The sequence below is a fragment of the Falco rusticolus genome, chromosome 6 (genome assembly GCF_015220075.1).
Source record: "Falco rusticolus isolate bFalRus1 chromosome 6, bFalRus1.pri, whole genome shotgun sequence".
NCBI lineage: Eukaryota > Metazoa > Chordata > Aves > Falconiformes > Falconidae > Falco > Falco rusticolus.
The window spans coordinates 15395199-15467287 of record NC_051192.1 but is presented as its reverse complement, the minus strand read 5'-3'; the positions used below and the strand labels follow the sequence as shown (position 1 = coordinate 15467287).

General features: G+C 43.6%; 1 protein-coding gene across 5 annotated transcripts; it reads right to left on the bottom strand.

Annotated features, from left to right (window-relative positions):
* Positions 1–33250: 33250 nt before the first annotated feature.
* TFAP2B (transcription factor AP-2 beta) lies at positions 33251–65576 on the bottom strand. Of its 5 annotated transcripts, XM_037392918.1 has the most exons (9): positions 65357–65576; positions 60003–60461; positions 54696–54756; positions 46891–46965; positions 46407–46626; positions 43610–43728; positions 40922–41063; positions 38594–38853; positions 33251–37223 (listed from the first exon to the last, which is right to left on the bottom strand). In XM_037392918.1, the coding sequence occupies exons 1-9, from the start codon at positions 65435–65437 to the stop codon at positions 37183–37185; spliced, it is 1458 nt and encodes a 485-aa protein (XP_037248815.1). In that variant the 5' UTR covers positions 65438–65576; the 3' UTR covers positions 33251–37182. The 5 variants fall into 5 exon arrangements, with proteins under 5 accessions (XP_037248815.1, XP_037248814.1, XP_037248818.1 ...); XM_037392917.1 differs by having other exon boundaries at positions 33251–38853; positions 65357–65575; XM_037392921.1 differs by lacking the exon at positions 46891–46965 and adding an exon at positions 61693–61719 and having other exon boundaries at positions 33251–38853; positions 65357–65574.
* Positions 65577–72089: the final 6513 nt, after the last annotated feature.

The following is a 72089-nucleotide window of genomic DNA, read 5'->3' as shown; positions in this document are numbered from 1 at the left end:
TGATAGTGATAACTTAGAAATACTCTGACACCTGCATGAATGGATGGGCAGAGCGGGAGTGAAGTGTTGCACTTGGCCAGGAAATGAGAAGCGAAAAAAAACCAATAAAAACTAGAAAAATGCTTAGCTATTATGACTTGCAACATCATACTCTGAATAAGCTGCTGAATATTTTCATTATCTTATTAGGGTTGTCTGAGATCCTCACAAAAGAAGTATAATTTATCTGTCCAGGACCTATGACAAGGAAATGAAGATCAACAAGCAGGCAAACAGGTAGATACTAAGAACATCTTTGTGGTCTCCTTTATAACACCTAAATATACCATAATAAGATTTATAGCACAGTGGCAGTGTGCAAAGCCCTGCATGTAATTTACACAGCAGAAAAAAGAAAGTAAAATAGCCAGGGTGTAAATGCAAAAGAACATGAAACTATTCCTCATCTATGCAAAAGTATATGAATGTGTTTCCGGTGATAATATTTTAATTAGGAAGCTTTATTTGTTACAGACACAGGTCATTCTGAGGGTGCACAAAAGGATCCAGCAGAACAAAAAGTAATGAAAATAAAGATTAGGATGAACCTTCCAAAAACAAAGAGGCTGGCAAAGAAAAAGAAAGCGTTGTCTCTGTGAGCACTAACAATAACAATAGACAGACCCTTTAGAAAAAGTGTAGCACTGATATTTTGTATCTAAACACTTTCAACCAACAGCATTGAGACCCTCCATGAAAATTAAACCAAATCCTCCCAAAAATGAAGTGATTGCATAGATACATATACGTGTAGGCAGACAGAACTGGTAAAAGAAGAGATACTGTGATAGAAGAAAAACAAAAAAGAACGGAAATGGCTGATTCTTTCTTTGTGACATATTTTCTCTCTCATCCTTGCATATTTGCATTAAAGTGATTGTGAATAATGTACATTTGACCAGTGCTGTCTGCGGAACTAATGCCTATTAAACTGATGGGAAGTAGCATATGTTGTGCCTTGGGCAGAGAAAGTCCAATCACCCCCACTGTGTGTAAGTCTCCAACTAAAATGCAGGACAGCCTGGGTTTTATCCTAAATGAACCCAGCAGGGAGAAACAGGACATAGTCCCTCATTCCACATTTAAGCTTCTAAACTAAGGTTTAAAGAGTTAGATTCAGAAAAAGGGAACTGTAACATCCATCATTTAATTTACACTTGGTGCTAATGTTATTTTATCTTTTACTGGTGCTATCAATACAAAGAAAAGCAGTAGGGCAGGGGAGGCGGCCATGTATTCAGTCATTTCAAGAACTGAGATCCATTTGCTTTATCGGTACCAAAGGAAAGAAAAAAGGAAGGAAGGGAGGAAAAAAAGGAAAAAGAAAAAGAAAAAGAAAAAGAAAAAGAAAAAGAAAAAGAAAAAGAAAAAGAAAAAGAAAAAGAAAAAGAAAAAGAAAAAAGAAAAAAGAAAAAAGAAAAAGAGAAAAAGAAAAAGAGAAAAAGAAAAAAAGAAAAAGAAAAAGAAATAAAAAAATCCTCCACTGCTCCACTCCTTTATTCTTTCACATTTTCTGCCAGTGCACAATTTTGTCAGTAATTGCAAAACGATTTGGGTTTGTTTGGTTTCACTTTTATGTTCCTGTGCTGTACTAGAAATGTTCTGCTATTTGAACAGTTTGTAAAGCTTTTTGAGTCACGTTACATAATCTTTCCAACGACCTCCAGCATCAAGTTCAGATCTAAAGCAGTCTTTCTTCTACCGGTGTGAACTTGATAGCTGGGGAAAAAAAAATGCAATTACAGAACTGTATGAGAATAATAAATTCAGCTGAACTAAGGAAATAAAATTTGCCGAACTGTCATGTTTAGATCTTTAGCAACAAATTTTGCCTCATTACCTTCAGCATTACAAAAAGGAGAGGGGGCAGGGGGTAGAAAGGAAAGGAGGCAATGTCTTTTTTTTTTTTTTTTAAATATAGTGTTCATAGAAGGAATTTATTTCCATTTCCAGTGAAATAAATCTGTCTTAAACAGAACTGTATCTCTTAGTGATGTGGAAAAACATTTGCTGCCAATGTAAATCAGGAGCAACTGCAGTGAAATGACTGGATTGGCATGGGATCCCAATTACAGTGGTGCAAGCTCTGAATATCCCACAGACTTGAGACTATTGCACAGAAGAGAGATTGACATTTCTTCTTTTTTCAGCATAAAGGTAGACTGAATAGTTAATTTAATTTGTAATCTTGATAGCAGATTATTAGCATACCTTGAACACTAATTATTGCTGGGTGAGAGTTTCAGAGCTGGTATTTTCGATTATCTCTTCATGAAGTCTAAACTAAAAGTTCCGACACCAGCCAGAGTCGAACCCTGTATTAGAGCTACCGCTGAAGTTCAGATGCAGATTTGTAGTCTGAAATTCAATTACAGACAAGCTCCAAAATCCAAAGAAGTGAGCTGCTTATTTGTACTTCTACTCGGTTAGTGACTGTAGATAGGAAATATCCCCATTTTTTTCTGTTTATTGCTGATGCTATTTAACTTTAAAAGGTAATGGTTAAATAGAAGGAAAAAAAAAAAAAGGAGACTGTATTGCTGAGATAATTACAAGAAGAGGCTATTCCCATTAGCAGAGCTTAAATTATATGATTAGACTTCCATTATTTTCCTCACTGTTGCCTAGGAAATCTAGACTGGCTTTGGAGGAATTATTTTAGCTTTTATTTCCTCTTTTTCTTATCTTCCTAGAGTAATTCCTTAATACCAGAAATAATAAAAGCACTATTAAATATCCAGAGACCCCAGCTGGATTCCACAACAGTAAGCATCCTACATCAGCACGCTATAGCTCACCATTGCTTTAAGGTACTTTAAGCACATACAGCCCCCAAAACTGGCAGCCTCACCCAAGGCCACGCTGCTCTGCCCCTTCCCCTGCTGTTATCACTTGGGACTATGGAACCTCACTGTGAGCTGGATCCCCCAGCTGATCTTGATAAAGAGGAAGAGGAGAAAGAGAAGATTAAAGTTCAGGCAGTTAATTTAGATGACTGCTCAATACAATTAAAAAATAAAATAAATTAAAAAAACACCAAAATGAAAAAACAACAAAAAAACCCAGCATGGAAGAGAAGAGGAAGATGCGGGGCTGCAGGTGGAGGGTCATCATACTACAATCCAGTAGACCAGTTTGCTCAGTTAAGAGCAACTGTTAGATCATAGTTCTAACAAATGAACATCTTATTCAAACATCTGCCAGATGAAACAGATCAAGACAAAGCACTGGTTTCCCTTTGAATGGAACTGAAGCACACGCAGGCCTGACCTTGGCCCTGCCTGGCTGTGTCTAATCCTGTTGACCTTCACCATGCCTGATCCTGACCCTGACCGCAACTCATGGGCTCATGTCCCCATCTCCACGGAGGTGTCTGACATCCTGGGCTGGAGGCTGCCCCCAGCTGACCCCATCCTCCTCCAAAGGTGGGAGGGATTCAGTTGAAGATAAGACATTCAACTTTGATGTCTACATACAGGTGTCTAAATAAGCGGGAGGTGTTTCTGATCCCATGGTCAGTACAGATATAACCAATACAGCCAGTAGAATAACAGAATCATAGAACTGGACAACCATTTAAGTTGAAAAAGACCTTTGAGATCATCAGGTCCAACTGTTAACCCAGCACTGCCAAGCACACCACTAAACCATGTCCCTAGGAGCTACATCTACACATTTTTTAAACACTTCCAGGTATGGTGAGTCCACCACCTCCCTGGGCTTCCTGTTCCAATGTTTGATAACCCTTTCAGTGAAGAAATTTTTCCTAATATCCAATCTAAACTTCCTCTGACACAACTTGAGGCCATTTCCTCTTGTCCTATCACTTGTTACTTTGGGAAAAGAGACTGACACCACCTCACTACAACCTCCTTTCGGGTAGCTGCAGAGAACAATAAGGTCCCCCTGAGCCTTCTCCTCTCCAGACTAAATAACTCCAGTTCCCTCAGCTGCTCCTAAGACTTGTGCTCCAGACACCTCACCGATTTTGTTGCCGGTCTCTGGACACGCTCCAGCCCCTCCATGTCCCCCTGCAGTGAGGGGCCCAAAGCTGAACACAGGGTTCCAGGGGTGGCCTCACCAGTGCCCAGCACAGGGGGACGGTCACTGCCCTGGTCCTGCTGGCCACACTGTTTCAGACACAAACCAGGATGAAGGATCATTTTTCCAACTGGCACAACTTGGCCACCTGCATGATTTAAACTCTCCTAGCATCCAAAATTAGATGGGCAGATACAAACTCCCTATTGGGAAAATTCTTTGGTCTGTGCTAATTTGCCTGATCCTAGAAGATTTGGCGAGAGTATCATCTTGACCTCAGCCAAAACCATCCTACAGCCATGGGCCCTGCCATCGCTTTATTTCCTAGAACAGATGTTGCTTACATGTCTGCCTTAAGAGAAGATTAATTGCTCTCCAAGTTCCATTGACTGTATTAACTAAGAATTTGATTCAAGTGCTCAGCCATAGGTGTCTAGTGCCACTTGTGATAACGTAGGTTATTCCACCAGAAAGTTTAAGTCCCTTATATACCCCATGTCATATCTAATAACCTGACATGGATGTCTTGGATACTCAGTAGTATCCAGTACCCTAATAGCACTAGGGACCCAGGTGGCTCAGTCAAGCCTATTTGGGGATTTTAGCCATCTAGACATAAACACCTAAATTTAAGTGTATTAATGGGAGAGGGAATCCCATGCTAGAATTCCTGAGCTCACCACTGCCTCCACCTCCTCAAGATGAGGGTGAAGAGCTGACCCACACAGGTCCCTCAGGCACTGTTAATATTGTAGTAACTGAGTTTAAGACAGAGCTGAATCATTTCTGATGATGTACTAGCTGCAATTGTCAGACACCGGCTCAGGATGCAGCTGGTGAGAGTAAACTTGAAACAAAGGCTTTGTTGGAGTGAGCAATTCAAACACTAAAAATTCCTCTCTTTTTACTACGTTTTGAGTAGGGACTGACCTTTCAGAGTTGCTAACAGCCTGAATCAACCCATCATTACCTTAAATTTAAAGGTTGTTGTAGTCAGGTTAGAGAGGCACAAGAGGCCATTTGAATATGTCCATCTCGCTTTCTCTCCCCTTGCTTATTCCCACAGAAAACAGTATCTAAACGTGTTCCCATTCACCTCGTACAGACTGTGGTCTCTAAAATTAGTAGAGATCAAGGAGTAAAATCCAGAACCAAAGGTGCATGAAAACTAAATAATACTAGGAATCAACTTTGTTCCCTCTTGGAGAACAGCCAGTCCTCCCCCGCAGCAGTGGCTGCTCAAGCTGGACACGGACTGTGGCTACTTCCAACCCACAAGATACTGTTGTTTTCAACACGTTTTAAATATAAACTTTAATTGGGTCATTCAAGACTTAGCATTGAAGACAACTCTTCTCACTTCAAAAGCCAAAAGAGAACAGATTTCAGGGGTCACAAGCGGTACTAACCAAAGGCCAACTGTCCCTAACAAAGTTGCACCGATTCCTACTGGCTTGTGCCATGCCTGTCTTTGGGTTTAGCTTTTGTGCTTTAAGTGGTCTCATTCCCTAGTTTGTGTTGACTGTCTCTTTACAGTTTCTGGTTTTATATACTTATCAATTATTAGTTCACTTCTCATAATTACCACCTCACTTTGAACGGTATGTTTTAACTACTCCCCTGACACATGAGTTCAAGCATGAAATAGTCTCTGTGCACCCTTTTTGGTGTACATTCCTTATTTTTTTTTCCTTATATAAAAGGAATAAAAACATTCCTTGAATGTTTTTCCCAAGTTCTGGGAGGTGCTCACTGCTATTTTCATTATGTTTCCATCATGTATATGCCTTTCCCTCATTCTGCAGTCTTTATGGTTCTCAGTTAAGAAACTGGAATAGGAAGAAAAAGGAGAGGAAAGGGGTGAATTACAATCTTAAATAAATATTTAAGACAATAAGAAATCCTTACAGTTATCCAGTCTGAATTTATATATGCACCTGAAAATTATGGGACTAACATGAGCATTTATGATAGCCTTCCCCAGACCTATCAAGCAATGTAAAGATGATGACAAAATTATTAAACCAGGATGAAGAGTTATGAACCAAAGGCAGCTCAAAATTTCAAACTCAAACTCAACCCTAAGGAAAATAAGTTTTTGAAACACCAGATTTACAGACTTTAGGTGCTGCAGTCCTGTTCACTATGGCAAAACCTGTTTGGCAAAGGATTACCAAAATTGCAGAGAACCTCAGAGCTCTGTTAAGTGATTAAACTCTTGTCCTTTTTGAAGTCGAGATTTTCTCCATGAACTTCAACTGTGCCACAATTTCTCTCCTGGTACTTTTTGTGCATGCACTGAGGAGGAAGAGGAAGAGGAAGAGGAAGAGGAAGAGGAAGAGGAAGAGGAAGAGGAAGAGGAAGAGGAAGAGGAAGAGGAAGAGGGTTTTGAGGAAAGGAATCTATTTGGTGACAAACTATGAGTTGACAGAGCTCATGGCTTGGCTTTACACTAGAAGGAAATTCTGTGCAGTGGTAGCTCCTTTACGCCATGGGAATATTGTACCTTACTGCTGAAAAGCTTTATAATAAAATGTAGGAAATAGTATAAATAGACTCCATGATAACTAACTCTTTCAAAGATGGCTGGACAGTACCTGTATATCTTGCTCACTTTTTTGGTCTTTTTTTTTTTTTAATTGCTAATTTCAAAATGCATCTATTTGTCCTGTGAGTGGATATGTTTGGCAAAGAAATTACAAGCAGCTACCACCGAGCACAGCTGTTCATTGTCAGCATTGATAGCGACAAATATAATCAGTCCAAAGCAAGATCACTCCTCTAAGGGGAAAGTATATTTAGCTATCATTCAAAATCCTCAGCCTGATATCTTTGATAGTTCAGTAACTCACTGTTTTGCCAGTGGGGCTGATAGAAGTTTCTTTGTTGTGATGGATGCATTTGCCATTACTCACCATACCGGTTTTCCCCTCCCCTCCAGCTGTTTTACTCTGGTACAATATCCAACACCCATGAATCTTGCAGTATCCTAGCAGCCTGGTCTGTAACATTCCAGTTTGACAAAATTAGAGCTAATAATTCAAACAAGCTGAAACATCAAATGGGAAAGAGTCAAAGGAGACTTTCCATTAAAGTCATTGACTATTGGGAAACCTGGGAGATGAATGGTGATCCAGTAATCATCCTTGTCAAATCAGAAAGTGTCAATGTATTGATTGCATCATTATAATTGAATTAATTATGGTTGTATCTCTTCAGATATTTAACTTACAGTTTGATATTAGGACTTGTTCTTGCCAAAAAGATGAGGGTTTGTTTCAAGGCCCTCAGAAGTTTGTTTTGTTTGGGGTTTTTTTTCAATATGAATTGCAAGTTTTGCAAAAGGATGCTGACTGGGAAAATTAATCTCTGGTTATCCATGCAAACAGATACAACATCTCTGCAAATTTTCAGTCTGCCAGCTCCTTCTGAGATATTTCTGTGAACCACAGCTGGAAGAACAAGGACTTTGCATCTATTTCATTGGAATCACAATGACAATACACTCCACGATGCGATGGAGTCTAGCAACTGCATTTATGATGTGCCTGTTGGTAAACAAGGAATTGGAGTGGGAAAGTCAGTTTAGTCCACATGATCCAGCAGGTGTTCACAGCTTTATAGAAAAATTAATTTTAATGATCTAGAAATCAAGCACAAAGCTCATGATAACACGTATATACAGTAATTACAAGATCAAACTGCCTTTCTACTTTGAGCTAGCTACCTAAGATCGTTGTGTTTCAATGTCTCCCACCTAAAGTCAACAGCAATAGGAAAAGTAATAGTGCACTGCATTAAATGTATCATTTCAGCGCAGAAGCTCCATGGAGCTCCGTGGAGAGCTTGGGAGTTGCTATTGCCAATTTTTTAGTAAATGTTGTTTTGACTGGCTTAATTAGTGTTGTTGTATTTGGTAGAGATGATGTCTGATCTTTTGTATCATCTCTTCACTCATTTATTTCCAATTGACCACTTATACATATATGGAAATACTGGCATGGGAAGATTAGGCATCTTATAAGATTTCTTTCAGGAAAATAACTGCAAATGCAGCCTGCTTGGATGTCTAAATAGTCAGAGCAGCATGTATGTTAATAAGCCGTTTTCTCTTTCTATGATGTTGTGACATCACTTCTGTCTCTTGTTCTTATTTAAAGCCTATGTATTTTCTATTTTTATCTTTAAAGGTGTTCCTCATTAATCTGGAGTAAATAGGGTGCAATCTAATATTGGATCATATCTGCTGATACATCAGAGTAATCACTAAAATGCTGGGCTTCTCAGCCTAATTTGTCTTTAATGATGTAAAAAAAACTTGTGAAGAAAAGAAAAATATGTAGTTTTCTAATGTTGAGAGGTGTAGCCCTTTCATAGGTGCACATGGTTTTAACTATTTTCACACAAGGGACACCATTAACACATGATAAGGTCTTTCTGTATTGTTTGCCTTTTTTTTTTTTAATGGGAAAATTTTTTTCAGTGTTTGATTTCAGGTCCACAGTGAAACACAAAAAGATCAAGAGAACACATCTAATTGCCAGGTCCAACTGTGAAGATGATGTTGCCTTGTGCTTCTGCCTCAGCAAAGAGGGTCACATTAGCAAACTGTCTCAGATCGCTGCTTAATGACACATTCCCCTCATCTGGGATTCATTCACAACTTTTTTCACCTGAATTGTATTTACACCTCTTGGAGGCTGACTGCCACATTGGTAGCTTCTCCACATGCAGAAACCATGCTCGATCTTAGTTCTGTGGAGAAACTGAGGTCGAAGTGGAGAAACATCCCTTTCTCCCCAGTATAAATGCCAGACAATCCTGTTTGCTGGTAGAGGAAGAGAATGATTATCCTTCGAAGGATGCAGGCTAAGAAACCACTGCCATGCAGTTTGATAGCAGGGGGACCAGAGGTTGGAAAAAAAACCACGTGCATAATTCATTGTTTGTAGATGCAAAACCTCATCATGGCACATATTTCTGCTGCCTGACCACTCTCTCTTGAAAAAAACACATACAAACCATCTCATCGCTAAAGCCAGAGACAAAGCAAGCCATCACCCTTGAATCAGAACACGGTGTGCATCAGGAGCTGAATAAGGACACTGGGTTGTGTTGAATTTGTATCTGTAACTTGGGCTAGAAAAGGGTGTTGCATGTATTCAAGGAACAGTAAGGCAGACACTCCAGATCTTTGCTATAACACCTCCTATCACTTTCATCAATCTCTTAATGTCTCTGTTTTCTCTTTTTTATAATATGGTACAACTTGTATAATAATAATAATTGCCTCACAAGAAAGATATGAACCTTAATTAAATAAAGGCTGATTATCAGAAACTCAGAGCATGTGCAGAGCCTGTTTGCTATAGCTTTTCTGCTGCTAAGCTTTTCTGCAGATCAAGCCTGGGCTGTACAAGAAGTGATATGAATCATCTGTATAAAAAGAAATATGACTCATTCAGGGCAGAGCCATCCGAGACCACAAATGAGGCATTATTTTGATAATGAGTGATTTATAGAGGAGACACAGGGAGAAGGATCTCCTGGTTCTTTTAACCTAGCCCCTATTCTAGGCCCCTACACAATCTCCTTAAAAATGTACATAATCTTCACTTGAACATCTTGACTGAAAAGGACTAGCCAGCAATTCATAGAAGATAGAAAGCAGATGAGCTTCAGCCATTTTTACACCTAAACTCAAACCAGACTTCATCAAGTTCCTCTGTTCTTTTACTGCTGGTTGCAAGCTGGGACTGGAAGTGGAAATGCCAAAGCATCCCAAAGACAGGCAGCATTTGTGAAGGGATGAGAAGCAGATGTTGAAGAAATCTCTGAAGAGATTATCTTCTCACAGAAATATCAGACCTTTTTTGCAACGTTCAGGTCCAAGACTTCAACAAACAGGTGTCTGCAGCCTCCACTCCAAAAGCTCTGTTTATAGTATGTCTTGTGTCATGTCCAACAGCTCCACAGTCATGTGAAATTTCCTGGAGCATCTCAAAGGCATCATGACCAACACATGAGTCATGAACTCAAGTCCTCGGTGTAGCTTGATTTTACCTGCCCAACAGAAGACAGGTTAAAAGAGACCCATGGTTTAAGGTACTGGTGCTCAGCATTTCTTTGAAAATCACAACCATTCCATTAGTTCCCTTTAAGATGAGGGCCTACAGCAATATTCAGGTACTGAAAAAAAAAAAATAAAAATTCAAGGATCCTCAAGAGAGCACAAGACATGATTTTCAAGGAAAGGCAAAAGGCTTCTGCAGCCCTCTGAAAATCCCACCATTCTTCCAGAGTATAATCCTTGACAGCAATACTTTGCTACCCCCCAAGATTTCAGCATGATTTGTGATGCTCAGCAGTTTTGAAGAGATCCTCAGACAGTAGGGACAGAGAGGGGCAGTGATTATAATGTGAGTGGAGTTGTGAAGGGACCAAGATCCATCCCTGTCCTGTATTATTGCCTTTCCTCGTGATCTCAAATAGGATGTTAGGCCTGAATTCTTAATACACTTTAATTTCCATCGAATTTGATTGTCCTAACGCCCTCAGCAACATGTTGTGAAGGTAACTACACTGAAGATTGTCCAGCTTCTGTGGCAAGAAGTCATACATAACTATTGTAAATCAAACACGGTCAAACAGAGAAATCCTTTGTATTGTCTCATTTAAATAAAATGGAAAGCTTAGGTGGAATTCATCTTACCTGAGCCTGTTTAAAGTCTTGAAGACTTAAGTTATACTAATTTACTACTTAATATTTATAGTAAGCACTATATATAACTATATATATAATAGTTAGTTACTACTAACATGCATACCTAAAGTGTAGTGATTACCTGAAGTAATAACTGCAAGTTCCTTGACTAAGAGAGAAAAACAGGCACTTCCAGAGAGTTGGTCATCTCAGCTCTGTTAAATTCTTCCTTTTGGTCTATTTATCTCAGGAATTACCTGTCTTCTCCACTGGATACAAAGGGAACCCAGAGCAACCTCCTTAGATTTTAGACTTCTAACTCGCAGACACCTAAATTCCACCTTAAAAAAGCACTGAGGCATAATTTAACGTTTTAAACTCTAACCAGAAAGAAGGCTGCAAGCATCTTCTAGTAAATATTTACAATAAAAATTTTGTTCATTAAAAACTACATTTTTTAAGAAAAAAAATTAAGAATGAATGCATTACATTTTATGTTTTATGGGTCTACAAGGAGCTAACAGAATGTAACATTTTGACTAAAGATTTTTTTTAAGGGCAATCAAACCAAATGGATATTAAATGAGGATACTGTAAACACATTCATAAAATATTATTTCTTTGTACATGTGCACTATCTTTATTGTTGCCATATACCTGAGTATTAGCATTTTTGCCTCTAACTCTTACAAAATCTCAGAGTGCTTTATAGTGATTAATTAATTAATTATAGCTCAAACTCATTTTCTTGGATAGAAAACTACCTGATGGGTTCCCTGAGGCACAGAGTCCCTTATGGTTAGAGAACAAGTGGGTGGAAAAATTAAATCTTTTTACCTCCTGCTTTACCCCCAAGAAGACACTTATATAGGGCACCACAGGGCTCAGGCTACAATTTTTCATCCCAACCAGTTTGACCAGTTACCTGTAGATATTCTGAGGCTTCATGTCACCATGCATTCATGAAACGAAGAGCAGCTTCACACTCCAACAAGCACATGGTTTTAAAATAAATAGATACTTCACCCCTGTTTATGAAAGCCAACAGGAATTTGGAGACAAACTAGCATTTCATTTCTTAAAGAACTGGAGATTCCTCAATGCATTTAAGGTGCTTAGATTTCTGGAGCACACATGAAACTCATCTCACTAACACCTATTAAGGGTAGCGCTAATCACACTTAGGTCTGTGTTAGGCACCTGGAACCAACCAGTTATCTGGCTTCTGTGTATGGGTTCAGTACAAAAGAGGTAGGAACCTCCAGACAGTGATTTATTCAGTCCTAAAACAGGTTGCCAGTTGGTTAACCAAGATGAGGTGTCTAATCTATAGACAACCAACATGAAGTGAGCTTAATCCCTTCATAAACAGTCAGCTACTGCTATAATGCAAGTCTTACCCAAATTAAATCAGTCTTTTTTAGTACCAAGTCGACCAGACTACTTGTTTCAAGCCCAAATAAACATCTCCGGTAACAACCAAAACCAAATGTGAGAATTACCAACATAAACGCTCATTTCGATGAAAAAATAAAACCCTGTTTTCTAAGGCTGTTTGGCTTAAATCAAACACCCAGCTAACCCTTGAACCAGCACTGGGAAGTTTCCATTCCAATGAGAGCTCTAGGAACACATGCCAACAACCTACACTCTATCCCCAGTTGGCAGGACGTTGGCAGAGATACAAAAAAACATGTTAACAATGATGCTTTTTTTCTATATATACAGTAAACCTTATGTGTATCAACATACTTGTTTAAACAGCTTTTTGAATCTGACTCACAATCTTCATGAATACATAAAAAGTTCCAGATGTTAAAATGTCCCAGGACGTGCATTTTAACCAACTTTGTTCTGCATTTGTAGCCTGACATGCGAAGGGGGCATATTGATTAGAATTACTGGCATACTTACTGCTTCAGTTTTCCTGCTTCCTACTGAGTGGTATTTGCCAAGGAATGACTAGTCTTTGTACTATTTATTCCTAGCTCAGTGCTCTTGGGATCCTGGATGCTTTGGAAATTCCCTTTTCATCAGTAGCTGGAAAGCTAAAAAAGAAAAAAGGAGGGGGAAAGCAGTCTGAGACTTCACAGGTGCAATAAGGGAGAGGTCGAGGGGAGGAAAAGAAGAGGGTGAGAGAGAAAATCCATTTTCCTTTCTCTGTCATCACAGGTACTGAGCAGATCTGTGCTCAGCTGCAGCTCACCATTGGCATGTCCATCGCAAAGCCCTTCACACTGGTGCAAAGTCACTGTTTGCTTTAACTCTTACCCATTATTAAATTTAAGACCCAGAATCCCCTGTAGCCATTTGCTTTTATTAACAGTGAGCATGTGTGCACCGCCAGAAAATCCAAGGCCTGGGAGAAATAGACTGCAGAATGTTGCAGCTTCAGAGAAAGCCCATTAGAAGCCAGGTATCCTGGATAATTTGCATGGGAATTATCATAAGGTCTTAGTGGAGCTGAAAAAATGGATTTTGTGACTGTTTCTGACCTTGCTTGTATTGATGTTATACCAGTGCCACTTTGCTGATTTCAGTTTAGCTACTTCTGAACACGAAGAAATAAAGTTTAGATGCATTTTTCTGAGGTGCCTCCATTATTCTGTTTTTTAAAATGAAGAAGCACTTAGCTGCAGGTCCATAAAGGTTTGATGGAGCCTGTGCTCCTCTGTACTGACTAGGATCTTAGAACGTTATCCAGATCATTTACTACAAACACTCAAAACAGGCATCACAAAAAGCAGCAGGTATTCACTAGACAGGGTAATCCAAATGATGACATTTAGGCTACCTGACAAGTCAGCAGGCACCATCAGGGCTGATAAAGAGCTCTCCAGGGACTGTGTACAGGTTTTACTCTATGACTTTTCAGTGCATAGATGACAACAGGAACTCAGGAGTCTTCCATCCGAGCGCACAAGCCAGCTGCAGAGCTTTTTTCCCTCTTGTTCCCCTGGTTCCATAAATTTTGCATTCCTTCCTGCAGAACAGCTTACACCTAGTAGCAGGAATGGAGGATAAATCCCTATTCCTTTCCTTTTCCTCCTTTGCATCAAATCTCAGGCTACAGAAGAGTTCTTTGTGTGGAAGATGCTTCCTGGTCAGGGGGATCAGTGTCTTCTTCAGGGCCATAATGTTTTAGCCAAACTCACTCTGGCAGAGTTAGGCACAATCTGTGCAAGGCTGGCTTTTGGGGACCTGACACCACAAAGAAGGCACAGCGACAGTTGGCTCAGCAGAGACACGCACAGCTCTGGGTATCATCTGAAATAAATGAGATACAAGCAGCCGGGAGGTGGTTGGAGCTACACAGACTTGGCCACAACTTTGAGTGTATGGCATTTTTCATTTGGCCTCTGAACTCAAGCTTCTGGGGTATCAGATTAAAATTAAATGCAAGCATGAGCTGGCACCCTTTCTATGCTCCACTGACAATGTTGACTACTTCCATAGTAGGACATTTAATACTTGGAGTGCCCATAGGCACCTGCATGTTAAATACAACATTCAAGTGCCTTAACCTCTAACTGAATCCCACCTCTCTTTAACTCTACTTTATGTATCAGCATGCTTGGTTTCATCTGGCACTGGACTGTAGGCAGTGCCTAAATACAGGCACAGGATTTAGGTATCGTCCAAGTGGTGCGAATGTGGCCTTGTGCCCCATGAATTTGGCTATTGGTGCCAGAGAAAGGATGGATGTGGGAGAGATGATGGAGAATATTGTAGCAATATAATTAATGCTCAAAGACTGGAGATGTACAAAAGCTTGAGTAGCTCAAAGCCTTTGGCTTTGTAATGATTAGGTTAGCAATGTAACCAAAGGCAACTCAAACACTAAAGATATTTATTCAGATTGGAGGTGTTAACCTGGAAGCACAGGAAGAGTGAATTCACCTCAGCTAACTTTAGCCCTCAGAAAGTTAGACATCTGTCTACACTATTTAATAATTTCCTCTTATAGTCAGTGAAGAAAGGCGCAAACCTCTAGAAATGGCCTAATCCGTCCCAGTACGAGTGAGATGAACTGCTCTCTGGAGGATCCTGGCTGCTTCCATTGGCTATTGAAAGATGATCAACAGCTTAGACAACTAGTTTATATTAGGCACCTACCGTCTAGACGCTTAACATTACATGAGACTAATCTACCCCCCAGATATTCAGTATCTCTTTAGAAATCCCATGAGTGTTGTTGCAGTAACAAATAGTGCTTTTTCATATTTATGCTTCCCAGAAGCAAGTTTTCATTTGCTAGTGTATCTCTTTTCCTTCAACAATGATTCATTGTCATTCTCCTCTTCCCCTGTTTAAACACATGTATATGCGTGTGTATATGCATATACATAGTATACGTATGAACTAATTGTAACTGTGTATGTAATGCAACATGGATGTATTTTATGGCTTTTTTTGTTTTGTTTTGTTTGGTCTCTTATGCACAGAAAACTGGGAAATCTGACAGTCTCCAAGTTCCTGCATGCGAATTCTAGGCATGGGATACTTTTTGTGTTACCTATTGACCATGGGAAACTTCTGGAACTCAAAAGCTTCACCAAAATATTGATTTTATATGCTTAAGGGTTATTTTTAAATCACAGTCTTCCAGGTGCTGTAGTTAGCTTGTTCTGGGATACTGAAGTCATATTAACTTTTGAACCCGTCTCATCTTTTCCTCCAAACTTAGTCAGCTGAGGCTTTTAAAGTTCACACTTAAAATTAACCTCTTGTCTATTGAGTCTTATAAATGTCCTAATTTATAGTTTGTGGTTCTGACCTACCGTCAGTGACTGTCAGCTGCACAGCTGAAATAATCGGCTTTTTTCAGCATTTGAAACCAGAAGAAGAAAAAAGAGAGGAAAAAAGCTGATGATACATATACAGTCTGTTTGTATCCTAATAATATCAGATGGACTTTTTTGCAGGAAAATAAATTACCAGATAAATAGCTTGCTTGGATACTAAACAGATTAGCCCTTCATGCCATTTAAAGGAAGAAAACTACTTTGTAACAGGAAAATTATTTTTATATCTCCTATCTCACCTGGTGCATTTCCCTTCCATTCTACTGATAATTTCAACATACTTTTTATGAAGAGCAATTCCAGACCCCATTATTGTTCCAAGCTCTGACATTCACATAGGAAATGAAAAACTGCCCTAACCTTCCTTCCTGCTCATAAAGTCCTGGAAGAGGTGGATAAGACCACAGAATCTTTTGACTTAGGGTACAATTTTTTCTGCATTTGCATAAATCCCCCAGGCAGGCAGGAAGAGACAATATTTCAAACCCAATCCCAAATATTTCATTTGGAGCAGTTATCTCATAATTACAGAGCTGCTGCCAATTAGCAAAAAAAGAAATTTGTAGAATAATTTTGTGCTGTTAGACATGGAGGAAGGGATGGGGCTGATGGGCTTTAGAATGTATTGTATGTAGATATACAGCCCTGAACTGAAATGGGCAATGCCACAGAGTGACCAGTGATTTCTTAGCCTGGAGGGTACACATACCCTGTACACATCAATTGAAACACCTTTTCCTCGTGAAGATGTTTTTTGTTGTGGGACAACCATTGCTGCCACAGTGATTTAATAGAACAACGCAATATTATAGGCAATCTGAGGCACAGACTTTATTCACCCACAAAAAATTCACAGAGAATTTAGAGAGAATATAATTATCTTTGGCAGGGGATTAGTGTCCACATGCAGAACTTCCCTGGGAGCCTGACAACTGCAGAGAAAAAAAAAAAAAAAAAGCCTTTCCTTTAACATCACCTGAAACACAATGTCTGCAATAGCAAGCACCCCCAATGTCATGTGGCTCCAGAATATAGTGAGATGAAGAGGAGTACCTCTGGGCCATCTGCAACTCCTGCTGAGCAACAGCTTTCTCTTAAAACATCTCAGACTCCCCATTCCTTCACCAGCAGATCAAACTTTGTGGTCATTGCTATGTCATGTCTTATTCTTAAAGGTTTCCAACCCACTCAGTTGCTTGTTTGCACACATGCTACTTAGATTTGTAGAACTGATAAAAATGCAGGCTGCTCAAGACTTTGGCAGATGAACACAAAGCCATGGTACACGGACATGAGGATGGGGCAGGAGGCAAGACTGAAGAACTCTTCCACCTTTGCCATATATTTACCATTTATGAACCAGACATGTCTTGTGATATCTCTTCAAATAAAGAACCTCCATGGCATTTCCTGCAAGTGAAAAATTGAGGGTGTTTTTCCCCACTTTAACATCAAACCCTGTCCCTGGATATGAGGTCAGGGTTCCCTTTAAAAAAGTCATTATTTGCCTTTTGGCCAAACAAATATGTGAAGCATTATCTCACTCACAGAAAAGGTCCACTCATCGCTTCTCAGGCTCAGGGATGAGGAAGACACCTCTAAAAGCACAGCTATGTCTACAGCAGGTTACAAGTGGAGCTGACATAAGCATAGGAAGGTTCCTGTCCTCTGTGCCTTGCTAGCAGCTCCAGTGCAAGCTCCTTACAACCACTTAATGTGCCTATATACCACATTCATGCACAAGCGCTCCAGCTTTGCATGGAGATTTGGTGTCAGAAGGATGAGCAAATGTAACCTTCAATGTCACCTCAAGGGCAACCCGAATGAACAGCACAAATTATCAGCTGTTACTGTATGAGATCCCTGATGCAGAAGAAGTACCACGTCACCACTGCTTGACAGTCAACTCACTTATGTCATGGTTCCAGAGTGCTTGAAATGAGCTGGTTCTCTGGATGTGGTTGGATAAGAGATGGAGAAACTCTGTAATTTCTCAGACACTGCACGGTATATAACTAAGTAGGTTCATTCATGCAGTGGGTTGAGGATGTTGAAGGTCATAACCAGTACAAATCTGATGACTGCAAATATGTCAAAGCAGGGACGATAAGACTCCTGCCTGTTAGCCTTCCCTAACTAAAGAAAGTCCACCTGTAAGTGTTTCCAACCCTACCCCTGGTGGTGGGTTTCTGCCTACTAAATCCCTGGCCTTATGTGGTCATAATCGGAATTTGACTTGGTTACTTCCAAGAAATCCTCTTTTTTCCATACATATTGTACAGGGAAAGTTATTTACACATGACAATAATAAAATCACAACCTTAAAAGAAATCCTTATGACACATTGATTCTGACTCATCCCAAATGACAAGGGTGTGCCCTTAAAAACTTCAGGAACATTCTGTGTTGCTTCAAGAGGGCAGCAATATAAATCAATTACTTTACAGCGGACAGCACTGAAGAAATTAAGGCCAGGCCCTGTTCCTACTGAAATCAATTAGAATTTTGCTACCAACTGAAATGAAAGCTGAATCAGACTTCATAACTACTTTTCTGAGTACTTTAATAGCCAACCCTGTGTTTTTATAATGTCTGTATTTAAATAGCTTATTCATTTAACAACATCCTTTCTCTTTTATTTATGTTACAAATAAACAGAAAATGTTGAGCTGATGCCTAAACAGGAAAAAAAAAAGTAAATATTTGCTACAGTAACAACTAAAAAGTAGGATTCACCTCTGGCCCTGCATTTGTTAAGGATAAATTGGGTCCAGGAATTTTTATTGCACTCACTATAAAACAGACCACACACTAGTTTCTTTTAGAAATATTTAATCAGGGCTTTAAAATCATTTGCATGGCTCCTAGGACCTGTAGCACCTTGGGATGTACAGAGGGTATCTACCAAAAAGGCTCACCACTTTCCCTTCTGATCTGTTCAGAAAAATACAATTACTGGTACCATTACAAAGAGGTGAGTACTGGAGGCATCTCCTACCACCAGCCTGACACCAGAAGGTGTGATATTGTCTACGTTTACATCAAAGTCAAGCAAATGAAGAATAATCTGCCCCATATGGATACCGATATGACTAGATTGTGCCATTTGGGCCTGATGCCAAGCAAGTAGGGCCTGATAGCTCCAAGCTGTCTGCTGTAGAGGACAGATTTATAATTCCTTATGTTAGAAATATAATTTGAGTTTCCTACTGTTTGGGTCTTCTTGTCTTTTTTTTTTTTTTTTAATGTCCAGAAAGGATCATCAGAATAGACACAACCTGGCATACTTATCTTCTGTCTTGTGAAGCTTTTCCAATGTCTTTTCCACATCTCCAGGCAAAATGACAGTTGGCTAAGTGCCACCCTGCATTTTTTTAAATAGACTATGAAAGCAAAGGAAAAATAAAATGGAGGTGGAAAAAAAAGAAGGAAGAGCAATGAAAACAGGGAAATAAGATCTAAAATAATATAATTCACAAACAGGGAGAAGATTCAGAGGTTGCTAGGATAGACTAATTTTTTCACATTTTAATTCAAGTTAGTCAAAAGAATGGAAGAATTGAGATGGAAAGACCAAGAAATTCTTGCAGCTGTTACTACTGCTCTTCCCCAGATCCAGGCCACACTTCCCCTCTTCCTTGTTCACTGCATTGTGTTCTCCTGCTACCTGGCAGAGCAATGAGTTAGTTAATGTTGGAAGGCAAGCCAAGGTAATAGCTGTTGTTCTATACAAATGCTAGATGTTGGTTTTACCATGTGAAAACCGCTGCTCCATTGATCTCACCAGATGAAAAGGGAGCCTGGCATGCCTGGGCTGGGGATACAGCCCGAGCAGTCAAGCTGAAGTCACACATGTACTGTTGCATAGGTGCTGAAGCACTGTGCCAAGGCAAGGTCTACAAATGCAATGTATAGTTTCAAACCATGGGTCATGGCCAGCCTGTGGAAAACTTGCTCGTGTTTCAGCCTGTGTTGTTAACCAGGGAGATTTGAGGGAAGGAGGCAATCCTGTCCCTGTTCCTAGTGAGGCTGCCAAAAGCTCCTGCTGCAGTTTACATCTCCAGAGATCATTGGGGAAAAAACATCTCACAAATTTTCGGCTGATGAGTGCATCAGGAAGGCCCTTGCCTGTCTCACTGCCACCATTCACACCCAGAGTTACAGTCTCTAATAACCTTTCACATGGCCTGAGAAAGGCCTGGCCAGTTCCTCTATTTTTCCCGTAACAAGAGAGAGCAGGAGAAACTTTGGAGTTTATGGACACAATAATCTCATTAAAGCTTCACCGTGGCTTCCAGAAGTTTTAATAAACCAGCTGGTTAATCACAATAATATCCCTCCCCCCTTCACTTTATGGAAAGATCCTGCGGTCAGGAAATATAAAACTCTCAACACGTTGACCACAGCGAGGATTACAGCCTCATGCAGTGACACTTTTCCAACTGTAGATCTTGTGTGCTGCACAAACCTCAAACAACCTCATAAACAAGTTTGAAGCAGACCTAACGCCAGGCTTGCCAAGGAGAACATCAAGAGTGATTCTGTTAATGAGGTCTGGCTGGAGCTGAAACACCTCTCCTAAGTGTGTTATTTTTAATCAAGTCATTTCCAGCAGGAACCTTTATAGAAGTGTGCAGTGATTCATTCCTTAAAATTTACACTTGAAGGCCCCAGTCTTGGGCCACTGATGTCACTGAAAGCTTTAGCAGTGACGGATGGGTGTTGAATCAGATACCACGAGCTCGACACTCAGTGACTTAACACCCACAGATCAGACTAGAACTCATGTCCTCAGACTCTCGTACCTCAGAGGGAAGGCTGGGAGAGAGATCCAAGAGCTCACCTCTATGACAGATGAGGAGGTTAATAACAAATCAGATAACTGTTCTTGCATTGCCTCACCACTGTCCTGAGCTGAGCTAACGTGCCACCTGCCTGAGGCTCACAAGTGGGGTGCTCCTGAGCACCACGAGGGGGGCCAGTCCAGTAAGTGTGCTCTGACCTGAGCAGGGTGGGTGAGCAACAAGGGGTGTCACTTCCAGTTCATGACCATTTTTATTCAGAGTGTAGCTGAATGGGCTATGAAGATGATTAGAGGGACAGGGGCATCTCTCTGATGAGGAAAGGCTGAGAGAGATGGGCCTGTTTAGCCTGGAGAGGAGAAGGCTGAGAGTGGACCTTGTCAACATCTACAAATATCTCAAGGGTGGGTGTCGAGGGGGTGGAGCCAGGCTCTTTTCAGTGGTGCCCAGCAACAGGACAAAGGGCAATGGGCACAAACTGCAGCACAGGGAGCACCATTGGAATATGAGGTAGAACTTGTTTTTTTGAGGGTGATGAAGCACCAGAACAGGCTTCCCAGAGAGCTGGTGGAGTCTCCTTCTCTGAAGACATACAAAACCCACCTGGATGTGACTGTGCAACGTGCTCTAGGAGAACCTGCTTTAGCAGAGAGTTGGACTAAATGATCTCCAGAGGTCCCTTCCAACCCTGACCATTCTGTGATTCCGTGAAGCAGGAGCTGCTTTTGCCCAGGAAGAAGATTTAAGGTTAGTGTCCTGCTCCTCTTGAAAGATTTCAGGCCCCTGTCTCCCAACAAAGTCCCTTAAAACACCAGGCTATTTTAGAAAAAGATGAAAGAAAAAAGTAGAAAAAAAAGTCTCGCTCCCTCATGCTGTGATTACGCTACTGTGAAACCAGGAATGAGGAAATAGGAGGGAGTATGATTTCCCTTCAGATAGTGATTTTGCATCCTAGACCTGCCTCCATATCACAAATGGTGGCACATGTTAAATGTGGAGACTACATTCAAAGACCTTCTGCTATCAGTAAACATTGCATTCCTCCTATCAAAGCCTACAAATCCAAGCAGAGCATGACCAAGCACCTGAGACCGTGTCAGAGCAAAGTGGACATGGTGAGCACCTCTGTGACTCTAAAGATACTGTGAAAGCTGAACTCATGCCTTACCAATATAGCCCTCAAAGGCTGAATCCTCCTAGGTCAAACATGCTACAATTTAAATCCGCTTAGGCAAAGAAGCACAAGACAAGGAAGGAGTAATGTCTACAGAGACTTCTGGGGAAGTGCAGAATCTGAAGACCTCAAAGTGCTTCTCAGCATCAAACAAGTAGCAACGATCATCTTTTTACCACTTATTTGTGGCTAATTTAGCAACTGTGTCAGACGTGCCTTCTTAGTTCATTCAGCGTATCACTAAGCATAAAAAGCAACTCAACATCTCCTTTGAGTCCTCTTAGTGCCTGTCATCCCTGTCCATCGAGACACAAAGACATACGGATGATGTTCATCCAGGCCATCTAGATACGTGTGTCAGGACGGCGCAAGGCAGCTGCTGGAAGACACTCTCTCTACCCGCATAGAGGGAACCTCTGCAACTTAAACAGGTGTCTACCCTATCGACAAGTAAAATCTAGTGAGATTAACTTCAGTCTCTTAGTAAACAACCAGAATATGGCTCTCTTTCCCCATTTATATATATAAAAAATGAGGGACAGAGCAACTGTTCCAGCAGAGCTGAGAAAATACTGCACTTTCCCCCTCACTCCCATGCCATGCCTCTACTCACTGAGCCATGTTGTTTCTCTAACGGTTTTCTACTCCTGGAAATTTACTATTTCTGGATAATGGTTCCCAAGTAGTTGTTTAATTAAAGCCCCCATGTAGCCAATTTTATTCCAGAATTCTGGAATAGCTATTCTGGTAAATTCTGAAGTGTCGAGAAGCCCTAAGGCATGTGAAGAGAAGTGTGTGCCTGTCTCAATGAGAAGCTGTTAAAAGGAAGGTGAAAATAATAAGAAACTTGCTTATATTGGTAAATGGCAATGAGAGTGTTGCTGGTAGCATCATTTTAAATCATTCTGGCACACAAACAACTAGAGCTGTACAACTAGTTTAGAGGGGGAAAGAAGGATTGAATTAATTCAACTTCTTTTTAGATTCACACGTGGTCTTTAAGGTTACAATTTAGTCATTATTTGAACTCTCATTCCAAATAATTTCTTTGAGGCATCTTGGTCTCAAGCCTATGAGTTGTTCATTGTATATGTTTGATATATGAAAATCAAGCTGGGCTAATTAGTTTTGATTAGATGCATAGTTTATGATGTGTTAGTTCTTTGCCTTGATTGGGTTAATTTAGTTCTTAGAAACACGTGTTACATGTGAAAAAGGTATTTTCAAATACCTTTGCCACAAATATCCTCTAACACTGATTGGAAATTCCTCGTTTGTACAAACTTTCCTGCAGTAAACTTGAAGGCTAAACTGCATGTAAAAAAATTAATTCACTGGGAGCATGAACACAGCAGAAAATACGTATAGGATTTTATGTGAGCAAGTAGTCAGTGTTTTGTAGACTAGCCCAGCACCATTCACTATTGGGTTCATTAACTGCATCCACTAATTTTGTAGTCCTTGTTCCTGGTACTGAGCACTTACTCATGCATGTTCAGCTGCAGTAAAGTCAACGGGATTGCTTGTGACTTTGAGCACACCAGCAGAAGGGCCACCCCAGCTAACACCACAGTTTAGAAAAGCCAGGCTGCATTTTGATTACACCCCACACGCTCACCTCTCACACGCCTTGCTCCAAAAACAGGCTTTCAACTGATCTCTTGCGGTCCTACTGCTGCCGCCCTGCTTTCTGCGAGTCCGACTGCACACCAGCTCCACTGCATGCACACCCAGCCACACTCACCTTCAGCTTCAATTATGCCCTCTTCTCTCCACTAACATGTACTCACCCAGACACTTTCACATTTGGTTACATACCCAACTTCTGGCACTCACATTTGGTTATGCTTAGAGTGTTACACCCACACTTAATTACAATCACACCCTCACACTCCACATCCAGTTACACCATCAGTGCTGCCTACCTTCCCCCACACTCAATTATAATCACATGTGATTAAAGCTGCAATTCTGCACCTACGGTATAATCCTTCACTGGCATTCGCATCCAGTTATGCTCAACAGCCTTCCCTGGGATGCACGTCTGCTCGTCACATTCATGCATGCATGGAAACACCAGATTTCTTCTTTCATTGTGACAGTAGAGTGGGTTTTACTTTTTCTTTCAGCAACACAAACACCACTCACTTCTTACCGAGGAACATAATAATCTCCCGGTCCTATGCATCCCAGAAAATCACTTTGAGCCCTTATTTTATACCTCCTGCAGAATGTATGCTATGGTTGGGTTTATTTTAGTACCTAGTAGGAATTGAAATCAAGGTGCCATTTCACAAAATGCCAGGCACTTGAAACAAAAGACAGTTCCAACCCTAAAGAGATTAGGCTGTATCTATCAGCTGGAGAAAATGACAAGAGTTTCTTACGGAGGAATATGAAGGTTACCTACTCAATGCCCTGTTGGATTTATGGAGATGTTATAAAAGCAAATTACTGATATTCCTTAACACGTGGCCAACTACTCACCACTGCAGTGACTCGCTGTCCAAGCAGCCTGCAGTCGTCTGAGACAATCTGTATGTATAGTCTCTTCTGCATGACCGCACGGCCATCTTTTGCAGTTTGCTAATGGCAATGTGCAGGTGAAATCCTTCTTCTTCTAAAGTCAACAAAAAGGTTGTTTCAGTGACCTGTCAGGTCTTCCTGATGATAAGATCCACCACAGAGGTGTGTAAAGCCCACACAAATGCTAACAAGAAATCCGGGCTGCTATGGGACTGTTTTCACCAGATAAATTTAATTTCAGGAACACTAACCATAGTCATCACCATTAATATAAGATCAGAAAAAACAGAGAACAGAAAAAATATTGTGCATAGACACTTTAGAGGTGCAAACAAAGCAAGCATCATCTGTACCAACCCATGTGCACCCAGATGCACAGACATCTTATTTTTTCCCGTATTTAAAAGCCACAGTCAGTCTGAACCAGACTTAAGAGGAAGCTCTGATAATCTGAAGTAATTTCTAAAGCAGGTTTTCATTTAAAAGGATAAGGCAAAGCTCTGACTAAGAAGCCAATTTTCCAATTGCGCATTCCTGACAGGCACTTGGACTTGGGTTTTCTTAATCAAGACATAAAATGAGAGTCACACCAGTTCTTCTAGAAAGAATGGCAGGTAAAGGGTTGGGCGGTGGGATAGAGAAAGAAGAAAATAAAAATAAAAATAACAAAACCAAAACCACCCAAACCTAAAAAAATACCCTGCAGGATAAGACAGACTCTATGGATAAGTGCCGGCCGCCACAATAGGATACATATGGCCCGTTCAAAGATGCCTTTGCAGGGAGCCAGGCCACAAATAAAACAAGACATGTGGTGTGGGGTTGAATTGGCCACTTTTTTATTAAATAAACAATTGATCCAAATCAAGTAACTCTAAATCATTTAGGAGGTCTTTGTTGATCCTGACCAGAACTAATACGTGCAGATAAAGACTTGCACTTGGTCTAATAATTACCATTCCCTGCACAGCTACCACCCGTCAGAAATCCCACTTCTGTGTATCTCAAGGAGGCAGGAGAGAAGATGAGAGAGAAGACAGGGAGGGACACAGAGAGGAGGAACAATCTCTTTTCACCATCCAAGCATCTTAAGCAGTGTCTGAATCTGAACAGATACAAATGACAAAGACATGGGGGGACCAGTCTCAGTGTTATGGGGCTGGCACCCCCATTCTGTGCCTACCACCATGTGTTGTGCCCAGTGTTGCATGCAGGGAGAGCTAAAATACCATGACTGCTCCTACCATAATTCTTGGCAAAGTTGACAGGAGGGGCTTAGGAAAGTTAAGAAGGGCAAAATGCATCCTACAGTTCATTCGTGGAAAGATTAAAAGCCAGATCTTTGCTGCAACCTGATGACATTAAAGACATTCTTTCTAACGGAAACTATAACACAACACAAGGAAATTGGAAGGTATTTCACCACAGCAGTTGTCATAATCAACAAAGATGAAAAGGGCAACACAGAAAGAATATTTTGACTAAAAGTCTTGCAAAATTTTCCTATTTGAAGGGGATGAGGTTAGGGCTAGGCTGCTGTGAATACTCCCAGTTTCACTCATGTGATTATTGTGGCTGCAGGTAAGTTATTTTGCTCCACTGGTCTTGGATGACTTTCATAAGTCAGAGACCTTTTGGTCAACATTTTTCAAAGCTCTATTGACTTCTTGCTCCTCATTCTTTTTCAGGACCCCATATTTTAACCATCTTGGAGAAGGAAACCTTTCCTTAGAAGACATGCAAAATGTCACCATTTCATAGGACAGTCTCATCTACCCTGCAAAAATGGAAGCATTTGGGAAAATGCAGTTTGATCCTGATGTAACTGAAATAACACCTGTGAGTTTCTGCCATACACAAGGGAAGGATTAGGGTGAAAAAACAAAGGGCTGGGTTCAGAGGAGTGAAAAGCATGATGATGACAAGAAGGATTACTATTATGTCACTTGCTACTAACATGAAAAATAGTTTGAATGGTGTCACCACCTAGGACGTGTAGTCTTCAGCTGGTGATCAGTCAGTGCTAGAGATGAAGGTGGTGTCAAAATACGAAAAATGCCTTCAAAGTAGTGGTTTTCTGTAGTCCTGATCCCGATGGACCAGTCCCAGCCCTGAGGGTCCCTCAGGGTCTCAGCAGTGTTCCTGTGGCACCATCGGCATCCCAGTGCTCACTTAACCTTCTCTTGTGAGTGTTTTTGTGGATTTACACCCAAAATGATCCAGACCTGATGTTTGTGGTGGGTTCATTTCCTATGGAGTAAAAGCAGGGGGAAAAAAGCCAGCAGCACTATCTGTGCCATTATTAAAATCAAAACGATAATCAGGATAGATCAGAGAGAAACTTTACAATAAAAAGATCCCAATTAAGATTTTGGGCTTACACCTCTCAAACAGCTTGTGGGAAAATAGTAATAGCGACAACAATAAACACAGGAGCAACAAAAATGTGGGATCCCAATGCCTGCGCCCACAGTGAGAATAAAAAATGCAAAGCCTGGGCCACCTCGCCTTTAATTTCCTAACTGCTGTTTTGTAAGGCTGTGTCATGCTTCTCAGTTCAAACACGCTTTGGCTCTTTATTATTCATGGGCCTTTTTCTCAGTCAGTGGTGTTGAATAATAAAACAGCCCAGGATCAAATGGGCCAATTCTCCACGCCTGACACCAACTGCTACTGTTCGCTGGGCTCTGCCAAGCGTTGCCTCTGATAATGAGTGGGATTTGGTTAAACAGTAAATTAATGAATAATGAAATATCCAGGTTGATCAGTTAGAGAGCACGCTTGCTTTGCCCCTGGCCAAATGCCGGGGGCAGAAATTACTCTCAAACGGCACTTGCCTGTGTGCTGGGCTGGGTAACTATTTTACAGCCTATTGCTTGACAGGATGTTGGGGAGGGGGCGAGGGGAAGGGGGGAGGTCGGGGAAGCAAAGCGGGCAGGGCAAGGTCCTTATCACCCCGCACGGAGGGGAGAAGGGGCCGGTCTGGGGCCGTGCGGACCTTCACTAGGAGGGGGAGAGGGTAGAAGAGCTGAAGGGACTCGGTGGGGGGAAGGATGGGCTCCCCTCTAGGTCTTCCTCACTCCCAGCTTCAGCAGGGGGTTACTTCAGCAGGGGCTTACCTTGACCCTGGCTATCGCTGGGGTTAACCCAACATTTCTCTCCCCTCCCCCCCCCCCCCCCCCTTCCCCGCCCCCGCATCAGTGTCAAGCCTCGCCCCGCAGCAGCCTCCTCCAAGCGCGGTCCCGAGCTGGGCCATCCCTCCTGGCAGGGGTCGTAGCCCAGCCCGCAGCAAGAGCCTCCCGGAGCCGTGTGTCAGGTGGTTTTGGCAAATTTTCACGGGATGGGGCAACAGCTTATAAACAGAGAACTGGAGAAAGCGATGCAGCAAGGAGAAAACACCCCCGTAGTCTTCATTTTCTGCACCGGGAGAGATAAGTAGCTGTAAAATATTTCCCGCAGGTCAGTAGCACAAGCACGTATATATGTACACAAACACACACGCACGGTTTGCACAGCTGGAGGAGGGGGGGAAAGCCCTGCTTGGCTTTCACACTCACCCTCCAGAACTGCTCAGCACCCAGCCGGGGGGGGATGGGGGGGGTGGGGGGGTGGGTAGTGAGGGGTTGAGTGGGGGTATTGCTCCATAGAGAAACCCGCTCGAATTACCACCTTTTTTCTCCCAGAAGGGAAACTCTCCGTAACCAACTCAGGGGTTTGTTTAAATGATTATTCTGTCCAAACTTTCCAAACAACCCCCAGCTTTTCCAGCCGAGCCCAGAGCAAGGAGGGAGGCGGGGGGGGGGGAGGGGGGGGGGATAAATAAATAAATAAATAAAAAAGGAGGCGGGGGGGGGGGGGGGGGGAGGTGCGGGTGAGGAAACCTCGCTGATCCCAAAATACGAGTTTACATGTCGGGGCTCAGTTACTTTGGCTTGTCTCATGTTAAAGAAACCTCTGGAGCACAGGGAGGGAGGAGGTCCCTGTCCGCCTCGGCCAGCGCCCCGTGTCCCCCCACTCCGAGCACAGGGAAAGGCTCCGGGGTCCTGCCATGGCAAGGTCCCGGGAGAGCAGGACCGGAGGGGCTCTGAGGATGCTCTCCTTCCCTTCCTCAGCCTTCCTCACTCATCTTGCCTGCAGCGTTTGGCGAGGGCGGCTCCCCGGGGCAGGTTAGCGCCGCTGTATGCTTTGCTTGTCAAACAAAACCATCTCCCACATTCACCTTCAAATGTTGATATTAAATCCCAGAACTTTTCGTTTTTAAGTATTTCCCGCTCGCTTTAGACCAGTTTTAAAGAGATTTTTAAATCCAGCCTATTTCCATGAAAAGCATTTTTGGATAAAAATTCGCAGCTCTTCCACCACCAACCCACCCTTCCCATCGTTACCAGTTACTGGACTGTGATTTTTCTATGCAGAGCTGGAAACGGATTCCCTTTTTCCCAGCCAAAACAGGATCCACTCTGCACTGAAATAAAGCCGAGGATGGGGCAGACCGGGGCTTACTGTCATCCCGATGCTGCTCCCAGCTCTGGGAAAGAGCTGCAAACAGCTTTCGGTGGATTCACTGGGAGTTTTACAGGAGCAAAGGCTGTCAGGTGATGCTCTGTGCACCAAGAGCCAGATAAACTATTGTTTGAGCTGGTTTCTTCCTGGTACTTTGATGGATTTTTGCAAGGGGGAGAAATGTCCACACGCGTTTCATTCACCTCGGCGTTTTAATCGAGTAAAAACTACGGATGTAACTACAACTGTACCCAATGCTCTTTGTAAAGCTCAACACGCACTAATTTATCACCTGAAAAGAACTAAACGTTTCTGCTTTAAAGGACATGTTCTTCTCGACCTGAGGAAAGCCCCCTCCTCGCCTGGCGTCAGAAGGTGGCGGCTATTCCGCGCACGCCACTGTTTATTTAATAGCACTAACAACCACCGTCACAGCACCCCCGGGAGGTCCCACCGCACCGGGGACCGCTCAGGATGGTGTTTGCTTTCAAAACACCTTGCCAAGCGTTACACCCGGTTTTGTTGTTTGGATTGTTGTTGGGGTGGTTGGTTGTTGTTTCTTTCTTGATTTTTGGGTTGGAGGGGTTTTTGTTTGGGGTTTTTGTTGTTGTTGGGTTTTCTGGGGTTTTTTGTTTGTTTGTTTTTGTGGGGATTTTTTCATTTGCCCCATCCCGGGCAGATCTGGATGGTAAAAGGATTATTGTCTGTGAAAATTCGGGTGAAAAATACACACGCAAAGGCACACGCACACATACTCCTTTCATCCGAGTGTTGTTTTGAGGAAACCCCGAAGTAATTGCGTAAGATTCTGGGGGTTTTTTCGCCTTCATATTAAAGAGAGAGTATAAAGACACTATTAACTTGTGAATCCCCAGTGACTCCCTTCTCCCCTGCTCCGAACGTGTCCCCCAGCAGAGGGGTGGCTGGCTGGCAGGGAGGTGGGGGCAGCCCTTCCCCGCTGCCCCGGGCGCAAGATCAGGCCCGGCCGGGCGGGGAAGAGGGGGCTCCGCGGGGGGGGCGCGGAGGGCAGAGCCCCGGGCTGGGGGCAGCGCGCCGGGCAGGACCAGCCCTTGGCCGCGGCTGGAGCCCGTTGCAAGGGTTTCATTCCGAAGGCAAAACCCAAGAGTATTTTTCTTTTCCCTTAACTGATCCAAGTCAGTAGCGGTGTGGGGATGGGACCGGCTGCGCACGACGAAGCAGAGCGACGTGAGGTTGTGACACACAGTGTCCTAGGCCGGCTGTGCACGGACACACATACAGCTACGGGGGGAAATATGTGTGGGTGCCTGTTTGCGAGACAGACAGAGAAAACAATGGAATTCAGTGAATATATTGGTACTGGGGATTATTTAAGACATTTGACTAGTTCCATCATAGGGACACCAGATGTTATTTATGAGGTCTCATATAAATGTGGGCCATACCATGCAGGTGGGGAGGGAAAAGGGAAAAAGAAAAAAGGAAGAAAAAAAAAAGGCAAAAGGAAGAAAGAAAAAGGAGTTCACCCCAAAGGGATGAAAGACAAAAATTATGTTTATGACTATATAAATCAAGGTGAAGTTTCGTAATGGAAAGTAGAACTGCCTAGAGTTTGAAAAAGAGAATGGGGCAAGGCAGGAGAGCCGGAGAGAAGGTCCCTGCTGGTCATGACTGGGAAAGCAGATCATAGCATCAGACCGGTGGGGAGGGGAAGTTTCGATGAGCCAGGTTACTGCTGCTATTCATTTATTTTTAACCTTAGTTGGGGGAAAAGCTAGAAGAGGAGAAAGACCAGGAGGTAGAAAGAGAAGAAGGGGAAGAAAAAGAAGAAGGGGAAGAAAGAGAGAAAGAAAGAGAGAAAGAAAGAGAGAAAGAAAGAAAGAAAGAAAGAAAGAGAGAAAGAAAGAAAGAAAGAAAGAAAGAAAGAAAGAGAGAAAGAAAGAAAGAGAGAAAGAGAGAAAGAAAGAAAGAAAGAGAGAAAGAGAGAAAGAAAGAGAGAAAGAGAGAAAGAGAGAAAGAAAGAAAGAAAGAAGAAAGAGAGAAGAGAGAAAGGAGGAAAGAAAGAAAGAGAGAAAGAAAGAGAAAGAAAGAGAGAAAGAGAGAAAGAAAGAAAGAAAGAAAGAGAAGAAAGAGAGAAGAGAGAAAGGAGGAAAGAAGGAAGGAAGAAGGAAAGAAGGAGAGAAGGAAAGAAGGAAGGGAAGAAAGAAGGAAATAAAAGGAAAAGAAAAAAAGAAGGGAAGAAGGAAAGAAAGAAAAGGAAAAGAAAGCGAGTATCTGATCTTGGCTTGTTGAAGACCGTTGGGGAGGTGCGGTGGAGCAGAGATCAGCAGGAATATTTCTCCTTCCCTGCCACTACCCCTGCAGCCCCGCCGGTGTGCCCCCCACCCCAGCACCGCTACCTGCCCGCGGGGGGAGCAGGAGGAGAGCCCGGCCCCGGGGGAGGCAGGGCTCACCGGCAGCCTCCCGGAGCTGCTGGTTGTAGTTTATCATAAATATATACATATATGTGCCTTGAATTTGCAACCTTGACACTGTCGCCGTGAGCCTGGGAAGCTCGGGGTGAGACCTTCCTCGCCTCGTCGGGTCCCGTTTTAAAGGGAGCCCTCGGTTTCCACAAGCGGGTGCTTCTGCTGAGTTACAAAAGAGCTTTCCCTGGTGCATTTTTTTTTTTTTAATCCTCTTTTTACATAACTGTTGCACAGTTCTGGGACAACAGAGAAACTTCCTGATTCCCTCCTCGTCCCCCAACAACCCTCTCAGTCTCCGCCGGGAACTGCGAGAGCTGCGTTGAAAGGTTTCATGCAAAACGTATGCTGTACTAAAAATAATGTCATCGGTGCGATTAAAACAAAAGAAAACAAAACAAACTCAAAAAGCATGGCATGCACCCTGGCTTTTGGAAATCAGCTCCGGTGTCGCTGGGCTTCCCAGCACTCCCTGCCCACCGGCACCTTCCCCCCACCCCTGCCCGCAGCTGGGTCAGGGGGCTGGGGGAGGTTTGGGGGTCCCCACTCCTTGCCCTGCAAAGCCCCGGTAAAAAAGAGGAAAGGGCGGGGGGTGGGGGGATTCCCTTTTTTCTTTTGCTTGCAGCTCGGCTGCTCCCCCCACTTCATTTTCCCCCTGCTCGGACCTCGGGCGCTGCTGCCACCGTTCCGCTCCCCCCCTCCATCCCCACCCGCTCTCTTCATCCCGGGCCCCCCGAACTTGCTCCGGGCGGTTTTGCCATCACACCACGGAGGGAAAGTAGGTCACGGCTGAGTCCAAGCCTGGCTGAAGCCGAGGCAGCCGAGCCTCCAAAGCTTCCCCATAAAACAGACTTTGGGGTCCTCGTTTGCAACGTTGTTGGGGCTTTTTTATGATGATGATGATGATGATGATTTATTTTGGACACCTTGGACGATCAGCTGAGTCGGTTCCTGTAGTCCAAGCTGGAAGGAGAGGGAGAAGGGAGGTAGTTTGGGAGATGGAGGTGGGAATGGATTTAGTTTTTGCTGTTCCCCCACCCCCTTCGAGAGAAATGTTAAGTTGCAAAAACCGATCCACTGCCTGTTACAGCTCCTGCATCTCCCCGCCTGTCCTCTTAAACCACCACTGTCTCCAAAAACCAAAGGATAAAACCCAACCCAGAAAGTCTTCAGAGCGGGTATTCAGCTAAAACAGTTCACCGCAGTAAAGGAAATGCTTTAAACCGGTTTCCACCCTCCGGGTTCCCTGTTTGAGCACACGTGTGTGTTTGTTTTCAGGGTGACTGTGCGGACGGTTATATTGACAGTCCCTTTCCAGCCTCTGATTTACGGGGGGGAGAAGAACAACAAAAAAAAAAAAAAAAAGAAAGGTTCTTTCTATAACAACATTGAAAAAATTATTAATAATCCTGAGGCCCTAATCTTCCCAATCTTCCCCCTCTCTTCCTTCACCCACTCGCAGGGCAAACCCCGAGTCACTCCGGAGTGGCTCCGGCTTAGCCCAGGGGATCCGGATCTCCTCTCAGCTCTGCTTCACGAGTGTCGATTACAAACCTAAATAAAGGCGATTTGGGAACGGAGGGGAGGGGAGGTGGAGGGGAAAAAAAAGTTGTTTTGGTTTGAATATTTCCTTTTGCTAATTAGCGGTGCTGCAACTGTAGACCTAAAGGTAGAAAATAATCCCGCGTTGTGAATACGAGCATCACTCCCCATCTGTATAGAAGAGCACACACACACTCACATCCATGAATACATAAGGGAAACATATAGTAACAGTAACACAGCGGGGGGCGGGAGGGGGAATGTTTCCTGATACTGAAGGCTTACATAACATTAATGGCTAATACTTTGAAAAGAAAAAAGGATTTGCTGCTAATTCAGCTGGTAAAAGCAAAATGAAACAAAAGCTCACGTTCACATGACATGAGGTTTATTATAGGTCTGCTTAGAATGAAGAGGTAAGAGTGGTAAAAATATGGACACTTTTGAGTCAGACAGAAATAAAATACCAACATTTCTGAGAAGCAATATTTATTGTCTTCTTTTTTTTTTTTTTTTTTTTTTACTGTAGAGACATGTCCTGAATTTCCCCAAAGCCTAGACTGGGAAAATAAAGACTTCTTGGTGTTATAAGTAAATCCGTCTGCAGAATCGAAGCAGCACCAACATTCAAAAAAACTGAAGAGGAAAATACAACAAAACACAACAATCTCTTTTTTTTTATTCTTATTCTTATTATTTATGTAAATCAGGTCATCACTGGACAAGAAACCAATTTCTACCCATTACCATAACAGCTTGTCTATAAAGAACAGAAAAGATTCAGATAGGATACTATCTAGTCAAGCGGGATTTTTTTTTGTTGGTTTTGTTTTTTTCTTTTTTATTTGTTTTTTTTTTTTTTACTTTTTCTTTTTAAATTCCCCCACCCATTCACAGAGGTATAGATTCACAGATAAATAACCCAAAAACTACTTGCTCGCCATATTTACACATTCCCGTTAAATTAAGCATAAATAAATATATACAAACTCAATACTGAATGCCTCTCCACATTTCTTCTCAGGAAGAGTCGATAAACTGATATTTCTCACTGCATGGTCAGATTTTTCAAGAAGAGGGGGTTAAAGGGATAGTTTGGGGTATAAAAGGAGAATTATTTTTTTTCTACCATCTTTCCAGTTTCTCATTCGCTTTTTCAGAGCTTTGCATTTGTTTGGGTTTCATTTGGTTGTTTTGTTGGGGTTTTTTTTTCCTTTATTTCTCGCTGACACACAATGTTTTGTCTCTCTCGAAATGTTCAGGCGTTTGCCAGTGTGTTTGGGGATATTTTCTTTTACTTCTTCCCTTTGTATAAGAAAATATACTATTTGTAAAAAGCCTACGGTCTCTCACACAGGGAAGCCGGAGGGGGCAAGGGGGTTAGCCGGATCGATCTGGCAATGCTTACGGCAGCTGAAACGAGCACCAAATTCTCCGAGAAACGTATTAAAACAGAGCTGAACAGGTCTGCGTGATAAACTGGTCAGAAAGAGATGAGCAAGGGAAGGGAATAAGCCCTTTGGGCACAGCTAAAGGTCTTAAAACCATCCTCCCCCCTCCCCCCCAGCCCCAAATGCAAATTTGGGGGTTTTGGGGGAGGTTGGTCTGGGATGCAAAGGGACTTGAAACAGCTTCTCACAGAGAATTTCTATTAGGTGGGACAAAACACAACCCAATTTTAAAGAAATCATCGGGTTGTAAAAGGATTCCCATCAAACTGGCTTCTTGTTTCCTTCACACCTTGTGTGAATAACAACCAGGGAGAAAAACAAAACAAACAAAAAAGTCAGGGAACATACAAAACCAAAGATCTTTCCAACGGAAAATAGAGAATTGTTATTAAAAAAAAAAAAAAAAAAGTGAGACTAAAAATTAAATAAAATTTACAGCAACCCACCTGTTTGGTTTGAAAACAAACTTTTCATGGTCTCTCCTCAAACTTTTCCCTTGAGTTAAAAAGCAAAGCTGCCGTGTTAATCCTCCTGTTTATTGATTTATGATCCCGAGGAAACCAAATCTTTTAATAACTCGATTATCAGATAAACGTCTGAGGTGCCCCGCCGACACAAGTAATCGGGTTGGGAAAGTTCAGGGGAGCAGGAAAACACCTTCCAGTGGGAGGCTGGGCTTAGTTTTGGGGGGACCTCAGTCCTTCGCACTGCTAGGAGCCACCCAGGAACGGATATTTCCCTCTGGGACCAGCACTAGACTAGGGGGAAGAACAGAGATGGATACACTCCTGTGCCGTGTTTTCTCCCTGTTTGCATTTAAATCAGAAACCTCATGGAATTTTGTCTCCATACATTGGGGAGCAAATGTGGGGCATCCCACTGAAATCAATGGGAATCTTAATTGGCTTTATTTTGCCTGAGCGAAGCCCAGTCTGGCATTTGCAGTCTGTCTCTTCCAGGTAGAAGGCACGAGGGGCAGATCCAAAGTTGCCAGGAGTAAGCTGAAACTCTTCCCTCAACTTTCTCAAGGTTTAGGTCCTGGTCCAGGTGACCAAACCTGTGCCTAAGGGAGATTTTCAGCAACAGCAGAAGCAGGATTGGGCCCTCACACATGCATGAACATGTGCGTGTGTGTACAGGTCTTTCCCCAAGAAGTTGCAAGTGGTTCCCTCTCCTCATTCACACACAACGGTGGTGGGATACTGTCTTCTGCAGTTAAAAGGAGCATCCCCAGCATTCCCCCACAGACAAGGAAGGAGCATCCCCAACACCCCCACCCCCGCCAAGCCTTCAGCTGGAAGCTCTTGGGGTGGCAGGGAGCAGGACCCCATGTCCCTGCATGTGCAGCTTGGGAGGTGGAAGACAGAGCTAACTTGGGGTCTCCCCATCCGCAGCAGCCCCCACTGGGCTGGGTGATGTGGGGAGGCTGGACCCATGGGCTCCTCACCAAGGCAAAAGCAGAGGCCAGACAAAGCAACTGTCAACGCTTTGTGCTCTGCTTCAATAAAGAGAAGGTTCTCATCAGGCAGAGAAGGGAGATGTGCTTGCAGGTGGTACCAGTCATTCCTCCCCAGATACACACACACACACACATGTACTCCTTCCCTTTCCCACACATCACTGCTGGGGTATGCCCTGTGCTGGAGCTTGGGTGGTCCTTGCCCAGGGGCCTGCTGAAATTGGAAATGATTGGCAAAGGGTAGACTTTGGAGGTCCAGGGCCTGCCTGGGGGCTGCTTTTCAATCTGGGGGTCCCCTGCATACTGGTGAGGGATCCATGAGATCTACATTACCCAGGGATCCACACCTTCTCTGGTGACATCTGCAGGGGCATGCCAGTTACCAAACCCACTGCCAGGGTAGAAGAATGCCTCCAGCTCATCCCAGCAGCCCATGGAGAAGGCTGCCTGCCTCAGTTTCCCCCTTTTTTCATGTGACACTCTGCCCCACAGCACTCTGCCCCAGAAGCACCAAAGGTATGTGAATGAGGAGCAGTTCCAGAGGGGTCAGTGCTCCTTGGGTCTGGGTGATTCCTGGATTTCTATTGCCACATGCGTGTCCAGCACACATGTAGGGAACAAAAGCCAACCTTTGCTTGCTGCACAAAGATTTGAAAAGCAGAGCAGGCCAGTTCTCAGATAGCTAAGGACACTAAGGTGACAGTCAAGAGGCTCATTTACTTTTTTTCTTTCCCAAAAAAATTGTTGGGGGATGTTGAAAGTATTACTGAGTTATTACTCCCCACCATCCACTTTGCAAAGTATCTAGGAATTAAAACAAGGCTAAAGCTTCTCTTTTATTTCTCTCTGTCTCCCTTGCTTTGAGTTCAGGTGTGCCTGCTTGGGTTGGTGGGATTGAGTCCTGCAGCTTTAACAGGCATCCCGGGGGGAGGCCTGACCCCACTGGAGTTTTGCCAGCCACTCCAGGAGAGATTTACCCACACCCAGTAACTGTTCTGACATAAGCAAAAAGATGTGTTAGTGCACGAACCTTACCCCACTGAGAAACACATGCAATTACCCAATATGGCAGAATCCAAACAGAAATTCATATCCTTACACTTCAGCATTGTTTTTACCATAGAAGACAAAGAAATATATGTTAAAAAAAAAAAAAAGGAAAGACATCAGACTTCCCCTCCACCCCCTGCTGAATCATATGCATAAGACATCCTGTCAGACACCAAACCACTGAGAAAAACATTGGAGTTCAGAAGTTTTTTCCCCCTACCACACTGACTTGTTCTAAAGCAAGAGTCACAAGACATTTTTTTAAAAAAGCTTTCTAAGAGAAACAGATTTCCTCTGACTGAGCTCAGAAATCAGGATATTCCCTGGCAAGCCCTCCCCACTCCCATCACGAGGAGCCAGCTCACATGGCAGCCCTTTCCTCCCTGGGTACAAAACCCTAGTGCCAAGCAAGTGCGATAACATTCAACACAGCTCTTATTTTCTTTGCAGTTTTACACCTGGATTTCAACTTATATTTTTATCTCATTCAAATTATTCCCTTTGAGCTTCTTTAAAGAAGTGCACCTACAGAATTCGGAAACAACTGGCTTTGATTTGAAAAAGCAAAAAAAAAAAGAAAAGTATCAGAATATCAGAATTGTGGATTTTTTTTCTCTGTACCTGATATATTGTGTAGGGATCTCTAGTCCTCTTTGAAGAAGCTCATAAGCCAAGCGGGCAAAGCTTTAGGAAACAGAAGAAAATAAAATAGTGCATACTCCTGAGAAAGAATTACATACTCATATCACTCATTTTTTGTCGTTGTTAACAGTTCTTTAAAAATGGGGGAAGATATCTCTCACACACACATTACTCAAAGAAATTAAGGACTGAAACATTGGCATAGTTAGGAATATAAAACTCCCTAGAGAAAAAGAGGAGACCTCAGAAAATTAAGAACTCAGATAGTGTTGACATTTTACCAGACCTTACTTTCAAATTTTGCAACCCATTATAAACAAGGCATTTTACTGTCAAAGTACTAATTTACAAAGGTATGTTTGCATGCATGAATATGTGTGACTGCGCACACATATTTTATATATATATGTATATATCCATATATATTCATATATATATACAAACATACATAGGATACACACGCACCCCTATCAAGTTATGTATGTGCATACACATATGCACACACATAGGCACACACACGCCCATACACACCTGTAAACGCTGGTAATCTAAACAGAGTCTGTCTAGACCAGGAAAAATAAAAAAAATCTTAAAAAATAGAGTTAGCTAATTCAACCGAGCTATGACGACTTGAAACTTCCTATCTAATGGCATCTAACGTTAAGATGCTGCCACAAACGCAGCTTGAACTGGCTGGTGTTGATGACTTTGTGAGAGGTCTGGGTGCTCGCCTCCCCTCCTTTCCTAGTCTAGACAGAACCAGGGTGGTGAGATGAGATGGGAAGAGCTGAGGTGAATGAGGCAATGGGGTTGCTCAGAAAGGAACGCTCTGGAAGATCATTTTAGCTAGGGTGGAGACAGGACATCATTCAATTGAAAAAAATAAAAGAGAACAAAATAAAAATAATAGCAAGACAGACTGTGCAGCTCAAGAAATCAAAGCACTGACACCAAAAATGTTTCTCCGATTTCTTCCAATAAGTTATTCATGTCTTTTTTTATTATTATTATTAATAATTATTATTATATTTCCCTCCCCCCCAAATCATTATTTAAAAAATGTGAAAGAACAGAAGTGGGAAAAAAATCCTGGTGGTTGTCTTCACATGTTCCTGGCAAGAGACTCTGAACCACTGGTCTTGCGCCATTGTGCTCCTCTGATCTTAAATTATTGTCTTTCTTTTATGATTTTATTATTATTATTATTTTGTCCTACCTAATAGAATTCTTCCAAAGCCCAATCCAGTATTTTTAAAGCTAAAATTAAGACGGTTTTGTTTTAAAAGATTATCTCTCTCTTTTCTCCTTTTATTTACTTAACTTTTTTCTTTTCCTGTCTTTTTTTTTTTCCCCTCTCTCTCTCTCTCTCTCTCATTTTCTGTGTTTCTCTTCCTTGTCTCCAGTTTTACTACCTGGTCCTTCGCCAGATGTGTGCCTGTTAGCAGTGTTGTTGTTCAAGAACATCTTGTCCATGCCTTTGAGAGCTTCAGTCAGGTAGTTCTGAAGGGCCGTGAGGGCAGCGCAGATAGCGGGGGCCCCAAAGCCGTGAGTGATGAGGCTGAAGTGAGTCAAGCAGCTCTGAATGCCCGGTTCCAAAATAGGGGTGGGCCGGCTGTTTCCAATGGGCGTCCTGTCCTGGGCCAAGAGATCTGTAAATTCTTTACAAAGTTGCCTGCACGGAAGAGAGAAAAGCAAAGAGAGGAAGAGAGAGAGGAAAAAAAAGCAATGGTTAGGCTCATCCCACACTTCTCCTAGACAACCAAGGTTGAAGGGGCAGATTCAGGCCAGAGCTGATCCAAATAGCCAGGATAGGACCTTTTTGCCACCTTCTTTTCCCCCCCAACAGTGCTCGGGGACCGGTCACGGTGAGCCAACAGCTCCCCGCTCCAAATGATGCTCTTCAGGAGAAAGATTTCCACAACTGCAGGTTAACACCAGGTCTGGAGACAGAAATCTCTCCGACAGCTGCAAGCACTGTGAAAACCCCGTCCTGCTTGGCAGCTCTCAAAATAACCAGGCTGAAAGGGAGAGGTGCCATGGGTTTGCCAACCACCCACATTCCTGGAGGCCTGACCCTGGCTCTAAACAGCTCCCATCAGTGCTGTTCCTGGAGGAAAGCACAAGCACACAACAAGAGCTACTGGGTGGCACGGGAACATGGTGCAGGGAAGGGCCAAAACGGAGCCTCCTCTGAGGCTGCTCAGGCTGGGCCACCTTGTCAAGAAAGGTCAGGACTCTGGGACTCCATGCTGGCTTATTCATTGTATGAGCAGCAAAGCAAGCACTTCCTACTTCATTTTTGGGTGGTAGCACCCCAGTTAACACATCAGGGGTGACACCTGGCTTTTGTTTGCTTGCTCACACCTTTGAAAAATTAGATTTGATTTTTCTAATGAATTCACACGAACACACACACTTCCTTTTGCATTGCTCTGGTCCAAAAGGCCTTCAAAGTCAACAGGTACCCAGGCAACATAGAAACCCTGGGGGCTGGTGGGGTTCCCAAAGGAACAGTATCTTTGAGACAGATGTCTACCCAGAGACTGGAGAAAAAAGGGTTGGAATTAAAAAAAAAGATAAGAAAAAGAAAAAAATTTAAAAAGAAACCCTTAAAAAAGACATTCAGTGCTCATCCTCTGAAATTATCTGAAATTCCCAGTGGGTTAAAGGTTTCAGAGGGTGGGGAAAGATAAAGGTCTACTTCTATGTGCATTATCCATTAAGAAAGTGCAAGAGAGGAAACTTTGAATTTGGAGAACAAACAGTAATGAGTCCAACATTTTACATCTTCAAAGAGCAAAGCAGGGTCTGCGAGCAATTAAAGTTCTGGGACATTAATATCTTCTGACCCTGCGGAAAAGGGCAATCAAATTCCAATCACGTCTAAAAAACATCTGGACAAATTTGAGCAAATGATTTTTCAACCCTCCATATATTTCTTTAAATTACACTGTCATCAGAGACAAGCCACATCCCAGAGCATGAAATGAATGAGAGCTGTTTGGGCTGGGTGCTTTTTTTTTTTTTCCTTTCTTTCTCTTTTTTATTTCCCCCCCTTTTTTGGCCAGATAGATGAAGATGTGTGGAGACAGCACCCACTGCTGAGGCCCTGAGCAAACTATGAAGCACCCGGTTAGCAGCCTGGGAGGCACAGTCAAGTATAAATCACCACATACAGCACATCCACCGAGATAATCCCAAGGGAGATAGATGGGTGGGGAGGACCAAACTGAGGATCATTAGCAATATATGGTAGTGTCTTGGGGGGGGTGGGGTAGTGGGTGTGTCTTTTTTTTTTTTCCTTTTTTCAGATTTATTACATTGTATGGAAAAGATGTAATTTGGTAGCAGACAAACAGGTGTGTGTGAGCAGCTAAAGGGACAGACAGACATACATGCTGTGGAAGCAAAGCATAGATTTTTGGTCCCTTTTCCATAGAGATTTTTTAACTGGGGGTGGCCTGGAAACGCTGTACAGTAGCTAGGGAACAGTCACTTACACGCTCTATAGGGACAGCCTGTCCCACGCTGCAGAGGGACGCAGAGGCTATAGGGTCTAACCTGCCCATAGGGCGATACAAGCACCCTCTCCCCACCCCACCACCCCCCGCGGGGCCGTTGTAACTTAGGGACTGGAAATTCCGTCTGCTTTCCAAACAAGCTCCGAGGAAGGGTTTAAGGACAGGGAGGATTCTCTCGGGGGAAGGCAGAAAGAGGGGGGTAGTTAATTCGGCACTCACTTTGTAGCAAGCAGCATGTTTTTCCTGGAGTGGAGGTCGCTGGGGTCCGTGTGCTGTCTGTTCAGGTACTCCGAAACAGCTTTGGCTGGGAACTCCGTTTCGCAGATGTACCCAAAATCCCGAGCTAAATGAACGGCCTCACCTGAAGGGGACGAGAGGGGCATTAACACCTCCGGGCCGGCTCCGAGCCGCCCACCCCACTCCCCCCGGGCCCCCTTTGGAGCCCCCTTTGGAGCTAGGGCCGGGCTCCACGTACAGGTTTTTCCTCCATAAGCCCCGTTTTGGTGGCAGAAGTAAGTTGCTGGGACAAATTTTCAGTAGGTTTGTCTCTTATGATGCGCTTGTGGTGGTGTGTACCCATGACTGTGGGAAAAGGGGGGACACACATACACATACACACACACACACACACTCACTTTCACACTAACTGGGCCAAAAACCCCAACCAGGGGAAACTAGTTAAATTCCGAAAGACAGAAAGACCCAAACTTTTCTCAAGAGCAGAGAAACCATTCCTGTTGCAATACACCAGATCGTTGTCCAAAATTTTACAGATGTGGACATAGCGTTTAATACTAATGTAAATTCCTTGTGGGGCATTATATACACACTTATTTATACATGCACACGGAGTTACTCGTATCGTTATCACAATTATCGTCACATCTGTCAAATGATGGAGATAACCGCGTTTCGTCCGATGGAAATTATTAATCTGATTTTTTTAACCGACCATCATGCAACAGGAACTCTTCTCAGTGGAAAGACAGCAAGGAATGGCAACCTGTTCTGTGAAAAATAGTAATTATTCTAACTCTAATTCTAATTGTCACTTTTCCTGCCTGCCTGGTTTCAGGTTTCTTGCCTCCAGAGGTTCGTGTCATCCAACTCCTACTGATGTACTTCATGCCACAAGAAGAAGACAGTAGCTGCAGAAAGGAGGAAAAGGGGGGGGGGGGGGGAAGGGGGGGAAGCCTCAGACTCTAGGGGGATTCCACCAGATTATAGCTCAGACCCTCTAGAATAAAGCATTAAAACCTTTAAAGCACCGCCTGAGGGACCAGGGGGGAAGATTTCCAATACGCAAAACGGGTATGTCTAATAACTCCAGGACCACATTATTTTTAACGATCAGGAGTTGCTTTTCCAACGTCATCTTCTTCTTTCCAAGGCTTCTCGCTAATCACCAAAGCGTTAATGAAAGCGGGGATGGGGTGGTGTCCCCGCCGGACGGGCTCCGGGCGGGCAGCGCCCGGGGGTGGCGGCCGGGGGTGGCCGCAGCGCTGCGCTCCGGGCGATGCCACAGCTGAAGCCTGGCTGATAGCAGGGGGGAGGGAAAAAGAAAATAAATTCAGCGGGTGCAGCTTCTTCCGAAAGGAGGGAGCTCTCTCAAGGTAAACTGTTGACTTGTAAGGAAATCAGGGGAGAGGAGGATAATGTACACCTTACTACACGCTTGACGCAAACCTCAGCATCGCTACACAGCCACGCAGCCTTTCGAACCCCAGACCAGCTTCGGGGAGGGGCTGATCCTCCTGGGAGTAGGATGCGCAGGTCTTCACACAGGCAACAGGGATGAAGCTGCACTAACCCCGGTGTTAAAGGGCAGTTGTCACACCCGAAATGCTTCGCGTCGCCTATTAGCGCGACCCTATATCCCGTAACCTACACCGTGCTTCGCACACCCGGTATAACCCCTATGCAGGTACCAGGAGAAGCTCCTTCCTATCAGCCCCCGTCTCTTCGCGCTCCTGCCTTCAGCCCTGCATGCGGTAAGGGCTTATCGCTCGCACAACTCAATCAAAGGAGTGGAAAAGTTAATATCTAGCACAAATGTTTATGCATGGTTATATGCAGAAGAGATAAGTGGATTATTTATACGCCTCTCGGTGTGCATGTGTAATGCAGATACACATAACTCATAATTGCATCCATACTATTCCCGTTATGTTTTTTGGAGAAGGTCCAACTTCTCTTAGCATAAACACGCACATATCCTAAACATATTAGTGGCTCTAAATTTTACTTTTCGATACAGTAACAATAAATCAAAGAAGCACGCCGACCACCGAAATTATGTTAGCTGACTTGAAATGAGGGGAAACTTCATCGTCCCCTCCCTCCTTTCTCGGGAACAACCTGCCTTTGCGCAGTCCCAGCCACCTCCAGGTACACCGCCCTCTGCGACTCTGGAATTGTTCTGATTTCTTTAAGAAAAGATCGGTTCTGTATTATTTGTCCTCACTTGAGCGTCCTGTAGTGGCCGTAAAGAAGCTCGGGAGGAGCGAATTAACGGGAGGATGGAGCAGACGTGGAGTCGGAGAGCACAGGCTGGAAATCCATAGCAAGGAGGGACAGCCCTGCAGGGTCACACACTCACATCCACCCACGTGTAGGCACACACCCAACCTCATTCTTGCCACCAAGGGGGATCAACGACCCTCCAGCCAGTGAGTTCATTTTGGGGAGTGGGATCCTTAACCGTGGCAGTGTCCATCCTCACCCGCCCTGAATGTCACATCTGCAAGGGTTTTCCTACCTGATCCCCAAAGCTAATTTTTATGGGTGGGGGGTTTTAGGGATTTTTTTTTCGGGGGGGGGGGGGTGATGGTGGTGGTGGTTCTTGGAATGTTAGGCAGGAGTCGGGAGCAGGCAGGGATGTGAAGAGAGCTGCGACCCTCGGCTTACCTTCCACCAGGGAGGTGAGTAAAGTGACATTTGCGGCCTTACGCCTGCCGGCTGGTAAATTCAAACCGATTTTTTCTAGCCTTTCTCGCAAAGATCTGCCCCCGTTTTTCGATTTGGCTCTAGAATTGCAAAGAAATTAACATCGTGATTAACCCCGCAGTGTTCCTGGAAGAAACGTTTAGTCTGTGCAGTCAGTAGAGCCTGGGAGGGTTTTCGCTCGACATTAAGGACTTGGGGGGGGTGTTGATTTCTGCTTGGGTTTGCTGAGATTTGCTTCATTTCTCCCCAGGGGTGGGAGTGGGGATGAACCCACTTTTCTCCCTGTTTTATCCAGGGAAATCAAATAATGCCAGATAGCAATAATTAATGTACAGGGTTCTGATCTAAAGAGCAAACGGGTTCCTATAGTGCGAGGGGAACTGTATTAAGATGAAGAGATCGGTACAAAGGTAGAGGAGGAGAATTAAATCCTCATTTATACCAAGAAAGAGCCTGAATGGGAAGGGGGGGGGGGGGGGGGGGAAGGAACAACAACAACCTGGGAGGTTCGAAGGGGAGAATGCGCGTGCCTGTGGATAAATAGAAAAGAAAGAAAAATATTTATTAAACCACTTGGTGCGTGTGTGTGAGCGTGTCCTTGCGCGGAAAGGCGATGCTGAGAGGGAGAGCTCACCTGAAGGCAGGGTGCGTTATAGAGAGGGAATTGGTTGCCTGGAGGAAGATTTGAATGTCTGTCGGAGGTTACTGATAAGGACAATAAAAGGATGAGTGAGCTATAGGCGGGAAAGACAGAGCTATTGTTCGGACGCCTATACATATGTAAATCCCCAGGGATAAAATCTTGCCACCTGCGAAATCAGGGAGAGTTTTGGCACCTGAGATCAAAGTCTATCCCAATTATCTCTTAGTTCTTACTTAAAAATTGTTTAAGAATTAGCAGTCACGCTTAACGAAAGGAAACCAGAAATGACAGAGAAGCCAGACTGGCTTCCCACGATCTTATATCAAAGTAAATAGGGCTAGATAGCAGAATTGCAACAGCTTTATATATTTCACCTGCTCTGAACCAAAAGCTTGTCTAAAATTTAGATTCGAGATAGGAATTGAAGTCAGCAGCAGCCAATGATTACGGCTTGGGCCATCTCCAGAAATCCACTGAAGTTCAATAATGATGTTTCTTTACCTTGATAATTGTATTTTCTACAATGTCTCTCTCAGATGTTCTCCCTGTTCCATTTGTAGTTGTACAGAATGAGCAGGCAGGTTAGCATCTGTAAGTAAAAATCTCTGCTGCTCTCACTGGCAAGGATCACAGCTGAGCAATGATTACAGACATTCACGTGGAACAGCATCTATTTTAGGAGACTCTGATTCTCACGTGTATTTTTGGGTGATTGACTGCATGTAGCAGGAATTTCCCCCTCCTCTGCAGACACGGAGCTGAAGCCCCTGAAATTCATCACAGAAATTTTCGCATGGAGGGGAAAAACAAAAAAAGGGGCAAAAAACCCCAAACAAAACACACATACACACACACACACACAAAAAAAAAAAAACCACCAAAAACACCAAAATCAAACAACTTCATTTTAAAACACCTTACAGTCAACATTGCCCAATTGCTGCTACAGGGCTTGGCAAGTTATTTCCTCCTCTAAGACAAGCACCAACTTTTAAACATGAGCCGATATTTATTCAGGGTTAAATTAATTGAATTTTTTTCTGTCTCGAAGTTAAGCTTTGTTTTCCAGTCTGGCTTGTACCTCACATGTAGAAAATGAAGTCTTATCCCCTCTCAGCCTTCCACTGGCTAGAGTGAACTGGTATCTCATACCACATCGTGACTTCTTCCCTGCTCTGACCGGAGACGGAGCCTTAGCTCACCTTTCCTACAGACAAGTCGTACTGACTATTCACAGTCCTTCAGTCACTGCCAAGAAAAACAAAAGCCTTTCTCCTGTTAGTCTTTCCAGTTAGTGACCTCGGAGCTTAAATCCCTGTTGCTGGTACCTAAATGCACAACCTCGCACTTGATATGATGCGGTGGCAACCAGACCTCCAGGCTATCCCTTGCTCCTCGTTTTCCTCAGTACCACAATGTTAACTGTTTTGAGATCTTCAAGAAAATCCACAAGGACCTAAGTGGGTGATCTGCACAAATGTTAAATGTTAAAAAGCAAAGATCTGAAGACCAACTGTGAGTAATTCTTCTTGCAACCTTCTCTAGATGAAACACTAGGCCTCTGACATTCAAACTATCTGTTGATGGCTTTTCTTTAGTCAGGTACTTACCTACCTTACTGATTGCCTATTAATCCCCTTCCAATTTCAATGTCTTATATGACACCATACTAATCGCCTTATAGAGGAAGCCTCATGGATTTATCTAGGAAATCCCTAGGAATACATCAGGTCCTGAAATACACCCAATTCATAATTGCAACACGTCCATCGGGGCATTTTGTTTTGTCCATTTTCTAAGTGAGAAGTGTGGGGAGAAAGAGGAAAAATAGAAGCTGCCTGCATGTACAAGAGTGAAAATACTCTTGTTTCAGTTCCTTCATTTTGGGATTCTTTGATAGGAACTGTACAAGGCCAAATCTTCTCTAGCCTCCATATGTTCGCTTTCACTTCTGAATACAGCATGGTTTTGACCTTACCCTGAAAATTAACTCACATGCTATGGCGAGAAGATCAATGCGGATTTGCAATCACCTTTACCGTTGCCCAAATATTTCTGGTGCATGCATGGATGCCCAGACATGGGCATGGTCATGCACTCAGCCCAGCCTCTTACCTTCTAAGTACTCCTCCTAGGAGGGATGCATTCAGACACTCAGGAGGAGAAAGGCGTCTTTGAACTTCTCCCACAGTTACTTTGTACTTTGAAGTTGAACTAAGCAAAGACAAGCGGCCAGGTACCGAGCAAAACACCTCTCCGGTATTGACTGATATTCCACCCAGGAAGCCATCTTTATTCATCATCAAAGAAGTAACAGATTTTGGAGGAACTGGAACTGAGGAAAGAAGAGGGGAAGAGAGGGGAGAGAAACCATCATGCCATGAAGGAGCACAGGATAACCACAGTCTCTCTGACATGCACAGAACAGCAAAATGAAAGGGAATTTTGAACCTCCGGCTACCTCCAGCAACCTAAAGGGTGCTGCTCCCCCAACCTCTAGAAAACTGCTCCACGAATGATGGATGGAGAGAAGGGTGGTGCAGTACAGCCTCTATGCAGGGTTTGATCATTGGGAAATAAAATACATATTGGCAAGCACCTGGCAACTTTCGGGTTTGAGCCTGTGTCTCACCCAGAGCCCCCCGATGCCTTTTGTACAACGGACAGCGCCTTTCTGGAGGGGAAAAAAAAAAGGAAATTTTACTTTTTTTTGCTAATGTTTCCATTACTGCCAAGCTGAGCCAGGAATAAATTCACTACACGAAGGGAGTCGCTGTCTTAAATAAGTATCAAGGCTGGAGGATACAGCAACCAGAAGACAGCTCTGTTATTGCTTTGTGTTTTTATTAAGTCTGGTTTATGAAATAAAATGAGTCTTTTCCTGCAGAAAAATGAACACCAGGAAAAAAAAATAATAATCTGGTCTAGCCATGGCATTCGCCACCTTGGCCATATTGTGCTGTCCGTGAAGTAGTAGGAACTCTCCCAACCCTAAATAAAGCTGATCTAGTTACTGTAACACAAATTTAAAGGTAGTTGGGGGGGGTGTGGGGGTGTCAAAACAAAGCAATAAAGTGAAACTAACCAAAATAAACCCGCGTTATTCTGTCCACGATAAACCAAAACATTTCTTTTCTCTGAGAAACTAGTGAGGTTATTTTAAGAGTAACCAAGGGGATTATAACCAACAGATTCCTGTAATAGCAACCAGACACACTGAGAAATAAACAAAACAAAACAAAACAAAATTGGCTAAAGTAAAAATGAGCGCAATTCCCCCGTGACATGAATTTTGTTTACAAATGAACTTAAATAGCTGCCTCATAATTGTGTGTAACTGTTATGATTTACAGCAGGTGCTCTAATCAATCAATCAATCACTTTAATTTATAGGGAGCCTCGCTGCATTTTCCCAGTTGTTTCATTTCTGCAAGTAATTGATAACAAACCGTACTTAAGGTATGTTTTATGCAGGAGTTAATAAGAGCTGACAGCTGCTACTGCTGCTTCCTCTCGGAATCGCGGCAACACGCGTTTCCTTATAGAAAATATACTCCGAAACTGGGGGGTTTGCTGGTGGTAGAGTCCTGGCAGTCCAGCGGGCATGTTTCAGAGGAGAAGACTAATTGATTACACACCCTCGCCGAGCAGATCCTACTTCACAGTCTCCCATTTCCACTCAATCAATTGCAAAACCAATTCGGCAAATAATAGGGTTCTATTATGCACATATGCCAGCTATTTAGGTAGTTATAATACATGTCAGTTAAGTCATAAAACCCCTGTTTATTTGCAACGTATCTGGAGAATCAAACCATTAGGGTTGAGGGGATATTTAAGTCGTCTGGAGCTGCTAAACAATAAGATCGGGTATCCTAATATATTACCAAGTGCTAACTACTGGGCAATTGCCAATTTTATAACCTCAGTGTATGGAATAGACACAACCGTGTTTCACTGTTTTTATTACAGATCATTTCCTACTGCCAGACCAGACCCCCACAATAAAAGCTCTATAACAGCTAAAAACCAAAAGGCATGTCGATTTTAGATATACATATTGCTTCGTATGCCTTGTATATAGTCTCCAGTATAAACAAATTATTTTGAGTAGCTTTACTTCAGGGAATCGGGAAGTGGAATGGATTCCTATTTCTCTATTATTTTAGTTAGGCACTTTATGCAGCTCATAAAGGTGGTTTCAAATAGTTTGAGAACGGCACAGAAACAGTTATAAAAGAGTTAGAGGCCCGCTTCTGCTTTAGTTGCTATTAATAGGATTTTTTTTTCCATTGATTCTATAGGAAAAGACTCGTTTTGAGTATCAGAGGTAATGCTGGCAGAAAAAGAACAAATCTCTCCCCACCACGATACATACATATATCTCTTATTTCATGCACGATGTTCTGCAACATTATTCAAGTAAGGCATCAAGAAAAAGTTTGTTTGTTTTAAAAAGGGTTAGATTAAAGCAGTACCACCAGACAGATTTTCATTACTGACATTTTTTTCCTCGGACAAACACATGGGCTCCGTGGTTCGAGTACACCTTTGCAGTGGCTATTTTTAGTGACCAGTTTATCAGGTCACTGGCCAGTGAACTGAGAAATTAAACAAGAGGCAGCAATTCCACGAACATCTGATCTTAGTCCAAACTCACTAAAGAGAAAGAGACCCGTGCAACGCTTAAATGCTCCTCACCCCACTCGCTTTGGCCTTTTGGAGCACTCATTACATTAGTTAGCCTTTGAAATATGGATTTCCACGTGCTTAGTATTCCCCCCCACCCCACCCCCTTGCAAATTGCTTTTGGGAAGCAGGCTGGCTCCCTTCCCTGCTATCCTGGGAGCTCCACAGCTTTTCCTCCTACCACTGCCTCCCCGACAAGGACCATATGAACATACCCATCGGTTGGAGTCTAATAACTCTAAACCCATTTTAGAAGCTTACCAGGCGGTGTAAGCATATCTATTGCAATTTCATAGCTTCAGAGAGATGTATTCTATCTAGACTCTATATCTTCTGTAAATTACCTAATGCTGCCTCAAAAAAAGTGTTTGCCATGGAATGAATTATCTCTATCTATATCATATCTATATGTTTATCATGGCTATAGCTTTTCGGATACAGCCGACATTACCAGAGATAATATAACGTGGCAGCTTTAGCGGGTGAAGAGAGATGCACGTCCGCGTGTGCAGCTGCATCTGGCAAATCCCTGCGTGTATGTAAATAAACTATAACGCAGGGTGTATTTTTAGTCGATGTCAACTTTCCCAGTTGGTTTGGGATTGCCATAACTGCTGAAATGATACAGAGTAACACACACGTACATCTCGCAGCGTCCCCACCAGTTCTGCTTCAACTTTTTCCCATTTAGGCCTTGTTATCCCCAGAAGAAACCGTTCCATTTTCTTTCACTCCCGAACTCTATTTGCTGTGTGCATGTGAGCACCCACAAACACGAGTCCCCCTTCCAACATCTCTGCCACTCTTTCTTTTCTTTTTCTTTTCTTTCTTTCTCTCTTTCTTTCTTTCTCTCTTTCTCTCTTTCTCTCTTTCTCTCTCTCTTTCTCTCCTTTCTTTCTTTCTTTCTTTCTCTTTTTCCTCCCCGTTCTCCTTTTCTAGCCCTTTTTTCCTCTCCCTCTCTTCTCCTGTGGTTACTTCCAGCCTCTTTGTCATTCCTCCCCCTTCCATTTCTCTTCAGCTTATCAATAAACCGGGAGAGCAACAGTAGCCGCTTGATTTGTTAGTAATTATAAGCCTACTGTTCCTGCAACGGGATCTCTAGATGAGTGAGATCGCTTTAAAACGACAGCAGGAAATGGTGGGGAAATGGAGCATGGCGAAACTCAGTGTGAAGCTTTCAGTTCTTTACATGTTTACAATTTTCTGTGCATACATTAAGTCTTAGGAGTTGGGTGGTTGTGTTTGGTGGTTGGGTTGTTTTTTGGTTTTGGGTTTTTTTTTTTCTTGGTGGTGGCTCTCTGTTGGGTTGCTCTCCACAAACGCGTGGAAATGTGCACAAATACAGGCGCACAAGAGGAAATTGAAAGAAACGGGCATTTCAGCAATGCTAAATATCAACAAATAAATAGAATTATGTCCTGAAAATAGCTGAATAATAAGGCTGTAAGCGATGGATATGGTTGCAATAAACCTGGTGGATAATATGATAGTCGTTCAGTCAATCAATCAATTAGAAGAAATTTTTCTTACTACCAAATGTCATGGGCAAACTTATTACTAATCAGCTACCAAACTGCCTTCAAATCTCTTTATTTTCTTTTAAATCTACCTAGCGGGCCTGAAATGAGTTAAAAGTTCTTTGTCCCTTATAACAACAGGACTTTATTGTAAGTAGTGATTTCGTCTGACTTGGTAGCCAAACCTAGAAAGTCCGGGGACAGTGTCTCACCCATTGTCCACCCACCCGCCCCCGCCCCAACCCGCTTCTTATTTCAATTTTAACGAACAAAGGCAACAAATGTGTGTTCGTGTCCCCTTCCCTCCTGTCCCCCCCCATCTCCTCCTCTTCCCCCCCGCCCCCCTTCCCCACTGCAGTCCCTTTCCCCTGAAAGCCGGGGCTAAATTTCAAAGTGAAATGTATTCCCTCGAAATTGTTTTGCATTCAATTAAAGGGGATCATAAGGTTCAACGTGTAAACCAGGAACAGGCACGAAGCAGAGTGGCAGCGAAGCAACATCACCGATTCCCAGCTCCATCACCTGGAAAGCTGAGGCCAGGGTGGTTTTCAGTTAATCATTTATCCGTATACTTCAAGAAGAGGTGGGAAGGAATCTTATGCTGTATTAGTTAAGAGTTAAAAAAAAAAAAAAAAAAAACAAAACAAAAAACCAGAAAACAAAAAAACCCACAAAAACAAGACACCTCCTTTCATATGTTTCTTTAAAACAGTGTGAACAATACAGCGTGTTTGCAAGGAGACAATGAACGAAGGTGTCGGGGTTAAGATGGCCTTTCGTGCTCCATCAGACGTGAGCGTGCAGGCGATCGTCAGAAACAGCTGAAAGTAAATAAGTACATCAGAATAATTTTAAGGTCACTGACTGTGCCCCAGAGTCACAAAAAATTAACTTGGGACTCGGGCCACGCAGGATTTTGCAAGAGGACAACTTCTTTCGCCATAGACGATGCCAAGAAAATTTCAGATGAGCAGTTGACATAGGGACCCGATCTTTTTATTCCTGACACAAGGAAAAACTTCCCTGCGTTTCGGCAGAAATTGGGGGAAAGGCCTCCAAACGTGCAGCCGGTAAGCTCTTAAAGCCGAGTTAAATCTGATATTAATGCTCTTGGTGATTATTATCATCTTGATGATTTATCTGGCTCCCTCCCTCCCACTTCCACCGCCCAAATCTTAATGGAACTAGGAGTTAACGATGATTTTTTAATGTCTCGTTGCATTTTTAGACTGTTAATGTACCGCATCCTTCTCATTATTAGTTTATTGATTGTTCATTGACCAGCCCCCTTCAAATCGTATTAACCACCCTCTGCCAGTTTAGATTAGGAGAGTTTAAAAAGCACCTTTCATTATTTCACCGCCACCACCACCCACCACAGTAGAGTTCAGGCTTGGTAGCTTAATGCTCGCTCTAATGGGGCAGCTAAGAGACGAGGGGCCACGGTCCCTGCCTATTGCATTAATAGCTCAAAGGGGGCTAATACAGAAAATTAGCCTTAAACGAGCTCTGGAGATCTCCAAATGAAAGAGCCATTTATCACGCTGGCTACCTTCACTCCACTCGTTTGCTCTCTCTACTGGGAACAACTCATTTCCTCTTAACTAAATTACTTCAGAAATGTCAAGTAAGCTCAGATAGCAAACATAACAAGAGACTGGGTATATGTAATCTATCGTGCGGGATCGATACGTGAGATAAATCGATAGCAGCCTATGAATCCCTGTATAATTTCCTTAATATTTTGGCAACCCTTTTGCATAGACAATTCCCTCTGCAGGCCTCCAAGACTATAAAGAAATAGACACTTGCAGTCTGAATGATATAATTAAGTTTAGACTACACACACACACACACACCCCCATGCTTTTTTCTATGACGTTGTAATTAAAGCATTTTAGGCACCAAGCTAGGTTTGGATGAAATCGACCCCCTTCAACATTCGTGTAGCAAATATGCATCGCAGGGAGTGCTCCTCTGCACAAAAATCAGCCAGTAGTGTCCTGTCTATCTATCTATGCCATCCGCCTGCAATAACGACTTACAGAGCTGAAATAACTTATTCTTACTTCAAAGTACATCCTCACAGCTACAAACTGCAGGGAACAAAGCGAAATTGATCCTGAACCCTCTCTGTGTTGCTCCTTCTCTCGTCCTGATTAAATATTGTCGGCCACAAATGTGACCCACTATTTATTACCCATTTCTCGTCCTCCGCACCCAGGAAAGTCGCTGTGCAAAAAGAACCAGAGCTCACGATATTCCTTTATGCTGCAAAGTTTCTTGGAGCTCAGCATCACTTCTTAGAAAGCAAATGCCGCTACAGTGACTTTAAAACAGTTGCAGAGGGATCTCAGGATCTTTTTCAGTAACCTAATTTCCAAAGTGCATATATATCTGTTCATCACGGATAAAATCAGAGCATCTCTTCTTATGGCTGCAAACTGGCACATGTATTCCCACCTATATGGGATTCTTTATGTGGCAGCTGCTCGACGTGGGGCCGTTGCAATGCCCATACGCAATAAACACACCTAAATCTATACCTAATACACATAATTATTATCATTCCCATTGTAGTGCTACGCGCGGTCGTAACTGTGCCACCCAGCCCGCCCGTTAAACGTCTCTGCTGTCCTCGTCATCTGAAGGAGGGAGAGACACCGGGGGGAGGGGGCTTAAAAAAAGAGCATTTTGGGCCGGGTGATAAACAGAAGAGTGTTCTGCGAAAAAAATCCAGGTTGGGAAAGGAAAATGCGAGCACGGAGCAACGTTAGAAAGGAGTCTCTCGCCCACAAATCAAGCACCAATTAATCAAATACACCCAAGAGGAAACATCGTGTATGAGGTGTCAAGAGGGGATGGGGAGGGGAGGAGCGGGGAGGAGGGGGGGGGAAGAGAAAAATACAACCAGAAACCATCAGGTTACAGACCCTGAGCACAAAACCTACCGCACGTTCAACCTGAACTAAAACTGGAGAAACAACTCTTTCTTTTTTTTTTTTTTTTTTTTTTTTTTTTTAAGTAATTTTCTGCTTCTCAAAACCACCTTCGGCTTTTCAACCGGTGGTCATAAATGATGCTGCTAAACGGTCTTCAAGTTTTCATCTGTCCTCCCTCAAATAACTAGACCTTGATCGTGTGTGTGAGAGACTGTACACGAGGCTTTAAATTAAAAAACAATAAATACACGGAAGGACCTCATGCTGCCTTGAACACATTTTAAATAAACACCCTCCCTGTTATTTTGCTTTATGTTCTAGAAGATCATCTCTATTAAAGTATTTGTGCGCATTTGACAAATAATAAGGTCCTGGAGATAAGTGCTGTTGATAGCAAGCATAAGGGACAGCATTTCTAAGCCTCATCTCTGGTACTTAAAATTGAATCTAGAAATAGAAACTCCTTAGATAATTAAAGATAGCTCTCCCTACATTTGCAGTGTGTGATCTGTTTAATGTCTATCAGCATAACACAACACTAATCGCCAAGCATCTTCGAGTGACTGTCAGAGAAATGTAAAAAAATTAAGCAGCTGCAATACGCCCAAAATGAGTTATTGTAATTACATTTAATTAGTTTAATTAGTTAATTATTTTGCTTACAGCTGTACAAGAGACTGCAAACATTTGTTAATATCACATTCCCTTTAACAGTATGGGGTGATTCTGCAGTTACACTAAATCATGTGCGCATATGTAGAAAGATTTAAAAAATGGGCATGGGGAAGGGGGGATTCTTGGAGGAAGGGGGGAAGGAGGTCGGGGCTGCCTTTCCACAGGCATTGCTTTCTCTCCCCTTCACGTTTGCATTCGCCTGGGAAATGCCTTTAAGCCCCAAAGGGAATCAACCCTCTTCCCCCATTACAAGCCAAGGGGTCCCCATCGAGGACTATGGGGGAGCGGGCGGGGGGAGGAGAGGAGGGGACCCGTGGAAACTGCTTTTGAGCACGGGGTGCTCCATTAGAGAGCATTTGTGTAATTAAACCCTTCGAAGGCCGGGGGAGGAGGGGGTAGAAACTTTTCCTTTCGCGTATCTTCCCTTTTCCCTTCCATCTAGCTGTCCCTCCGATCAACTATCCATCTTGCTGCCATGTATGCCTGCTTCCCGGGTAAATTAATTGCCCCAAAGTAAAAATATATCATGAAGATATTGCTACACAGTAAAAGTTTGTCTAGCTTGTTGGAATAATGCATACCTTTTTTAATGACAGACTGGTCCAATAAGTTCATACCGCTGTTATTGGCATCTTCAACTGACTGTGGATATAAAAACATCACTATTCAAATTGACTGGATATTAAAGAATCGCGTACATAAATCATGTCATTCCAAACTGGAGTTTCTGTTATTTCCATTTATATTAATTCACTAGGGGAGGAGGCGGTTTTGTTGTTGTTGTTATTATTGTTATTATTATTCCCCCAAATCGACAAGGAAATGAAATTCTTACAAATTATATAGTCTTCTAATAAAAAAAGAGGTGTGAAGCATATGGGGTGCAATACTGGTTTTGTTATCTTATAAAACATAGATATCACATAGACTTCTTTGCATTCGATAAAGCTTTATATTTCTTCCTTTGAAAATCTGGCAATTTGGCAACATCTGCAAGATCTATTGCATGACATAAATGAACACGATTAAGACCAACTTAAATTCTCCCTCCCCTTACATTCCCACCCCCTCCCCCTTCCCTTCCACCACCACCACCACCCCCTTTTTTTTTTTTTTTTTTGGTTTGTTTGTTTGTTTAACCCTGCTCCATCTTAATAATTCAAGGGCCATTTACTTTTTATATATAATAGTTTACATTATGTACTTTTAATTAAAGCCTGAGCAATTCGGAGTGCAGCGCAACGCCCACATCGTATAGGGTACAAGGAGAAAGAGATTTACAGCTCCCGAGGTTGCCTACATGTCCTGAGTCAGGGGGAACTGGAATATACATTATCACAAGGATGAACTATTAAACTGATTGCCTAGAAAAAGTCTCCCCATTTCCCTTTCAAAGCCTTCCTTCCCCCCCCCCCCGTTTTCTTGCTTTTCTCGCTTTTTCGGCCGGCTTAGGAGCACACCTGTTATTATGGCATTAACTTCTCCAGCAGGGAAGAGAACAAAGACGGGCACAGAGGACAGAGCAAATGTTGGGTTTCATTTCTCAACACGAAAGTGGACTCTACCAAAACCAACCAACCAACCAAAAATTACCGCTGGATCTGCGGTCGGCACAGCAAAATCATTTCCCAAAGAGAAGAGGTGTCATAAGGGCAATTTATTGCAGAATTAGGACAGCTGCCGGTTTAGGGTAAATTCTGGGTTTCAGAGAAAGGGAGGACCTGTGGGCTTCTTGCTTTTATTATTTTATTTTTCTCATTACTATTTAGGGTTTGGGTTTTTTCGGGTTGTTGCATATTTGGGGAGTTGTCACATTTTTTCCCTGATAAGGAAAATGCCTTTACAGCAAAGCAATGATTTTCTTCGCTATTATTTTAACTTTATCTTTGCTACAGCGAAAGGCTGAGCTTATCCGGATCCAGCCCTTATCTCCGGTTCTCTCTGCTCAGCAGAGACGTTCCAGGCGGAATATGATTTAAGAGAAAATTACATCTCACAAAAATGTGACGGAACAATATTTTCCTTTCATTTTCCTGGAATACACACTCAAACGGGGCGCACAGACACACACACGCAGAGCGGTTCCTTATACTGTGTATTTGTGCATGGCTGTGTCTCTCTCTCTCTCATAATCAATAGGCTACATACCTAAAGGGCACAAAATAAAATTACAAAGTCTTCCCTCCTTTCCCTGAGTAGCTCCCAAAGAGGGATGATGAGCAAATCCCGCAGCCCGCTGGAGTGCATCGTGCTGCACCTCCATGGCACAGAATTGCAGGTAAATATGAAACGCCATCTTTCCTGTTCTCTTTAATTTTTTTTTCCTTTTTTTTTTTTTTTTTTTTCCGCCCTCCTTATCTCACCTTATCTCTGGAGTAGATGGCTGTGCCCACGCTTTATGCGTGTGCGTGCACTCCGCTCGCTCCATCAGCAACGTGGGTTAGTTGTTGTAGTTAATGAGAAGACTCCTGTCTGATTTTCTATCTAATTACGCCCTCCTGCTGGGTTTTTGTACAGGATATTCGCTCAGCATGCTGGCAGTTAATAGTCACAGAGAGGATCGTAAAGATTTAATTAGGACTGCATGCGGAAACGTGGAAAAACAACTCAGACTTTTAATTACTAGACTTCTTTAGTTAAAAGTGATACCAGGGGTTACTTTATAAGAGACTTGAGTGTTTTGGTGCAACTTAACTTTCCGTGTCTCTAGCTAGCACGTAGGAGCGGGGACGGCAGAGTGAGTGAGGAGGAGTAGTAGGAGGAGTGGAGGTGTGTGTGCAGGGAGGGGAAAGGTGATGAGTTTCAAGATATACTTGGAAAATCTAGTGAGGAAGATTCCCGTCCCTCCCCTTCTCCAATAATCTGATAGCATGGAGCTGCCTCTATACCATAGATATCCACCACATTCGACAGCCATGGATCTGTCTGAGAGAAAACCTCAAAAACTGATCAAACTGATCTTTTTGTTTCTCTTTAAAGAGTCTAAAGAACCGGAATTATCCCCTGCATATTTTCTTTATTGTATATTTTACTAGTATAACACTATTTTTCCCTAGCCGGGGTGGGGTGGGGGGAGGGTAATATCTGGGGTTGCAGTGTGGGGTTTTTTTTCTTTTTTTCAGAGTCCCTATTAGATGATGCAAATTTGTTTTCAATAAGTAGGTCTTGGCTTCTCTGTGCCCTGTCTGAGGGCTGTAAATTGCAGATTTAAAATTCCTCTCGAAAGGGGCAGCCATAGCAATACAATACGTCCTGTTTACAATAACAGAGCACTATCGCGTTACAATCACTTAATTCTAGCTCCGGACAATGGCTCACACATGGCCTGGATTTGGTGTTTATAAAATAACCACCGTTTCTTTCCGTCACGCACTCTCTTCCTCTGCCTCATTCTCCCTTGTCAGCCCAACCCATTCTCATGGCACGAATTTGATCAGATATGCATAAGCCAAAGGGACCCATCTTTATACAACTATATACCTAGCTATCGGTTCAACTTTTTGGACTACTGGAAAAACAAAAAAAAAACAAACAAAAAACAAACCCCAAACAAACCCAGACTCTGAAGCTATTTGAGCCCCTTCCTGGAAATTCTCTGTAGTATTCGTGGATAATATGTTTATGTCACCTAAACAGGAATCCCTCTAGCTCCTTGCATCTAGAATAAATCCATATTAAAAATCAAGGCGGGAAACTGCCCAACTTCAGCTGTCACTGGTGTGGGGAAGAACAGAAACCGCTGAACGGTAGGAGCGAGTGCTGGGCTTCTTTCCCTCCAGCCTGTGTTAACTTGCAGTTCTTCCTTCACGTGTTTCTCCTTGGGATACCCTCCTCTCTCTCTCCCCCTCCTCCTCAGCGTGAGCCCAAACTTTCAGAAATAAAAGGCCTGTTCCATTTCCCACGGCCTCAGCACCCTAAAGCAAGAATCCCAGCCCTGCTGGCCCACAGCCTCGTCTGTTCCGACCCATCTCCATCCCATCCCCTCCCATCCCACCCCACCCGACCCCGGCCCGGGCCCGGGCGAGCGGGTGGCGGGGCGGCCGCGGGCGCAGCGCTGCGCTGCGCTCGGAGCCGTCGGGGGGAGGCACTTTCCGTCCGTGCTGTGCCCTGCCCGCAGCAGGGGTGGTTTATTGGAAAAGAGAGGGAGACCTGCTTTATTTGAGCTGAGCAGGACTTTTCCTTCTTTCCTCTTTTCTTCCTTTCTCTCTCACTTTCTCCCTCTCTCCCTTTCCTTCTTTCTTTCTCCTCCTCCTCTCTCTCTTTATCTCTCTCTCCTTTTTCTTTCTCCTTTCACTCTTTCTCCTTTTATCTTTCTCTCTTTTTTTTTAACCTCTTTCCCTTCCCTTCTCTTTCTTTCTTTCTTTCTCACAGGAGCACAACAATTACCAGGTTTTCTTCTGGGAAAGTGTAAATATCAAAGCACAAACAGCACTTAACGCCTATCGGTTGTAGAGAGAAAGGAGAGCGATCCCCTTTCTGCCTTCACAGGGGCAAAACTCGCCTTGACCTGCAAGCCAGTTTCTGTGAGCCAGGAATGCGAGACGAGACCTGCACATCACGCCCGTGGGGGTCAAGGGCTGCCCCCGGGTCTCAAAACCAGCTTGGAAACCCGCAGAAACCAGCCACCCGACGGCCACTGAGCTTGGAGGCAGAGGCAAATCCAAAGAGAAATCCCTTCCTATTTCTAAAGCAACTCACCCCAGCAAAGCTCGGAGATTTTCCCCTGAAGCCCTAAGACAAGCCTCAAGCCAATGCAATACAGCTTCCCACCCCACACCACCCCCCCCCCCCCCCGCCACATCTCTGTCCCTGATTCCTATAATGTTCAGCAGGATCTTTTTTCACGGCTTTTTTTTTTTTTTTTTTTCTCAGCCTCCTCTTTTCTCCTTTCCCTTTCCCCTTTCTTTAACTTTGAAGTCCGTATCTCATCCAGTGGTCCATATCTTTACTTATCCCAAGCCTAAATATGGATGTGTGATACTTAAATTTGGCGGAAAAAAAAGGAACGGGGGAGGGGGGACACCCCCAAATCCTGACTAATAAAGCCTCATGCAGGACCTGGACCCTGGAGGCTCCGGCTCGGGGGTCCCCACCAGCTAGCCATGCCCTGCTCCAGCAAGGTGCAAACCACCCCAGCACAGAAGCTGTTAAAGACCTTTCTGTTTTTAGGAAATAACACGTGATGATGAGTTTCGCGTGGGATAGAAGAGGGCTGGGAAATACTGTCCTTTGAGCACGGTGAAACTCCTTTGTTACCCAAAAGAGAGAATAAGCCTATTTAAAATCAGTGCTACCCTACCAACTATACTTTAAAAAAAAAGGGGGGGGGGGGGGGGAAGCTTGTTCCTGATCACCGGTTATTGCTTTTGGTTTGGGTTTGTTTACATTTTCCCTCCCTCCCGGATAAAAAAATGTAGTAATTGGACAGTTTCATCAAAATCCCTGAACTGCAGGAAATTGGTTGGGGGGGTGGGAGGGGTGGGTGGGGGGCGAAGGGAGCTGAGATTGCATGGGAAATAACTGGAATTTGAAAAGCCAGGCTTAAACTCTGCCAGCTTTTGAAACACGTGGAATATTTGGAGCAGTATGTCTGCCATCCCCTTGCACTCTGCTGGCTTGCCGTGCAGTGGAGGCTGTACAGAGCACAGCCTGTGCGTGACAGCGATGAAATAAATTCTCCTAGCGAAAAAAAAAAAAAAAGAAAAAAAAAAAGAAAGGGGAGAGAGGGGGGAGTATGACAGTTATAACCCCAGCGCGGAAAAAGGATGGTAACCACCACCCCCACCACCCCCAGTACTGCTGTAAAAGCCTCACTGACAATTCCTAGCCGAGGGCTGGGTCTGCAGCCTGGAAGGCATTACCCAGGAGAAAGAACCGCTGTGCCTTACCTGGACCTCCTCCATCCCTGGGTGTCCGATGCCATGCAGAGAAAGGCTGTCCCCCATGCCGGAGTCAAGGCCATGGTGAGCTGAGTGCAGGAGGACATCTGGCCTCCGTACTGAGTGGTAGTCCCGCCTGGGGTCCAGTCCCGAGAGCTGGGGCAGGGCGGCCCGAGGCTGTGGCAGCAGTGACCCGGTTTCTGATCCCACCTCTTGCCTCTGCCTCTGTCCCCAGGGGTGCTGCTGGGGTTGATGCAAGGGGTTTAGGGAGTAGGGGTCATTGACATGGGAGTAAGGGTCCTGGCTTTGGTGGTAAGGAAGAGGCTGGTAGGGGGGTGGGAAATAAGGCGGCTGGAAATCCGAGGATGGGGTGTGAGAGAGCGGAGGAGCGCTGGAGTAGGGTCCCTGGGAGACGGATCCCAGCTGGGACAGCCTGGAACTGTGGCTGGGCACTCCATCATGCCGGTCCTACAAGCGGAATGAAAGAAAAACAACAAAAAAAGAGGACCTTTAAAAAAATAAAAAGGAAAAGGCGCACAAACCCATCCCAAAATAAAATACAAATGTAAACAGTTGTAAAGTAGGGTTGAGACGTGCCCCCTTCCCCTACCGCGGATTAGAAATGTTCCAGCGTTTCGCCCCCAGGTCGTGTGTATTCCCAGTAACTATCAAGAAGGGGGAAGGGGGGTGGGGTGGGGGTGCGTGTGAGGGAGAAATGCTAACTATCATAATTAAAAATGTAGGACTAGTGCTCTATATGCGTGTATGATCTGTGACTTCAGTCCAGTAATACGATTCCCCCTCCAGCAGCCCCCCAAATAAAACCAAAGGTAAAAAAAAGAAATAAAAAAATTTAAGAACCCCCAAACCACCCATCCTTCCAAACAATCCACTCCTTGTGCTGCCTAAAGTTTCCAAACATCTGTTTATTCCCCCTGCTGAAGTCCTGAAACTCAAAATCAGAAACCCATCTTCACGTGGAAAAGACCAAAAAGAAAGTTGCACTTCTCGGAGGACTCCGAGGTAAGAAGTTGTGCCAAAAGGGACTTGGGGAAAAAAAAAAAACCAAAATAAAAATCACAGGGTCTCTTTGTATGAAGAGAATCCACCCCATTAAAAAAAATATTAAAAAATCAAATAAAGTTAAAATGAAACATAGGTATTGAACAAATCCAGTCGCTATGAATTTCTGCAGCAACTTCCAGTGTCTTTTGTCTCCTTTTCCAATATTATATTCCGGAGAATGGGGTGGGGGTTAATTGTAATGAAAAGTCTTTGGGGTGGGGGGGGGACGACGTGTGTGTGTGTGTGTGTGTGTGTGTAGGCTTCAGAGAAAAGGTGGGAGAGGAGTTTTGTGGAACTCCACCGCGCTGAAGCTGCGAGGCTAAAGTAAACAAGAAAAATATCTATTCCACAAAGTGTAGTTCAAACCCCCACAAGCAATGGCACACATGATTTAGAAAAAAAAAAAAAAGAAAAAGAAAAAAAGTTTTTTCCCCCCTGCTCTCCCCCCCAAACTCCCCTAGCTCAAATCGAGAACACACAATGCAAAAAGGGAGAAGCAGCTGCAAGCCTCCTCCAATTATTGTGCTAAATTACCAAGCCAAAGGCGTTTAAAAAGAGAGAGAGGGAGAGAGAGAGACAACAGATCGAGAGAGAGAGAACATGCAATTCTAGTACAACATGGATCCAAACTCACCATGGCGGAATAGGTGTGGACTAACATCTGGAAATAAAAAAAGTCTTGTAATAGCTAAAAATAAAATAATGGTGATAATACTAATAATTGGAGGGAAAAATATCAAGGAGATCTGCAAAGGGACGTGTTGGACACAGGAGAACAGCTTGAGATATTTCGAAGTCTATCCATCAAAGAAAAAAAAAAAAAAAAAAAAAAAAAGACCAATGCCCCCAAAACCGAGCCTGGAAACCTCTATCTACATATATGATTTACCCCTCCCTCTCTGGGTTCCCCCCTACCCCCCCCCCCCTTTTTTTTTTTTTTTTTTTTTTTCCTTTGAGCTCCCAAATACAATCCTCTTCAACCCAAGGCTAGGCTCAGACTGCTCCGCTACCCCTTCCTCCCTTTCCTTCTCTACACCGCCTCATAATAATTGATATTCATGACTATTAATATTACACGACTACTTTAAAGGGAGAATGCAGGACCAAATGGAGCGTGAAGCTGGCAGCCAGCTCGAGAGCTCCCCTACTATTGTAAATGACGTTCATTCAGTGGAGAATTACTAGATGTAATCAGACGAGGGGGGCTGGCAGAAGCAGAGTTTGGGGAGAGGGAGAGGGGGGAAAAAGTTTAGCAAGGAAGAGGCATAACTTCAATTAACTCGAGCGGAGGAAGATGCGGAAAGTAGACACTGCTGAGCTGGAGCAAGGAAGTGAGTTGAAGCAATGCTAGAGGCGAAGAAAAAAAATTTCCTTTTTTTTTTTTAACATTTAATTATACAATCCTAATACGAGGAATTGATTGCCTTTGGTGCTTTTGTTCTTGTAGTCGTTTGTTGTTGGTTTGTTTGTTGGTTTTTTTTTTTTTTAAAAAAAACTAATAATGAAGGAAAAGAGGTTTTTCTAATCCTTTCCTTTTCCTTTTTTTTTTTTTTTAAAAAAAAAGAAATGGAAGAAGAAATGTGCAGTCACTACAATATACGTCTATTTACAGCGAAGATTAAGCCCTTCTGGTGCATGTTACAGATCGTATTTAATCGCAATAGCCAAATAAATACTTGAATCTGCGTTGAGTTGGGGTTCACATTTTCTCAACCCTGTTCCTCCCGCCCAATATGAAAAGAATAAATATATATGTACATATATCTCCCGATTTTCACCCAAATGTAAAATGTATGCAGTGAATTTTAAAGGATAGTAAATTTATAGTTTTGAGGCAAAGCCAGGGGCGATATAAAACCTTTTTGATGTTGCAGGAACCCGTTCAACTGGACTGTCTGCCATTTCTGTTAAAGTTCAACTTACGTTCCTTCCTAAATAGACTCACACTTCCCAGAGCAGCACACACCCCCCCCCGCGCGCGCGCACACACACACACTTTTGTTTTAAGAACAGACTCAGTTTAAGTGGCTGAGACGCCCCTACTAATGTGTTGTTATTTATAATTCGGAAAGAAGAGAGAAAAACGATATATATATATATTAAAGATAAATCTGGAGGGCTTCAGCTCTTAAAAAAAATTAACAACAATTTTTCCCTCTCTCTTTTTTTTTTCTTTTTTTTTTTTTTTTTTAAGGCTACACGTTACAAAACGTCTTGGAGCGCACCCCACGGTTAGGGTATACCCTGCCCGCGGCCAAATCCCACCCAACTGCTCCCCCAAGTCTGCCTCTCTCCCACGGCAATGTGGAAACACGAGTGTCCGTAAAAAGCACAGCGGCTTAGAAAACCCCTTCAAAAGGAGGGTAGACAAAAAAAAAAAAAAAGAAAAAAAGAAAGAAATCCCCGACCTCACTGGCCAGGGAGGGGAGATGTTTTGTCGCCTGCTGCTGCGGGCAGAGACAATGGCCGGGCTGCGCCTGGGGATGGGGAGGGAAAAGCAGCGAGGGCTCAGCGGGCTGGGGATCGCCGGCGGGACACACACACACGCACACACACACGCCGGGCTGTGCCTATTCTGCATATGCTGGGTTTTGCCAGTTGATAATTAGCTTGACGGCAGCTTTTGGGAGTGGAGACATTTCTCCCGTGCGGCCGGCGGATCCCCACCCCACTGCCCTCCGTCCCGTCCCGTCCCTTCCCCGGCCGGGCAGAGCCGGAGCTGTGCCCTCCTTCTGCCTCTTTCTCCGCTTTTCTCAGGAGTTTCCCCGCTGTAAGTGCGAACGAGCTCCCGGACGAGGGGGGCTGCTGCGCCGCCGCGGGGCTGGGGCCGGCGGAGCCCCGACGGCGCTTCACCGGGCGGCGCTCCCGGCCGCCCCTAACCCTGCCCGGTACACGGTACCCAGACCCTGCCCGGTACCGGACCCTGCCCGGCCACTGCCCAGCCCGTGCCCGGTACCCAGCCCCTGCCGCGTACCCAGCCCCTGCCTGGTACCGTGCCCTGCCCGACCCCTACCCGGTACCCGGCTCCTGCACGGTACCCAGCCCCTGTCTGTCCCCTGCCCAGCCCCTGCCCGGCACCAGCCCCTGCCCGTCACCAGCCCCTGCCCGGCACCGGCTCCCGCCCGACCCCTGCCCGGCACCCAGCCCCCGCCCGCCCCCTGCCCGGTACTGGCCCCTGCCCGTCCCCTGCCCACGGAGCAGCCCCCGCGCTGGAGCTGGCGGCTTGCACCCTTCTGAACCATCTCCCCGCCGCTATCACTGTGCAAATGCCAGCCCCAAATTAAAAAAAACGAAAGAATACAAATGAAAATACAATTTTGCAGAGAGCCTTTCCTCACACATCTTTCCCTCCCACCCCCTTTTCGGAGCAAATCCAGCACGCTGGATAACTTACAAGAAATGCAGTCGCGGCTCCCGTTTGGGAAAGATCCGGCTGAGGAAACCGTGCAAAATTAGGAAAGGTTTCGCGGTGTTTGCGCTGTGGGTTTTTTTCCCCTTCAAAGCCCCCACCCCACCCCCCACCCCCCACCTTGGTCTGCTTTTTGACCTCGAAAATAACGCGGAAGTCTGAATAAAGCCCACAACTTTTCGTGTCCGCGGACTCTGCGGAGCTGCCTTTGAATGTGTCAGTTCGGGTGTGTGTACTCACATACGTGCAAGAATGTATGTGCCGCTTAATTAATGCGAGTATATGTATACGTGCACATCTTATCTATCGGTATATAGGCATAAAAAGTCATAAAAAACGTATCCGATTGTGAAAAGAAGAAAAAGAAAAAAATTTTCTAAATTCTGGTGGAACTTAGCTTGGAATTGCAAAATAAAAAATAAAAGAAAGAAAGAATAGAAAGAAATATATCCAATCCCTGAATACCAGATGCTGTTTCTCTTCAATTTTCAGCTCTTTTTTTTTTCTTAACGTTTGTCCATATTTAATCGAATTATATTCAATTTGAGGTCTAAACAATCAAACTCTTGCCTTTAAGTTGCCTCATTCCAACCCCCAGATCATTTCTTTGATGTTTTAAATCGCATCAAACAGCTTTTCCATGAAAAAAAAAAAAAAAAGTTTAGGGCTTGGCATAGTGAATACAAATACACAAATAAATAAGCATTTAAGCATTTACTCTTGGTTTCCCGTCTCTATGCTTGTGTGTGTTGGTGTATGCGTGTCTATTTCTGCCTATATGTATATGTAGAGCTATATATGTATTATATTGTCATGCCTGTATCTATATACTAGATGTATATTTAAATATACATATACTCTCTTACTCATATGCATATTATATACTCACCTCATAGATATCTTCATACTTGACATTTTCAACCAGTTTCCAGAGCATGATGGCAGGCTGTTCTCTAGGAGGTGAGTGCATTCATGTGAAGAGCAGATGTCTGGATTCTCAGTACTTCTCTGTCTGTAATGATCCATCTATAATTGGAAATGGGGGACAGACACCAAATCCGACGTTCCTCTTCCATCGCAACTTATATCTGTTGTCTGAAACAATAGGCTGCCGAAGTCTACCTCAATCGGATAGTAAAAAACATTATCTGTTACATAGTTACATATATCTACAGACATATAAGCGACTAGATATATACATATACACACATATATAGACTTAGGCATATAAAGCTATATACATACACACAACTGCACATACACAGACCTACATATGCATGCACATAAACACATGTATATCTTCGAACATGTAACTTTTTTCCATGTACAGGTATATATAAATTGACATAATTATGCATGTAAATTACCTATATTCTTGCCTATGCAGGCACATGTATACTACACGTTACATATACATGTATACATACAAACCTGGTCAATGTATATAAATGCATATTTGTGTATATATTTATACATCTACACATATATATATGGTTATACAGTGATCACATGTCTTACGTGGTGCATATATCTGCTATTTTAGTAGATGGATAGATGGATGGATAGAGAGATAGAATGGAGAAATTAATGAATATTTCTTCGATGGTATTTATATTAAAATAAATAATAAGTTGCCTCTGCACTAGGCGATTCATCATTTACAACGAGATATTACGCTTTTCCCCACATGCAATATGCTTTTATTTACATGTCCAGAAATTATCCTCTCATATGCAGTAAAACACCAAAACAGCGTCTCATCAAGCACATTCAAGCAGATCTAAAAGGAGTGAATTTAGATCAATGATTTCCATTTGAAAGCCTTACGTTTCAGACTTGGACTGTATATTTTATAACTTGGAAACACTTTCTCTGGGAAAAAAAAAAAAAAACAAAAAAAAGAGAAGACCAGGAAAAAAACAAAAAGGAGTTTAGCAAACCCTTCTCTGCACACGTTTGAATAGCGATTAGCTACTTTCTGAAAAGGGTTGAAAACAGAGTTGGGTTTGTGCATTTCCCGGGTAGCCCTTGGTTTGGAAGGGGAGAGGAGGAGTTGGACCATTTTTAACCTTTATTTTTTTTTTCCCCCAGGCAAACCTTCCTTCGCATTGTCCTTTTTTTTTTAATTTTTTTTTTTTTTTTTTTATAGCACGTTGTACCGCAAAGAGACAACCTATTCTGCAGGCGAGCAGAGCCCATCTCTGACTTTGAAAAGAAACAACTGAGCTTTGCAGTGGGCTGGTGCACCCGGGGGGTGGGGGTGGGGTGGAAGGGAAAAAAAGAGAGACACTGAGGCAGAGAGACAGAGAGAAAGAAGGTGTTTCTAAATTCAAGGTCCTGTCTCTGGAAATTTTAAGCTCTGACTGTAAGGTTCCTACAAATCTTTGTTAGTCTGCATGGGCTCCTATGGGAAAATACATACTGTCCTTTGTACTTTCAAAGGTCCTACAGGTAAAGGCGCATATATATATATATATACACAATCTCGAAAACGGTCGAACTTCATCAGAAGACACTTCTGGTGGTGTTTGGTTGGCTGGTGGGAAGGGTGGGCTTTTCTGTTTCTGTTCGCTTTGGCCTCAAATTAAAGCAGAAAGCATAAATTCATCCCTTTCCCCTTCAGCCTCTATAGCTCCCCCCTTCCAAAATGTACATCTTCTACTAAAAATTCAACCCTCGAAAGGCAAGAGACAAATAACAACCAGATATTGTAACAGGAGCTGGACAACGGTCTTGCTGGAAGTTGTTGAAGCAGACAGGAGTTTTTTTTTTTCTCATCACAGACACCGCTGCGCAGAGGAGGAGCAGAAAAGGGCACATCTTTTAAGTGGGTTGGACAGATGATTTCAACCAAAGCACTCGTGTAAAAAACGCTGAAAAAGGAGAAAGGATGCATGCTGTTTGCATGTGGAGGTGCAGAGATACCCATGCAGCCACCCCACACATGCTCTCATGAGCTTATAGATCTGTATGGCCCTCTTAGAAAAAAACCAGGCTCATAAAGGGACACTGTCATCAGTAAAGTCTTTTGAGTCATGTCCTGGGAGGCTGGCACAGGGCAGAGTGAATGTGCTTCGTGACAGCTCATGCTTTACAATTCCGTGGCACCCTGAATTAGATATGCTCTCTGTGCTGGGGGAGGGGAGAGGAGGGGGGGGAAAAGAAAAAAAAAGAAAAAAAAGCTAAATTAAACTTGCCTACCGCTGACTCTTTGCTAACAGAACGGCATAGACACTCTTTGCTAACAGAATGGCATAGACAGTAAATTCTTACTTTCAAATCCCACTATTACTACGTTTCGCTCGCACTTGCGAAACGTGAAAAACGTGTCTCAAGCGATCATTTAGGAAATTAAACTGAACAAAGGTCCTTCGCGTTCCGGGGGCTTGTTTTGCACCCCCCACCCCCGCAGCCTCCTGAAGTCCAATTTAGTAATTTCTAACAGGAAGCCTCGCACCAATTTATACCTGAAATGTGCAATAAACCCTGGGGTCCAAAAATGCGAGGCGCATACTCAGAACTGACCATTACAAGCTACAGTTTCAAACCTAAACAGATTTTAAAAAAAAAAAAAAAAGAAAGAAAGGTGGTGTGGTGGGGAAGCAGAGTTTTTTTGGCAGTTTGGGAGATTGCAAAAGGACGGGAAAAACCCGAAAGCCTTGTTGTTTTCAGCGGTGAGCGGGGCAGCCGCGATTGCAAAGGAATATTTTATGTTTTTTAAAAAAGAATATTAATAGTAATAATGATAAAAAAGATAGCTTTCCAGCGCGGCCCGGCTGTGCCGGGGGAGCCCCCCGCCGGGCAGCCGCAGCGGGGCCGGGCCCTGGCCCCGCGGCCGCGGCGGCGTTGAGCGGGGCGGCGGCGCCCCCTGATGGGGCTGCCCTCCCGCAGCAGCTCCCTTCGCACCGCCCCCCCCCCCCTCCCCCGCCACAGGGCGGGTACACACAGCCACACACCGCCCCTGCTAGCGGTGATGCCGGTGTCAGTGTTTCTGCCGGTAGGATAAAGCAGCAGGTTCTCATTTACACCGATTTTGTATACCCCCCTCCCCAACAGTCCGCTCAGTGTTTGAACCTCCACGCCATAATTAAAACAAATCCGGTAGCCACCGCTTTTAAAGGCGGTGTTGTAGCCTGGGTGAAATATCCGACTCATCTCAACGAGCTGGCTGTTAAGGGCCCTGGGAGGAAGAGGACCTGCAGCACCGTGATGGCCACTTCGGTGAGAAGTCAGAAAAAACCACAACCCCAAACCCAATCTTAATTCAACAAGTTATGCTTCTCTCATGTCATACGATGTTTCCTAGATGATGTGTTTGGTTTTTTTTTTTAACTTTGCCTGCACCTAGTCAAGATCCTGCTTTCGGAAACGGGCTTTCAATCCGGCTCTGACTTTCAAACCCAGCGTGGTTTATCTAATAAAGCATATCCCCCTCTGCATCCAGCCCGCAGAAAATCCAGCGCTCGTTCGAGTTTAAAATAAATCCCATTTATCCCAGCGCCCTCTGCTGCCCGCTGCTCGCCCGCACGGCAGGCCGGCTTGCTGGCACTTGGAACTGGAAAATTCAGTCTTTTTGGACGTTTGATACCGTTTCTTGTCAGCTACCTTTTTTTAAAATTTTTTTTTCTTTTTTTCCCTGACACTTTTCTTACATATGTTCTCACGTGTATTTCAGAATTCAGGATTTTTTTATTATGAAGCTTCTTTGCATTTTGATTCACAGGCGCAAAAACAAATCATCTAACATCACGGTTATCTCAAAATGTAGCTTAAAATTTGCTAAATAAATAAATAAATAAAATTTATTCATGGTTCTACAAAAATCATTGCTTTCCTGTGCATTTTATACCTTTTCTTTCTGGACAGTAGCAAAACTCATTTCTTAAAATAAATCCAGCTTCCTATATTGTGTGCTGGAAAATCTAGTTTCCCTATTACATCTGCAGACATAACCAGGGTTTTTCATAGAATGGTTTGGGTTGGAAAGGACCTTTAAAGGTCACCTAGTCCAACCCCCCTGGCAATGAGCAGGGACATCTTCCAACAGATCTGGTTGCTCAGAGCCCCGTCCAACCTGACCTTGAATGTTCCCAGGGATGGGGCATCTCCCACCTCTCTGGGCAACCTGTGCCAGTTTCACCACCCTCATTATAAGAAGTTTCTTCCTTATATCTAGTCTGAATCTACCTTCTTTCAGTTTAAAACCATTCCCCCTTCTCCTATTGCTATAGGCCCTGTTAAAAAGTCTGTCCCTATCATTTCACATTTTCCCAAAACTACAAGTACTCATTCTTCATAAAGGGATGTCACCAAGCCCTCTCACTGCTGCCTGCTCTCATAGATGCCAGGAGCAGTTTGTAGCAAGCCAGGAAAGCTCAACCATGTGCTGAGCCCCTATGGACAGGCCCAAACTGTTTGCCACATTTAATAACATTGTGGGGAAGAGTCTGCAGGCTTTCCTATCAGTGGTGACCTCCCTGGGACACCCTTTGCCACAGCCACTTTCAGGCTGTTCCCAAAGCCAGGATCAGGGTGCAGGAGTCACCTCTGGGCATCAGGACCCACTTCCCACTGCCCTGGGGCTGCTGACGTCCCAGCACCATGGCTTGCAGCCAGAGAGGACAGGGCAGAGACAGTAACTCCACCTGAAAAGCCTTCCCTAAGAAGGGCTCTGAAACATCCTAGTAACCATGCGTAGGAGCAAGCAGGCTAGAAAGGGCTGGCATGACCGTTTCAACCATCCGTACCACCCACCCATGAAAAGAAGAGGCAGAAATATCTTCCTGAAGTCAAGTGGAGTCTTCCCGGTGATTCCTGACCATTTCTATGAGAGGAAGAGAGTAAAAAAGCCCTGCAGCAGAGAGCCTCAGCAATGAACCACCAACCCAAGAGTCACCAAACAGAAATCCCACTAGCTGGCTTGTTGCCTCTGTCTCTCTCCCATTTTTAAGAGCATGTTTATAATGACGTCTGTTAAACTCAAGGAAGGCTTTAGACGACTTTTTTCTAGGAAGACCTGGGTCCTGTTAGCAAGTAATTCTTAGTATGTTTGAAGATATTTAGGCTGTTTTCTGGAGGGTATTTCTGCTGTCTTTGCAGAAAACCTTTGGGTTTTCTCTTTGTCTTTCCCTTCTGCATCTGGGTCTCTTGGGATGGTGAGGAATTGCAAGGGATGAGTGACAACAAGGAATTTAGGACAATCAGGGACAACCCTATAGAAATTTCAGTCCTTACCACAAGAAGACACTGAAGTCACCCTTGGTAAATATTTCCAGCAGAGAGAGAGGACACTCTGCTGTTTACTTTTGGCTGCAACTGTAAAATCATCAAACGGCTGGAAAATTGCAGAGAGGAGAAAAATTAAAAGAAAAGAGTAGGTGGCTAGAGAAGAAATTTAAAAACAACATCTCAGCAATTTGGTATTTTTTTTTAGGATGAGAGTATTCTCAAATATGAAGAAGCAGATAGCTCCAAATCAAACAGCATGATACAAAACATCAAAGTTTGTTTTGAGTTAGTAATAACAAATATATGCACTCATAGCCAGCTGAGCCACACTGATACAGTCTGAAAGATAGTCATGTTGAGGAGAACCCTGTTCCCTGTTTGGTGAAACAATTAAAGTTTTGGATTTCATAGAATCATAGAATCATTTAGGCTGGAAAAGACCCTTAAGATCATCAAGTCCAACCATAAACCTAACAGTGCCAAGTCCATCACTAAACCATGTCCCTAAGCACCACATTTACACATCTTGTAAATACCTCTAGGGATGGTGAGTCCACCACCTCCCTGGGCAGCCTGTTCCAATGCTTGATAACCCTTTCAGTGAAGAAATATTTTCCTAATATCCAATCTAAACCTCTCCTGGCACAACCTGAGGCCGTTTCCTCTTGTCCTGTTACTTGTTACTTTGGGAAAAAAGACCAACACCCACCTCGCTACCACCTCCTTTCACAATCCCAGTTCCCTCAGCCGCTCCTCATCAGCCTTGTGCTCCAGACCCTTCACCAGCCTCATTGCCCTTCTCTGGACACACTGAAGCACCTCAATGTCTTTCTTGGAGTGAGGGGCCCAAAACTGAACACACTGATTCATCTAATCATGACAAAAAATAAGGTCAGTTGTCACTCATCTAGCTATGGTACTCACTCAGCCACCAGCCTTTGATAGCAGGAGTCCCAATTTATACAGCCCAGGATACGGTTGGCTCTCCAGGTTGTGACTGCACATTGCTGGCTCATGTCCAGTTTTTCCCAGTCTAGTTCTCCCAGACTAAGCCTTGCACAGCCTGTAGGCTATTTGGAAAAGGGGCCCTTGCCAAGTGTTGTCTGTATTATGATACTGAGGAGAACTCTGATATCCAAGTTTAATTATGTACCCTACTCATGTCTCGGAGTTTTATCCCTCTGTATTACCTGTTTTTTCACAAGAAACCTGGGTACATGATGTCAACAAGGACATGGGCCTTGAAATAATGTGGTGGGATGCCTCACCAAACACCTAGATGCAGCTTTGGCATCCCCTCTTCAGAACTGTTCTACATGCTCCAAACTCTTTAGAGCAGGAATGATGATCAGATCTCCAAGGATAGGAATGAAGAGCATTTCAGGCCTTTTTTA

What these genes read in the sequence shown, in the direction of transcription:
- TFAP2B (XM_037392918.1), bottom strand. Translation starts at nt 65,437, where the DNA reads ATGCACTCACCTCCTAGAGAACAGCCTGCCATCATGCTCTGGAAACTG. An exon ending in CAGGGATGGAGGAGGTCCAG is followed by an intron (nt 54,757 to 60,002) that starts GTAAGGCACAGC and finishes TTATATCCACAG; the next exon opens with TCAGTTGAAGATGCCAATAA. An exon ending in CCAGTCTGTCATTAAAAAAG is followed by an intron (nt 46,966 to 54,695) that starts GTATGCATTATT and finishes TTTCCCCTCCAG; the next exon opens with AAAGGCGCTGTCCGTTGTAC.